At 51.8% G+C, this 70556-nt stretch overlaps 1 protein-coding gene and 1 long non-coding RNA gene across 2 annotated transcripts; one reads left to right on the top strand and one right to left on the bottom strand.

The window, feature by feature from the left end:
- Positions 1-18005: 18005 nt before the first annotated feature.
- On the bottom strand, positions 18006-24334 carry TLX1 (T cell leukemia homeobox 1). The gene is made up of 3 exons (XM_054436152.1): positions 23507-24334; positions 21230-21431; positions 18006-18913 (listed from the first exon to the last, which is right to left on the bottom strand). The coding sequence occupies exons 1-3, from the start codon at positions 24090-24092 to the stop codon at positions 18691-18693; spliced, it is 1011 nt and encodes a 336-aa protein (XP_054292127.1). The 5' UTR covers positions 24093-24334; the 3' UTR covers positions 18006-18690.
- A 153-nt stretch (positions 24335-24487) lies between these two features.
- Positions 24488-68667, top strand: LOC129006454 (uncharacterized). Its single transcript, XR_008492006.1, has 3 exons — positions 24488-24877; positions 28553-28691; positions 67266-68667. It is a non-coding gene; the product is annotated as an uncharacterized LOC129006454 (long non-coding RNA).
- The last annotated feature ends 1889 nt before the right edge of the window (positions 68668-70556 follow it).

Here is a 70556-nt window from a genome sequence, read left to right as displayed (position 1 = left end):
TTAGCTCAGAGGATCTCCCTTAATGTCAATCAGCTTTGGAGAATCTCAGACTTCAGGTTTTTTCCAAGTCTTGTCTCCTGGTGTCCTGATGACCGGATAATGTGAGGAGGGGCTATGTCCCTACATTTCTAACCCCTCAAGATGACCTTGATCTCTGTGGATGGTAGAAGGAGCCCAGTAACAACAATTTATTTATTTATTTATTATTATTTGAGAGACAGGATCTTACTCTGTCACCCAGGCTGGAGTGCAGTGGTGTGGTCACAGCTCATTGCAGCCTTGACCTCCTGAGCTCAAATGATCCTCCTACCTCAGCCTCCCAAGTAGTTGGGACTACAGGCATGTGCCACCATGCTTGGCTATTTAAAAAAATTTTTTTTGTAGAGACGGGAATCTCGCTACATGGCCCAGGCTGGGCTTGAACTCCTGAGCTCAAGTGATCCTCCCACCTCAGCCTCCTGAAATGATGAGATTACAGGCATGAGCCACCACAAAAATCATTGATTAAGAACCACTCTGACTTTGCCCTGAGGTAGACGCTGGGACAAAGCTGGTTATAACTCAGCGGGTGGCCTCCAGAAGCTTGAAGTTTAGTGGGAGAAGAAGACAAGTAAATAAGCATTCATATTTCAATGGCAAACAGGAAAAAAAAAAAAAAAGAGCACTCATAAAACTCCATGACGAATTAGCCGGGCGTGGTGGCAGGCGCCTGTAGTACCAGCTACTCGAGAGGCTGAGGCAGGAGAATGGTGTGAACCCGGGAGGCGGAGCTTGCAGTGAGCCATGATCGCATCACTGCACTCCAGCCTGGGGGACAGAGTGAGACTCCCTCTCAACAACAAAAAACACACACACACACACACACAAAAACTCCATGACGAGGCCAGGTGTGGTGGCTGGCTCATACCTGTGATCCTTCCCACTTTGAGAGGCTGAGGCAGAAGGGTCACTTGAGGCCAAGAATTCAAAACCAGCCTGGGCAACATTGCAAGATCCTGTCTCTACAAAAACATTTTTTTAATTAGCTGGGTGTGGTGGTGTGTGCCTGTAGGCCCAGCTACTCAGGAGGCTGAGGCAGGAGGATCGCTTGAGCCCGGGAGTTCAAGGCTGCAGTAAGCTATGATCGCATCACTGCACTTCAGCCTGGGCAATAAAATGAGACCCTGTCTCTTGAAACTAACTAACTAACAACTCCATGATAAGTATGATGAGAGGAATGGGCATTTTGGGAGCTGGGAAGAAAGCCTAATTTGGCCCCAAGCACAGGAAAGGTTTTACAGAGGATGAGTAAGAATTCATGGGTCCCATAAAAGAGAAGATATTCCACACAGAGGAAATGACATGTACATGGCCAAGGAGTTATGAGAGGGTACAGTGCACTTGGGTAGACACAGAACTCGAGGTGAGAGAGGAAGACAGGGGCCACCAAAGGATTTTTATCTTTACTCACATGGAAAGACATGCAAGATAGGTCATCAAATGAAAGGCACAGGTCTCATGAAACTGTGTATGGGGTGATCCCTTTGTATTCTGTGTTAAGGTTATACCTACATATGTACATGCATGTGAATGTCTGGGAGATGACTGGGAAAAAAATGCATGAAATTAACAACCGGAGCCGGGCGCGGTGGCTCACACCTGTAATCCCAACAATTTGGGAGGCTTAGGCGGGTGGATCACCTGAGGTCAGGAATTTGAGACCAGCCTGGTCAACATGGTGAAACCCCGTCTCTACTAAAAATACAAAATTAGCCAGGCGTGGTAGTGGGCACCTGTAATCCCAGCTGTGCAGGAGGCTAAGGCAGGAGAATCGCTTAGAACCCAGGAGGCAAAGGCGGCAGTGAGCCGAGATCATGCCACTGCACTCCAGCCTGGGCGACAGAGCCAGACTCCATGTCAAAAAAACCACAAACAAACAAACAAACAAAAAAACAATTGGCACTTCTTGGGAGGCAGCCTGGACCAGAAAGAAGAGGGGGGAATAAAAGGGAGAGGGGAAAAAGGATGATTCCTGTTTTGACTCCAAACCACTTTGTAGTGTTTGCATTTGCATATTTTACAGTATTTATATATTATAATAATTTTTTTTGAGATGGAGTCTTGCTCTGTTGCCCATGCTGGAGTGCAGTGGCGCAATCTCGGTTCACTGCAAACTTCACCTCCTGGTGAAGCGATACTCCTGCCTCAGCCTCCCAGGTAGCTGGAATTACAGGCACCCACCACCAGGCCCAGCTATATTTTTGTGTTTTTCTTTTTTTTTTTTTTTAGTAGATACAGGGTTTCACCATGTTGGCCAGGCTGATCTTGAACTCCTGACCTCAAGTGATCCGCCCGCTTTGGCCTCCCAAAGAGCTGGGATTATAGGTGTGAGCCACTGAGTCCGGCAATATTTATATATTATAATAATTTAATGAATGAAGTGATATAATTATATTTGACTTACCAAAAGATCTCTTTCACAAGATGTGGAGAACAGGTTTGAAGGTGGGCTGGATACTAGATGCTATTAAGTTACTATTCTGAATTTTAGCCATGTACAAAAAGGTTCTTGGTTTTTAGAGTTAATATTATGATATTTGACATAAAAGGGTCTCTAAGCCCTGGTGAGGTTCAACAAAAGCTGGACCCCATGGGTTTACCTGTCCTGCAGCTGTGTAAATTTCTCCAGCAGTGCTCTGTGACTTGACCAAGAGAAAATGTGAGGTGATGATGTGGCTCCACCTGGGGTCTATTGGGGCATGAGTTGGATGAAAGGACAAGTGAGGGGTTCTAGGCTGTATGGAGAAAGAAAGGAAAGCCAGGAAGTCTCCAACTGTAGTGAACAGCTGTGTGTGTGTGTGTGTGTGTGTGTGTGTGGCCACGCCACATCTAAACACCCTTACCATCCAGGAAGAATCTCCCTTCTGTGTGTCTTGGAGGGAGGCAGAAACTCATCGCCCACCACAGAAGGAAAAGACCCAGGGTTTCCTCTCTCCACCCCATCAGCAGCAGCTTATGGACGCATGACCCAAGTTGAGTCAATGCGTGCTCCTGCCCAGGATGACTCAAAAACATAGGGATAGCCAAAAATATTATTCAACATGGGGGCAATGGGGTTGGGATCACAGTGCCAGCAACACTGAGTGCTCAGTGGCAGAGACACCAGCGGAGAGTCCTAGCCAGGACGTTCTTGTGATTTGACCTTGGCTGTATTTGCTGCCTTCCCAGTTCTGCACAGTGATTCTTTGGCGTTTAGATTCTATGAGCTACTTAAAATCTTTCCCCAAAACTCCCTTTACTCTTTTATCTTTAGGTAAGCCAAGATTAATACTTTTTGTGCTTACTGACAAGAATTCTAACTGGCATAAATATTATACCAGAAAAACGATACCAGGTGAAAGATTATCAGAGAAATGGGGAAAATTGGAATTGGTTATTTGGCTTAGTTAGGGCTGTAGGTCTACTGGGATTCAAGAATGGGAATTTGGTAGCTTATTCCATAGGATGAAAACCTGGCTGGGTGCCTTTAATCCCAGCATCCCGGGAGGCTGAGGCAGGAGTCTGAGTCCAGGAGTCTGAGACCAGCCTGGGTAAGATGGTGAGACTCTGTTTCTACAGGTAAAGTTTTCTAAAAAATTAGCTGGGTGTAGTGGCGCATGCCTGTAGTCCCAGGCTACAGACACGAGGCTGAGGTAGGAGGAGCCCTTGAGCCCAGGAGTTCAAGGATTTACTGAGCTGTGATCATGCTACTGCACTCCACTGCACCCCAGGCTGGTTGAGAGAGCTAGACTTTGTCTCTAAATAAATAAATAGGTAAAATAAAATGACATATCCGCTGAGGACCAGGCTTTGGGAGACCATCTTGGATTAGAGTGCTGCTTCTAATGCTATAGGACAGCTTATAGAAATTGGATAACAAGCTCAAACTCTAAATTAGCTCAAAGTAATGAATTAAACCCATGGACTTTCAATCATGGCTGAAACTAGACCTTATCTCTTGTAGCATCAGGGCTGACGTAAATGAAAACCAATCTTGAATCTGACCCTAATGGCTCTTGGACTAAACGTTAGACAAATCACAGTCCTATCAAACTAGAACATGGATTAGAAAAAAGCAGGACCTTGAGAATTGGGCTGGGGATATATAAAGGTTGTCCAGAAGATTCAGACTAACTCAGACCCCCACTCTCACTGAGCTTCCCTTACAAGCTTATGCAACTTCTCCCCATGTCAGACAATGCTCTTCGCTTGTCTGATAAGGCTGTGACTTTTTCTGGAGCGCCCTTGCAAGGGGACATCATTTATCCTCATGCCCCACCCTCTAACCCAACATGTTCTTCACACTTACCAAATGCCAGCATGCCAACTGGAAAAGCAAGCCTGAGAAGAAAAGTCCCACATGTCGAAACAATTCAGGGCTTTAAAACAGGAACAAGGAAGGCAGCAAATTTTAATTTTCATTGAATTTCGTATGTAGGAGCACCTGCCAAAGAGTCTAAGGTTGGTTCTAGCATCTGGAGGTGGTTCTGTTTGAAGGAGCAGATAAATGAAAGAAATCTGGACTCCCAGCTGCTCAAACTAAAACACCAACTTCAGAGTCTTTGATAAGTGCTCTTACACCATTAAAATCAGCCTGATCTAAAGTTACAATGTCAGAAACAGTATACCCTGAAAGGAACCTGAAAAGTTTTCTTTTTTTTTTTTTTCAGAGACGGAGTCTTGTCCCCCAGGCTGGAGTGCGGTGGCGCGATCTCGGCTCACTGCAACCTCCGCCTCCTGGGTTCAAGCAATTCTCCTGCCTCAGCCTCCAGAGTAGATGGGATTAGAGATATGTGCCACCATGCCAGGCAGATTTTTGTATTTTTAGTAGAGACAGGGTTTCACCACGTTGGCCAGGCTGGTCTTGAACTCCTGACCTTGTGATCCACCCACCTCAACTTCCCAAAGTGCTGGGATTACAGGCATGAGCCACCATGCCTGGTTGAAAATTTCTGAAGACAAGAACACTGGAGAGGATTTATCATGGGCCACTTCACCCAGCCACGATGTCTCTGGAAAGGATCCCAGAAGATGTCTCCTTCTCAAAACTTGAAAAATACTTCAGTCAAGGCAATAACAGAACCCCTAAAAAGTGCTTTAATAGACTGTTCACTGTAGGCCACAGGTCTGGGTAAAGGACGTGATGGGAAAAAGTATAAAGAATAATCTTTTGGGATGGACATAGAGTGTAAAAATATTTGTGTTTTACGAAAATGATCACCAAAAATATCTGATTTAAAAGGTTTTTCAGCCAGGCACAGTGGCTCAGGCTTGTAATCCTAGCACTTTGGGAGGCCCAGGTGGGCAGATCACTTGAGCCCAGGAGTTGGGGCAACATGGCAAACTTTTTCTCTACCAAAAAAAAAAAAAAGGCAGGTGTGGTGGTGTGCAACTGTAGTCCCAGCTACTCGGGAGGCTGAGGTGGGAGGATTGCTTGAGCCCAGGAGGTTGAGGCTGCAGTGAGCCATGATCACGCCTCTGCACTCCAGCCTAGGTGACAGAGTGAGACCTCATCTCAAAAAATAAATAAATAAATCGTTTCTCAAAATCAAGTGGACAAGATAACCCACTCTGGATCTCAGTCAGTCTCCTTCCCAGGCACTGCAAGTCCTGCTCAATGTGCTCCTAAACAAACGGGCCCAAGATCAAGAAGAAGGAAAGCTATGCATAAACTCAACATCTCCCAAGTCTAACCTTACTGCAAAATTAACCAATTTGCCAGCAACTGGGATCAGCTTCAAGGCCCCTACCATGTAGAAACTTACACCAGATACCTCACTGGTGCCTCTATACCATAACTCCAGGGGTACCAATGAGGTATCTGGTGGTAGGCTTGTATATGCTTTTTCTGAGCATCAAGTTTCGGCTAATACATTCATCCAAGGCCTTATAATTGTCTAGTTTTCCACACAACATTGCTAATGACAAGAATACATTTTGCAGTTTTAACAACAGGCTAATATCCACTAGATTCACCTAGAGCCTACATTTCCCAGCCTCCCTTGCTGCTAGCTCTTCTCAAAGGAATGTAAGTGAAATATGTACAACTTTGCGGTCATCTTCTTAAAGAGCTTGCCTTGGAGTTGCTGCCCCTTTCCTTCCTTCTGTCAAGGATTGACACAGGTTTGGAAGGTGGCTGTGGAGAATGGCAAAGCTTCCTCACTAGCCTGGGCCTCCCGATGCCTTCACAGAGCAGAGCTATCTGTCTTTCCTGGACGCGAGAGAAAAAATAATTTATATCTGGTTTGAGCCACTGTATTCTGTGTTATTAGAACAGCCTGGTTTGTACTTTACAGTAATGTGGTGCAGTACTTCAGGATGAAACATATGCTATGAGCTAGTACTTAATATTTGCTGCTATTTCCCCCATAGCCTGATTGTATGACCCCAAAAAGAGAGGGCAATACCTTCTACAAGTCCCCAGTGACACCCTCACTTTCTGTGACTCTTGTTTCTGCTATATTAGAGTCCCCAAGGGAAGAAAGTTCCCACCAAGAGAAACAATGTTTCTGAAATGGGAGCAGAAATCCTTACCTGGTCACTTCTGGTTGCTCTTGTCAATGGATGAGCAAGGTTAAGGGAGATTATGGAATTGGCTAGAGTGATAGCAAGTTCAAGTAGAATTTTCTCCTATACAATGGGGCAAAAAGGAGTATTCATGGAATCACAGGACTCCCTTGGGGTCCCTTGTAGTGCTGTTATGTCCAGGGTAAAAGTTAATGGAAGACCACAACAGCCCTTTCCAGGCAGGACCATCAAGGGCTCAGATCCCTCAGGAACAAAGGCTTGGCTCTCTCCAGGATAAAGAACCCAAACCAGCCCAGGTGCTGCCTCAAGGCAAAAGAAACAGAATGGAAAAGGGAGGAGGGATGTCATGAATACCAAATATGCAAAAAAAAGACAATGGCTTTTATGTCCTGACCTGTTGTCATATTAGATAGTCTATATTTTAACTTCATGCATTTTCTTCCAGTTCTTATTCCCTTGTAATTGTATTATTATTATTATTATTATTACAATTTTTTTTTTGAGACAGAGTTTCACTCTTGTTGCCCAGGCTGGATTGCAATGGTGTGATCTCGGCTCACTGCAACCTCCGCCTCCTGGGTTCAAGCAAGTCTTCTGCCTCAGCCTCCCGAGTAGCTGGGATTACAGGCGACTGCCACCACATTTGGCTAATTTTTTTTTTGTATTTTTAGTAGAGACAGGGTTTCACCATGTTGGCCAGGCTGGTCTCAAACTCCTGTCCTCAAAAGATCTGCCCGCCTCGGCCTCCCAAAGTTCTGGGATTACAAGCATGAGCCACCATGCCTGGCCACAATTATATTATTATGTGTGATGATTATTAGCTTTACAATTTAGTCTAATCCACAAGTTGCAGAATATTGAGACCAGTTTCCAACAGAACTAGAGAAGGAAGAAAACAAAGACAGTGGACTTAGAGCTATGAGGCTTTGGATTGTCAGGAAAGTTGAATATATTTTCTGCCATGAGTGACAGTAACATAATGTTAGGTGGGAGCATTTTGTGGAGGAAAATCTGTAAATTTAGGAAGAAAGGCGTATGTGGATATTGGGCAGTCAAAGGTGTGGGTCCCCTTGAGTGGGTCCCCCCACCCTTTTTTAACCTAGCTTCTGAACACTTCCTGATGGGGAGACTGTCCTCAAACAGGGTAAATATTGGTGGAACAGTTTTAGCTTTTAGTATGGAAGTCTAAGGGACTATGCTTTTCCCTCCCATCTCTGACAACTAGTGCCTGGACACATGTCCTACTCTTAGTATGGTCAAATGATACTCCATGAGTTTTTAATCTTGAGGGAGTGAAGTGAAAATGGAGGAAAAGTTGGGAAATTACTCTCAGTGATGTTCATGCCAGAGTCTAGCCATTGTGGTGCTAGCAGCAGTGCCTTAACGAAGCATTCCTGTGTTTCCTGAAACTGATGTTCCTTAATTCCTCAGCCTTCCTGTTGATCCTGGAAATTACTGAATATCCCTGGAATCAGTTCATTTTTCTTCTCGGGTTAGCTGGACTCAGACTCCACACACTGAGGCACTGCAGAAAATCAAAGACTCAAGGGAGGAGAGTATTCTCTGCAGTCCAGAATGGAGAAGCACTCTCTGAACCTTATACAGAGGAGAGGGGCTTCTGGCTCCGTATTGGTTGGAAGGGACACTGTTTCCTACAGGCCCATTTTATGGACTCTGATCACCAAGAAGACCCGTTTGTCAGGACAACAGGGGTGTTTATTGACTTGCCAGACCTGTCGCCCAGAAATCCAAAGGAATCAGTGCCCTGAACCCCTACCCTGCCTCCAAGGACCACAAAGTCAGAGAAGTAGAGAAGTTTCGCCTCCCTGGGGAGGAGGAGCCAGGGCTGGGTTAGCCCCTCGCCCCGCCCCCCAACTCCTGGAGATTCCAAAGATGTGCAGAGGAAGTTGCAGGGCCTACTGTGATGAAGCTCACAGCACTGCCACAGGGAATTTCCAAGTGACAGGGACCCCAGGGTGCTTCTCCTCAACGGAAATTAACAGCACCTGAGCTCTCGTGGCCTTGCCCTTGCCCCGATCCTTCAGGGAGGCTGCGGGCTGGCTGGGCAAGAGAACTCAAGGGGGATGGCAGGGGAAATGTGTGTTTCTCCTTCCAGGTTCTCGCCTTCGAAGTCCGCGCCTTGGAACCGTGCGCCCCATCCTCCGGTCGCAGGGCAAATCCTGACCCAAAGGACCCAGCCCTTTCACGCTTTCCTAGCGCCTGCCCTTCTGCTGCTGGCAGCTCCGGATCCGGGCGCCGCGCGTTGCCGGGTCGGCTCCAGCCCAGCGCTGCTCGCCAGTCTCTGCCGCGCAACCGGCAGGCGCCAATTCACTGCCGCGACAGGCCCGGGTTGAGCTGGGAAGGGCCTGGTGCCCTGTGCGGTGCCCTCGGAGCCCTGGGGCGGCCTCCGCACAGTCACGAGGTCCCCCACCTCATTCTAGAAATGAGACTCCGGGAGCCCGTCGGGAAAAGCAAGGGGTGCAAGATCCAGGCGTCCTGGAGGCCCTGGCCCGGGTCTGGGGTCCCAGGAAGGGATGGTCCACAAGCGAACCCAACGGCAGACATCATCGAGGCTCAACCCGCCTGAGACGTGTGGGCCTGAAGCGCAGGAATGAAGAGACAGCCCTTCTCTGCCGGGGACGGGGATGACACCACCTCTCAGGCCGCCTCCGCAGTCCAGGAGAGCGCAGCGGGGCGGGTTCCTTGTCCACACGGTCTGGCGGAGCCCTAGCCCCTGGAGAACGAGTCAGGTTTGGCCGAATTCTCCAGCTGCTGTGGCGACCGTGGGGTTAGAGTCGCACCACCCCCCGCGGAGCCCTAGTCTGGAGTCCGAGCTGACTGGAGGCTCGAGTCTGGGGACTGGTCAGAGCCAAGCAGATAGCTACGGGCTGTGTGTTTTTCCCTGCACCCCTGCTGCGTGCGCTCTTCTACACCCTAGAGGGCCAGATTTGGAGGGCGACGGTGCAAGATGTCCCTGCCCTCCGGAAGAGGTTTGTATTCGGCCTCCTGGATGATGGCGGGGCTGGGCTTCAAAATGAGAGCAGATTTCTTGTCTTTTCACAAATCTGGTGAATTACATCTTGGCATCTAGTCCGGCCCGGACAAGTCCTTGTGGTGGGGTGTGGGGTGGGGCGCTTCTGGGTCATTTACTAACAAGCCCTCCCCCCGCCCCCCACCAGCTTGCTGCAGGGCACAGGGCGGCCTGGGCACAGTGAGGCTGGAGGGAAGTGAGTTTTTCTCACTTACGGGCTGTCTCCAGCGCATGGCCTGGCTCCTTCATGCAGGTGTCCCTTGGCAACTCAGGAGCTCAGTGGATCCCTGTGAACGTTTGTGCTTGGCTTCTTCTGGAGGTGACACCCCAAGACAAGCCAGGACATCGGGCTGCTGTGTGGAGGGGACAGTAGAACCCACCCCAGGGCGGAAGGCTCAGGGATGGCTAGGGGCCCCTCCCTGGAACTGAAGGTTCTGCTCATTTAGTGCAACCAAAGACTCCAGGCCTTCCAAAGATCTGTTTCTTCAGCCCATCTCCCACTCAGACACTCCCACCCCTCTGCTCGACTTTATATGGAGGGAGAGAAGCCAGTCTTGCAGAGTCCAGGCTGAACGGAGTCCCACAGGCACTGGAAACCTTGGGGCTTCTATGGGGTTAATAAATTGGTCCCTCCATATTCTTTTGCCCACTCCTCTGCAGAATTCGCCTCAGGACAATAATCACAATAACCATACCACCGCTGCGCTGCACCCAATTTCTGGCTTGAGATGGGAAAGGGAGAGAAGTCAAAGCCTGCAGATGTGAAGCCTCTGATTCCCAAAATGGGTACAAGAATACAACTGTGTGTCTGTGAGCTTTCATGGCTGGGCTTGCGAACAGGTGTGCCAATGTGTGGGGGCCGGTTTTCTCTGACAGCAAGTGAATGGTGAGGGACCATGAAACCCCTATGCATTTTCCTATGAACCTGTTGGACAGGCCTCCCCAGTCTGTGCAATCAGGTGTGGCCACCTGGGAACAGGGTGATTGCATGTGATCCTGAGATTCCCTAGGCCAAAGGTAAGGAAAAGCTGCCCCTCAACTTCCCTCCAGAAATTGAGGGTCTGGGAATGAGGTGTGGAGGGTAGAGCCCCTGAGATTTGTAGGACTCACCCTGAGGGTCCCAGCAAGTCCCAAGGGTGGAAAACCCAGGCCACAACACCTTGGGGTGCTCTATGCCATTCCTGGAGCGTCTGTGAAGAGCCAAGTGCTTTTACCTGAGTTATCTCCTTAATCCCCTTAATCTAGGTTAATTACAGGTTGGTCCTGTAATATGGGCAAGGAAATTGCAAGATCCTAAAACTTAATGAACTCAACTCGAGGCTGGACAGCAGAAAAGCCAGGCTTAGCACTTAGGCTGATCTTCAAAGACACTTCAACAGCTGCTTGGGCCTGAAAGAGGGTTTTTGGAAGAGGGCAAGTGCAGAAGGAGAGGGGACCTGGCATCAGAAGAGCAGTGCCAGGAACACGGAAAATAGCAGGACATAAAACACTGGGATTGGTGAGGCCTGTGGCGTGTGGGCAGTGCATTCTAAAACATCAATGCTCTGGGAAAAAGAAAAGCCAAAATAGCCTATCAGAAGGGGATATTATTTGTGTCCCTATTTTTCATTTCTTTAAATAAAATGGAAAAATGCTCTTAAGCAAATAAAACAAGATTACAAGTCATATTTGGCAGGCAACTTTAAAACCCTAGGATTAGATCTTAGATGTGGGGAAGTGGTTTAAGACCTTGATGCCTGAAGCAGTGTCAACATTACCAAAAGATTATTCTAAATGTGCAATCTCATCAAGATTCATCTCATCAGGCCCCATCAAGATCTAATGAATGAGAATCCACATTTTAACAAGATCCTTGGGTGATTTTTGCACACACAAAAGTTTGAGACACTGGCAGGGGCTATTTGTATATAAATGAATACACCTTATATAGTACACAAAAGGGCCTTCCAGGGATGTTCCTCTACCCCCACCTCCTGTATCATCGTGGAGAAGGTGAGGGAAGGAGGCAAGGCCAAGCTTGCCTGCTCGGTTCTTTCTTTCTTTCTTTCTTTCTTTCTTTCTTTCTTTCTTTCTTTCTTTCTTTCTTTCTTCCTTTCTTCCATTCTTCCTTTCTTTCTTTCTTTCTTCTTTCTTTCTGACAAGGTCTTACTCTGTCACCCAGGCTGGAGTGTAATGTCACTATCACAGTTCATTACAGCCTTGACCTCCCAGGCTCAGCCGATCCTCCCACCTCAGCCTTTGGAGTAGCTAGGACTACAGCCGTGTGCCACCATGCCTGGCCTAAATATATAGCCGGGGGTTCTTGTCATGTTGCCCAGGCTGGTCTCGAACTCCTGGGCTCAAGTGATCCTCCCACCTTGGCCTCCCGAAGTGCTGGGATTCTAAGTGTGAGCCACCACACCTGGCCTGCCATGCTCTTTCTTTTTATAGTTTGATTGAATCTTACTAAGAGGTCACCAAGAAAACCTCTGGTAACTCCCTGACCTTCAAGTCTCACCCTCCTACCCACCTCAGCTCACTCCCCCATCCTCCAATCCACAGAGCAGATGGACAAGGAGAGGAAGGATTTTCCTTTCTGGTTCTGTTCCTTTGTCTAATAAAGTGTGATTCATTGGCTTCTATTTTTAACTTTCTGTCAGTTTCAGTCCTCCCAATTTCTTGACCCAGAGGAGGGAGGGGAAGAGGTGAAAGTGCATGGAACCCCCTTCAAATCCCACAAGGCTCCAAGCCCTGCTGGGAAGACCTAGAGTGTGCGCTTGCAGTCAGTGCAGGGGAAGAGGGGGTGGCCTCAGAAGCCTGGCAGAGTGGGGCCTGGAAGCCAGGCGCCTCACAGGGAGGAAGATTCCAGTAGACTGGATGGGACTGAAGGCGATTTTCCCATAGCTCTAGAGGGCAAGCACCCAGCCCACCTCTAGACTAAGAGCTCCCTCCATAAAGCCAAATCTGACAGGAGTCTGGTAGGGTGTCATCTCCAATTCTCACTAATTCCATGACACTCCGGGACTCGGCCATCCCTCTCAAAGACCCTGGCTCTAGAGTTAGACCTCACGGTTGGAATGTTGGCCTCACTGTTTACCAGCCACGGGCTCTCAGGCAAGCTGCTTTAACCTCCGCCTCCCCTGTTCAGGCTATTCTCCTGCCTCAGCCTCTGGAGTACCTGAGATTACAGGAGCCCGCCGCCAAGCCCGGCTAATTTTTGTATTTTCAGTAGAAACGGCGTTTCACCATGTTGGCCAGGCTGATCACGAACTCCTGGCCTCAAGTGATCCGCCCGCCTCGGCCTCCCAAACTGCTGAGATTACAGGCGTGAGCCACCGCGCCCGGCCCCTGCTTAATCTCTTTAAACTTCAATTTTCCTTATGTATAAAGTAGGGATAAAAATGCCACTACCTCATAAGGTAGTTGCTAGGCATGAATTAGTACTCTTAAAGCAAAGTGCAGTGCCTGGCACCAGCATATGCTCCATAACATTGCTTGCTAGTGTGATTATCATTCGTATTTTCCAACCTAGTCAGTAACAGCCGCCGCTACATTTCCGAGGGTGCCACGGAGAATACAAGCTCCCAGAGCCTCGGCCCGAAGCGCCTTGCCACGCGCGGCCCCTAGAGGGCGCCCAGAACTCACTCGTTCTGGGTTTCCGTGACCAAGTCCCAGGTCCAGCTCCCACTTCTGGGTGGCTGCTGAATCACGGCCGCGGCCTCCAGCTTTTGGGTCTTTTGGCTCCTCTTGCAGCAACCAAAGAAATTTGGGCTCTGTGTCCGTAGGGCAGAAAACAGGAGGGGCAGGAGTAGCTCCCACCAAAGCCTTTCCCCAAGGAGGCACACAGTGGCAGGGGGCCCTCGCACCCCTCACAATCTTCTCACACACAAGGAGGCCAGATTTCCCCAGGCTTTGGGCAGGCAGTGGCGGCCGCTGGACCTTCTGGGCCTTGCTAGAGTCCTCAGCCAGTATCTACGGTGGTCGCTGCTATCCCCAAGCTCAGCCTCCAGCACATGGGGTTCCGTTACCACCCGAGCTGCAGGGCTGGAACCTGAAGCCAGCTCCTAAGAAAACCCCCACCCCCAGGCCAGCTGGAAATGGAGTTAGATCCTCCTCTATAGGGGCTGGGGGAGGAGGGAAGGAGAGGAGGGGTGTCCAGGGGTAACCACCTACAGGAGCTGGCCTGGTCGGGTGTGAGCTTGCACCAGCAGTGCAGGCTGTGTGTGTGCCTGGCACAGCACACCTGTAGCTCCCTTCGTGTAACATTGCACACCCTGATTGTTGCATAGTTGAAGGAGGTATGTGAGGTTGTACCCAGCAATGCAGGCTGTGAGTGGGGGCATGTTAATTGTACCCACCCCTCAACACAATGTAGGTACCCCATCACTCCCTGGAACTCACCCAACCCTTCCTCACACCTCAACCTGCCACCCCTCACCCCTACCACGCACAGTATTTGGAGTCTGCTCTGAGCTCCTTGGAAAACCTGACCTGACTCCAGCCTCTGCTCAGCCTGTTCCTAACAGATTCTCCAGGATAAGAAATCCAGGTGAGGGTTCCAGGGTGGGAGGGGCCTCCCTGGGCCAACCAGGCCAGGGCTGAATGGGGGCAGAAGGCATTGGATGGGCCCTTTTGAGCCACGCAGCAAACGTGGTGGCAGCTCCTGCCAGTTGCTTGGCAACAGCCTGGCTGTGGGACTTCAAACTCTGAGCTGATCTGGAGGGTCTGGGGGCCGTGGTAGGGAGCAGGACTGCGGGGCTGTGCGGGAGTGACACATACGTGTGAAAGTGGGCATGAAGGCGGCAGAAGGAGTAAAGCATGAGGGAGGAGGTCTCCTCTGGCACCTGAGCTGAAGGGCCCTCAGGGTAGCCCCAGGGCCGCAGCCTCCCAGTTGCCCTGCAGCCTAGCTGCTGAGTCCCAGCTGCTTCATCTGGCTAGAGGTCCTTGCTTAGTTGTCTCAAGCACCTGAAGCCTACCTTGCCCACCTGCGAGTCACTCGCCCCACAAGCAGGGCACCCATCTGAGTCCTGTGCCCAGGGCAAACCCCACAACTGCCTGGTAGTGGAGCCACGACAGGGCAGTCAGTGCTCAGGAGGTGCCACACAGCCCCCAAGCACAGATGCGGCCACACAAAGCCGCTATTATAGTTAACAGGTTGAGCCAGATTCTCTGTGTGCCACCCACCGCACTGTACAGGGCCTCTAGGACCCCATCCCTGCCTGGGTTCCTGGGGCCCCTCAGGCCGCCACCCACTCAGCCACAGGGCCAGATCTGAGCGGTAGGGCTCGCTGGCCGCAGGAATTTGGTGATTGCCGTCGGTTCTCAAGCCAAAGAAGGAAGCGGACCTTTCTGCGCAGGCAGGTTTGTTAATTCCCCTTCTCTCCCGGCACCTCTACACACAATTATTCCGATCGTTCTTTTTCTATTTTTGAACAGAGACGGGTCATTTCCGGCAGGGGAGGTAGAGGGAGAGTTTCGAGCTTTCTGTTGTGAGTAGTTGGCCTTGACTGTGACCCTCGCAGCCCCCCTCCCCTCCAGCCTCTACCCCACTTGGGACGGAGTTTGCGGGTCCAGCCGCCACCCCCGCCTTTCTCCCTGGCCGCGGCGCTCGGCGGACGCGGGATCCGCTGAGATTCGGTCTCAACGAATTCCGGGCGGAGAGGCGGGAGTCCTGCGTGTCCCGCCGTGCCGCGGGTCCCAGAGTCCCCAGGAGTCTGGCATCCCCAGGAGGCCTAGCCCAAGGGCGGGAGCGTCAGCCGGGCCCCACTGAAAGTGCATGACCCGGGCCGCCGGCGGCCGAACAGCTCCGGGAGCAGGCGAGTGGTATCCGGGAAGCTCAAAAGCTGCCCGCCCTGGGGGCCCCAGGCCCCAGCGCTGGGATTGTACCGACCTGCGGAATGTCCGCTTCTGCACGAGTCCACGTCGAGCTGGGCAGTGTCCGAGAGCTGCCGGGCTGAGGGCTCCGGCCTGCATGTGCTCTCCACGGTTAGTGAGTGTGAGCCCTGTCCATGTTCCTGAAGATGGGGGGTGGGGGTGAGGGAGGGTAGGAGGTGTTTTGGGGGACAGGGGTGTTGGGCCTAACTTTGCTCAAGAGGGGATGGGAGAGGGGGTGGAGAGCCCAGGCTTGGGAGCCAGCTTGGGGCTGCTGTGTTTGGGCCGGCCAGCCGCTCCCCACCCAACCCCCCGTTCCTCTGTTAGGCAATCTGTGTCCAGAAAATGCTCGGAATTCTCCGGACACAGCAACCTCTAGAGGCGGTCTTGGGGAATTGGGAGGCGGGAAGAAGGCCACTGTCTCCCCTGGGGTCCTGCTGTGTGATCTGCGCCGGCTGGGAAGCATTGATCTTGAGTCCAAAAGAGGAGAGAAACCGCACCCCGAGAAGAAGGCGCGAGCTCGGTGGCTCCAGTCCTGCGGGAGCAGAGGGGACAGCAGACCTGCCCAGGTAGAGGGAGACGACTTCTGAGGTTCTGGAGGCTACTTCTGGATTTTGCGCGGCCTGGCGCTGGGTGCCACAGCCGGTAAATGCGGGAGACCTGCAGCAGACCCGGCGCTGTCGCCAGAACCTTCTCACTACGCCCCACACAGCTCGTCAGGGCCCAACCCGAGCACTCCACGGGCCTGTGGGGATGGGGCGGAAAGGCTGGCTGCTGTCTTCGGACCCTGAACCCTCCCCTCTTTTTCTCTTTTCTTCATGTCTACACAAAAAGTGAGTGACAGAAGCCCCCTCTCATGCGGATATCCCAGGCGACCCCAGATGAGGGGGTGGATGACCAAGCCCACCCTCCACTCAGCCGAACTTCCCCATGGGCTTGCTGGGGTGGGAAGTTGCTGTGCTCACGACCTGTGTCACAGCCCCCATGGCCGCCGGGCAGGGGCAGGGTTGGGGGACAGTGGCTCTGACGGTTACGGTGGCTCCCCACCCTCAGACTCCCGCAAACACTTCTGCAGAGCTTCCAGTGGCCCCCACACCATGGACTTCCGCTTTCCAGCGAAAAGTTCTCTCACTCTCCCATTCCAGAGAAAGAGCCTCTTACCCCTCCATTTCAACTTACCCCTAGGGTGATGAGTTCTGTACACCCTCCACCACCCAGCTTCTTCCAGAAAAGCAGACCCAAGTCAGTCTCGTCTAGGATAATTCGAATAGGCTGGGGACTGGCTGTTATACCTGTGTGCATGTGTACTGTGGCCGCAGGTCTTGCAAGGGTGGTCTGGGGGCTCCCTGGAGGTTCCCAGAAAGTCAATTCTTTAGATCTCTCCTAGGCCAGGCTAGTGCTGGGAACTGGTAGGTTCCACTTACAGCACCAGAGAGGATCCTGGCCCTAATTTCTGACTCTATGTGCCCCAGTCTCTGCAGCTTGCTGGGTAAGCGTCTAGAGCCCCAGAACTTCAGCAGATGTTGGCTCCGCCACAGTGTATCTGTGTATCGCACAACAGACTCCCACCAACACATACACCATCAGCGCACAATTACACACACTCATACAGAACCGCACCCACCCACTTGCAGTGATGGTCTCCCACAATGATCCACACTCCCCACTACCTTTACTCCCCCAATTACATTCTGTCACACACAAGTAAATACAGGGAAAATGCACAGCTCACACATGATTACATCTCACACACAATTACACCCATAAAATTCAAGATGATCCACTTCAGTAGCAGTCACACATTTCACAGAAAAATAGATTTACAAAGAGAAACTAATACATATTCTCCCAAACATCAACACGATTCATACATAATCACAAACAATGGTTGATTACACAATTACCCAAAAAGAAACAGTCTCATTCGCATACAGTTACACACACACCACTACAAGCCCGTGCATACAACGATAGTTTCGATTTGCAACTTAAGCAGAAACAAGCATTTACACGCAAGAATTTCAAACACAATTATACACTTAAATACCATTATAAATATTCACTATTTGCTCGCATTGCTGATCGCTCACATTATCACAAACACACCACACACACACACACACACACACACACACGACTCTCACATCCAAAGAAATCCACATCCTCTCAGGCACTGGTAATCCCAGGAGAGCCTGGCTCTCCCTGCTCTCCTCAACTCTGCCTTCTCTCCATCTGTCCTCCTCCTTTCCTCTCTCCAGAGTCTTAGGGTCCTGCCCCGCAACATGTCTCTCAAGTTCAGGTACCAAGCGCTGCCCCCGAAGCATCAGCTCACACCAAACCCAAGCAGCTGAAGAACGCTAGGGTCCGCAAGGAGCAGGCAGCCCTGACTCCGGATCCGGAGGCTTTTATTTTTTTTTTTCACATAAATTACACAAGCACTTTATAAAATGGTTACACAGAAAACACCTTATAAGTGCATAACTTAACACCCCCCACCCCTCAAATGGGTTCTGGAGAAATGGGCTGCATTTATGTGAAAACCTGTCTGTGCATACCTGGGTTGGGCTGGGATGTGTGGTGGGGGCCTGGCAGACCAAGTGAGGCTGTTGTGGCTGTTGGCTGTTATGTATGGTGTAGTGTGTCACAGTGTGGCCATGACCTTGTGTTTGTGCTGGAGGGAGTACCATGCTGTTCAGGATGAGTCTGTGTCACCCCTGACCTGTGCCTGATCGTGAGGTCCAAAGTGTAAACACTGTGACCCTGTGTCTGGATGACACTCTGCCATAGATGCCCATGTGTGGCTCTGGGGTGACACCAGGAGGGACAGTGACACCACCTGTGTGTGGGCCTATGGGTTTCCATGTGTGTGATGAGAAGTGGGTCACAGAGAAGGGGTTTCCCAGGGCAAATTCAGATGACAGCCCTGGGGACCCCAGAAGCTCCTCCTCCCCTACCTCCCTTGCCTCTCTCTGAATCCCACGTTAAAGATTAAAATAAAATGAAATAAACCAAAACAGATTTCTTGACAGTTCAGACAGGTGCGGGACACGTCTGGGAGGGGGGCGCGTGTCCTTGTCCCTTGAGCTCTTCCACCGAAGAGAGAACAGTATCGGCACAAATGTGGGGGCCCTTCGGGGCCGTGCGAGGGCAGTGTTCCCCTCCTGGGTGCAGTCTGAGGCCAGGAGGGTGGGGAGGAGTCCTGGGTCTCAGGCCTCAGTGACCCCTGAGTGGGCCTGGGGTCCCACAGGGCAGAATGGGCAGGCTCACTCGCAGGCCGACGCCACCGACGTGACGCTAGTGATTTTGGTCGAGTCGTCAGACCACGGCTGCAGATTCTGCAGGGCGAAGAGCGACGAGTTGTGCACGCACAGAGGGTCAGCGGGCAGCGGCTGTGCCAGGCTCTTCTGGAAGGCCTCCTGCTGCAACTGCAGGAGGATGCGGTTCGCTTGCTGCCTCTCGGCCTCCCGTTCCTCCGCAGTCTGCCGTCTGCACCGGGAACAAGCCGTTACCTGCCAGGAGCACCGACTCGGCTCCCGCGTGTGCCCAACTCCTGGTGCGTTCCCAGGAGATAAACTGAACGAGCGCTGCTCACCTTTGCAGTCCCCAAATCCAGTTTGGGCCCCTATAACGCGTTCCCTTCTTTTGAGAGTCCTGACTCCAACAAAGACTGGAAACCCCAAAGCGGATGGAGCCAAGGTATCCCAGAGAAGGAGCGGTGGGAAAGTCTGCGAGGCCCAAACAGCTGGGACTCTGCATCCACGCGCAGCGCCCACACCCCGGAGGCCTCACAAGGGGCAGCCGGGGTAGGATGGCATCTCGCCTTCCCGCTCCCCCCCCCCCCCCCCCGGCCCTGAGGGAGACCAGGTGCCATTCCAAGCCGGAGGGCCCTCACCCTACCCACAAGTCCAGGGCAGAGAGGCAAGGACCAGCGGCTATGATCTGCTCTGCGGGATGTCTCTTTCCTCCCTCTCTCTGAGAATGTCTTCTAGGCCTTGGGCCTTCTGTGTGGAGCCCTGTGCCCTGCCGGGGCTCCTGCTGGACCCACTGGCTTCCTCTGAGGCAGTTCAGGGAGGCGATGACTCACTTATTCCATTTACTGCCGCCCCTCCACCCTGTCAACTGAGATCAAACGTCTGTCTCTAAGGTGGACAGACCTAATGGGAGTCCCCGGGGCCTTCAGAAGCAATTTGTAGGCGATCGATGAAGCCGTGCGAAGCCTGCAAGGGCCTCTTCCAGCAGCGGCTGCTGACCTGCTCTGGGCCGCCTTTTCTTGACTCTGTGTATCTTTCGTCTTTCCCTTGTCCCCTGCATTTCAAACGGCCTGAGTATTTCTCTTTTATGCTTTGTGTCTTATCTCTCGTTTTTCTCTCCTCCCCACCACCCACTTGGTTCTCTCTGAATTAAAGGAATTTGTTTGAAAAGAAAATGGTGGTTTCAGTCATCCATTGCTTTTTCTTTATTATACATAAATAAGACTTCTGCAGGCTGCCTGTTTTTCTCCTTTTTTTTCCTTGAGCGGGGTCCCTATCCCTCCCCACCTCTGAAACTGGTTGTGTTTCAGTTTCTGTCTTTGCCTGCCTCTTTCTTTCTCTGTGCCCCTCTCTCTGGGAGGCCTGCCAGGCCGCCTCTCCTCCCCTAGGCCTGCAGCCCTCAGTAGGCCTTGGAAACCGGAGTCCCCCCCAACCCCCGAACTAGCCCTGGCTCCCTCTTTAGCGTTCCAAGGTGTGAGGCCTCATTCCCCCACTCCTTCCCCAGCGTCAGGAATGTTGTGGGGTGCGGTAGAATCGTGGGGCCATGGCTTCTTTTGTGGCCCCGTAGGCGGAATCCCAGGCAGATTCCTCCCTTTCGTTCAGAAAAAGAGGAAACTCCAATTCCTTCCTCCTGCCCCAAGGCCCGCCCGTCTCGGCGCCGCCAACTTCGCCCAGACTCTCCCGCGCTACCCCACGGGGCCTGAGCTAGGGGAGAAACTCCGGCGGGCGAGGGCCAGATGTGCGGGAGGGTGCAGCGTGCCAGAGGGTACAGCCGGAGAAAGCGTCAGTGCGCGCGGAGACGGAGGCTGCTTGGAAGTGTTGGGGACGCTTCACGTCCGTGAGCGTAAATGTGAAAAAACAAAACAAAACAAAAAACCCATTGCGTAGTAACTAGAGTTGTGGCAATAGGAGAAGGAAAATTCTCTTTCTCACACACACCCATCTGCTCCTAATTGATTCCCCTTTCAGTGGGACCCGCGAAATCCCGCCGCAGCCGGCGCGGATTGATTTTCTCCTTCCAGGGTAGGGACCGGCTGCGCAAAGGGCGGGTGTCTGGGGAGGAGACCGTCAGCAGGGCCGCGGTCTGGGGCCACAGACCCTCTGCCGGGAGCCCGGCTGGAGCGCTGCAACAAGGTTTGGGCTGTTCTGCATCCAGTCTCCGGGACAGAGCAGGATTCCATAAGCAAGAGTTTGCGCAAACAAAAGGCTCCCCAGGACTCACAGATCCCTGGAGCCTGGACTGCGTGGAGTGCACTAACCCGCCTGTTTGCCCAAGCGGCGGAATAGACCTGCCGCGTCTACACCGGCAGAGAGTGTGCCAACCAGAAAGCCCTGAAGCCTCCGGTAAAACAGAGCCAGGGCTCTTCAGCCCCATCCCAGCTATCGGCCTCCGTTGCTTCCAGCTCCCCGCAAGCCTAGCGGGAGCTCGCTCCTCCGAAAGGATCAGAAACCGCGAGCGGAGGAAGTGTGTGCGCCCCACGAGAGGTCAATGAATCGAGAGCTGCCTGAGACCGCGCCGCTCGCCGGCTGCCGGCCCGCCCCGCTTGCTCACCTCCACTTTGTCCGCCGGTTCTGGAACCAGGTTTTGACCTGCGCGTCGGTCATTTTGAGCGCCTTGGCCAGGGCGGCGCGCTCGGCCGAGGCCAGGTACTTCTGGCGGTGGAAGCGCTTCTCCAGCTCGCAGATCTGCAGGCGTGTGAAGGACGTGCGCGGCTTCTTCTTCTTGGGGGGCGTCCGGTTCTGATAGGGGTGACCTATACGGCGTGTTACAGTGAAGGGTGAGAGGGCCACTGGAGCGGGAGACAGACAGACGGCAGAGGCAAGCAGCAGAGCGTCAGGAAGCGTCCCAGGCCCAACACCCCGCGAGTCAGCTAGCGCAGCAGCTGAACCCCCACGAGCAGGGCCGAGATCCTCCCGTTAGCCCGCAGCGCCAGGCCCACGGCGGGAAACGGCCTCCTCCTGCCCGCCAGTCCGACGCCGCTGTCGCCGCTACCACGGAGGTCTCCCTAGCCCCGGGCTCCCGCGAGCCCAACCACCTCCCTGCCGCCCCTCCTCCAGGGGTAGTCTAAGGCGAGCTAAGGGTCACGCTCCCCTCCCCTCAGTCAGTCCCAGGCCTTCAGGCTCAGAGTAAGAGGCCGAGCCTGGCTCTGGAACCCGACCGGAGCCTCCATTCACAGCAGCACACACCAACACAACGTACAACGGGGGCAAACTCACAGATCTATACACCCAAACAGAACCAGACAAGCACAGGCACGGGACAAGCACACAGGACACAGAGCAACACAAGGCCACAGCCATACACTCGCTGAAACCTCCTTCATGCCTGACACAGTATTAGGGCCCCAAGGTAGGCCCTAAACCGAGTACCTTTCACCAGAGGCCCAGGATTAGTGGACTCCCGGCTGGGGTTCCAGCAGGGCCCTTCAAGACTGGCCTGGCCTGGGTGGGGAATGGGATGGGCACCAGGCCCTGCTGCCCCAGGCCAGAGAAAACTTAGGTTGAGGGCACTGGGACCCCTCTAGGGAGGGTCCTTCCTGAGGCCTAGACCCAAGCAACTGTTCTTCCTCTGGACACCAGCCTCCACACCACTTCTGCCGTGGCCCCAGAGTCTGGTAAGAAGCTGCAGGAGCAGTTTCCCTGGCTGTGCTGCTGCCTGGAACAGAAGCAGGGAGCCAGGGGTGTCTTGGAATCTCCTGGCCCAGTATCTAGCTCTCAGCAGCTTCTCCCAAGTAGTTATGTAAACCCCCCTTCCACTGTTGGGCCCTTGAACCGGGGGATCTCCAGGAGGCCCCATCTCTGCCAGCAGCAGCCAGTGCCTCCTGCCTCCTCTCTCTAAGATCGGCTGGCTAACCTGGGCTCAATTTGTGGCTGCTTCCCAGCTGCTTCCCAGCAGGGAGGATCGTGGTCTAGGATCCAGGGAACCCTAAGGGGAGCAGGAAGTGAGAACGGGGGAAGGGATCCACGCCAGAGGGAAAGTTGAGTGCCCAGAGAGGAAACGGGAGCACAGGGAGCCAGGGCCAGCAGAGGAAGGCAGGAGCAGGCAGCAGAGAAGGCGGCAGCGGCCACCACCTAGTACCTAATGTCCCGGGAGTAGTCTTCCCGCCACCGATCACCAGCCTGCCGGTGCATTATTCGTGCCCAAGATAACAGGGCTGGGCCCGGGGTAGGACACCCAGCCGGGAGAGAACGAAAATGAAAAGCTAGCTGTCCTGGGCGGCTATGCCCCGCTGCCATCCTCCCAGATGAAGCCTGCTCTCCGGCAAAAAAAAAAAAAAGGGGCCACTTGTTCTGCTGATTTACCGGGGCTCAGAGCCCCCACTGGCCCCGCAGCACCACGGGCACCGGAGCTAGGAGCGCGAAGTGCATGTGTGTAAGGGACTGGAGGAGGGGGAACCTGTTCTCTTCTTGTGTCTGATCCTGGGGCTCGCTTCCTGGGTCCTAGAACAGCAGCCAGGACGGAAGAAACTGTTCACGTTGCACCCCTTTCTCTAAGATTCCCAGGCCCAGAGTAGCTGCAGAAGGTGGTCCTGAATCTATGGCCTCCTTCTCTCTGCTTGACCCGGCCCGTGGATCCCGAGAGGGGACCAGGGAGAGCTTCTCTGAGCAGGGGTCCTTCGGGAGACAGAGAGAGGTCCAGGCTGAGAGAACTCTTCAAGCATGGCGAGTCTGCGATATAGAATCGGGCGGGCGGCTCAACTTGGGGGAAGCACCAAGAAGAGCTGGGGGACCTGGCGCGCAGAATCGGCTTTGGGGAGCCACCCGGCGGGGCAGGGGTAGCACGGAGCCCGGGCCGCGGCCAGGCGGGGAGCCCGCGGGCCGGACTCACCTGTGAACCTGTCCTTTGTGTATCTGCGGTTACTCTCCATCCAGGGGAAGGTGAGGCCAGTGAGGTTGTTGACGCCCGGCATGGCAGGCACAGAGGGCACGGTGGGCAAGCCGGTGGCCAGGGGCTGGGGGTGGGCCACGGCTCCGGCGAGCGGCCTGTGTGCCGGCACCCGGATCACTCCCGCAGCGCTGAGTGCCCCGGCACCGCCGCTGCTGCCGCCGCCGCCGCCAGGACCGGGGCCGCCCGCCAAGGCCATGTTCACGTTGTAGGAGCCGGTCAGAGGACCCATGCTGCAGGCGCCGCCGCCGCCTGCCGGTCCTCCGGGGCCTCCGGGGCCTCCGGGGCCGCCCGGACCTCCAGTACCATAGGCCACCGCACCTCCAGCCGCCGCCCCAGCCGCGGAGCCCCCGCCGCCGTAAGTGTAGGCGCCTCCGACCAAGCAGCCAAGGCCGTATTCTCCGTCCTGGAGGCGCGAGGCGGGCCCCATGCAGCCACCCTGGTCTGGGCTGTTGAGGATCTGGTCGATGCCGAAGCTGATGGGCTCTGCGTGACCCGGGTGGAGATGGTGCGGACCCAGGTGCTCCATGCTGGCCCTGGCCCCACGGGGGGGCCTGGGCGGCGGCGCTCGCTGCGCTCGGCTCCGGGGGCAGCTAGCAGGGGCTGGGAGGCAACAGCGGCTCCTGGCTGCGCAGAGACTTGGAAGCGAAGTGCGCAGAAAGGCTAAAGTAGAAGGGGGAGGGGAGGGAGAGAGGGGGCGCCGTATTCTTCCCCTCTCTGGCTTCTGCTTCCCCGCTCCGGCTGCTCGCTCGCTGTTGACTCTGGGACATCAATCACCAGGCGAAAAAGCCCGGTGCAAGAGAGCTTCGCGGTTTCGGCCGGGTCTCTCCATTGGCTGTGCGCGGAGAGGAGCGGGGTGAATGACAGCGCGAGGGAGGGGAGGGGAGGGGGAGAGGAAGGCCAGAAGCCGAGACAGATGCAGGAGCCAGAGATAGAGGGACGGAGACCAAGACTCGGAGTAGTTCATGAAGAGAGAGAAGAGGGGAACAAGGAGAGGCTTAAAAGGAAAAGGCAAAACAGGAAGCGACCATTCCCAGAGACGGACAGACAGACAAACCCAAGGAGGGTGAAGTCAACTGTCTTCCTGGCCTGCTGGGAGCCATCCCCTCACTTTGAACTGAGCCAAAGGAGTCCAGCCCACAAGGCGTCTGAGGAAGGGATGTCCCTGCCCAACTGGAGAATCTCCCCAAGGGCTCAGCTGGGAAACACCTGTCACTCAACCAGGAGATTTACTCCAAACTTCAAGTCCAGCTTTTTAGAAAGTAGAAGACTGTCTACTCCTCAGGTATGGAGCCCAGGCCCTGAGGCAGGACGGTGAGTTCAGGCTTGCCCTTCTTTAAAACACAAGCCTATGAACAACTGACTATATGTTATAAAAATCAGCAACCACCCCCCAACTCAGCCTTCTTAGAGAAATTCAGGAAGGGAACATTTCCTGAAAGGCAGGCGCAAGTCAAGAGGGTTGGTTTGGGGTCTGCTGCCAGGGTGCCCATGCCTCAACATACCCCTTTCGTTTTAAATAAACAGATGCCTCAAGAAGTAAAATCCTACAGGGTTTGAAAGAGGCAATTCCTACAGTGTTTGAATGGATTCAACCAGATTGCATTCCACCTGACAATTACCCCAGGGTTGGCTATTTCAGGCAAGAAGCCTTTGGACTGTGGTGTGTGTTCTTTTCTTACTTTTGGAATCTTGGGAGAGAGCCATAGGGGCTTAAGGCCGTGGGGGCTGGGATTGGTGGGACTAGGATCAGGGAAGTGCATCCAGGACAAATTTAGGCCTTTCCAACGTTTTGCCAGTGGCTGTCTGGCTGAGAGCCCAAGAGAAAAGGAGGAAATTCCCTTTTTCTTCCTCCTGTCTTTCCCCTCTCCAGTAGAAAATGTTTGCTACCTTTTAGAAGCCAAGCTTTGGGAAAGGCACAGGTTCCATCACTTGGGATCTCTTTCTGTTCTATTTCAGTTCAGTTTCAGATTAGACTTTTGGGTAGGCCCTGTCTCTATCTGGAAGGATGCTAGGATGTGAAGACTCACATTCTCTCCTCATCAAGTCTTATTGCAATCTATTTGCTTTGGGCACGTCTGTCACCTCCACTTGAAGAGATCTTCTTGGAGGCGGAGAGTGGCTTATTCATTTCTGTTCTCTCCTGAAGAATACAGCCCCAAACAACAAAATATGTTCATCTTGGGTGAATAACAAATGAATGTATCTCTTTATTCAATAATATTTATTGAGTACTGTACTCACTATGTGTCAGGCACTGTTCTAGGCACGGGGGACATAGCAGTGAACAAAACAAAGGTCCTGACCTCATGAAGCTTACATTCTATAGAGGTGGTCAGACAATAAGCAAAGAAGCAAATACAACAAGACAGATGTTAGTAAGTATTATGGAGAACAATATAAACTCTACACCAATCCTTTGAGATGAGTATTCTCCCTATTTTACAGATGTGAGGAAAGCACATTTCAGAATAGCTATGATTGGTGTGGATCAATATGGAGGAGCTAGACTCAACTTGCTTTTGTGGGTTAGCCTGGAAACCTACGTGCTGGTTGGAAGTTCGTATCTGTGGGGAAAACCTTGTCTGAGCTCTAGCCAGGTGGACAAAGGCCCACTCAAGACAAAGCCAAATGTCAAATTGGTAGTTGTTTGTAAACACTAAGGAGAAGGCCCGGCACGGTGGCTCACACCTGTAATCCCAGCACTTTGGGAGGCCGAGGTGGGCAGATCACAAGGTCAGGAGATCGAAACCATCCTGGCTAACACGGTGAAACCCCATCTCTACCAAAAGTACAAATAATTAGCCAGGCGTGGTGGTGGGCACCTGTAGTCCCAGCTATTCAGGAGGCTGAGGCAGGAGAATGGCGTGAACCCAGGAGGCAGAGCTTGCAGTGAGCCGAGATCGCGCCACTGCACTCCAGCCTGGGCAACAGTGCAAGACTCCATATCAAAAAACAAACAAACAAACAAAAAAACACTAAGCAGAAACATGAGAGGGCTCCGCTCCCTCGCCAGTTCTCTTCTTCCCACTTAACCCAATCCAGGTACTCTACCCCTTCCCAGGGAGTTCCATAACTTACTTTGGAAGTTGTCTGAACCCGAATGAATCTCTTCCTGCCTCTTATCTCGAGGGAACTAAAGTAGAAATAAATTATTTATTGGAAGACAGTTTTGTGCCAGGTACCACATCATGCTTATCTCATTTAAGATTTACAGCAACCCTGGCAAGTTAATAGAAATGTCCCAATTTTTTATAATTGAGAGAATTGAATGAATGTTCATGGCAGTATTATTCATGATAGCCCAAAAGGGGAAACAACTCAGATGTCCATCAACTGATGAATAGATAAACAAAATTTGGTATATCCACACATGGAATGTTATTTGCCATAAAAAGGAAAAGAAGGGAAATGCTGGTTCATGCTATAACATGGATGAACCTAGGAGGCTATTCTGCTAAGTGAAAGAAGCCAAGCATAAAGGCCACATATTGTATGATTCCACTTTTATGAAATATCCAAAACAGGCAAATCCACAGAGGCAGAGAGTAGATTAGTGGTTTCCAGGGCCTGGGGGCAGCAGGGAGTGGAAATTGACTGCTAATGGATACAGAATTCCTTTTGGAGTGATGAAAACATTCTGGAATGAGATAGTGGTGATGGTTACATAACTTTTAAAAATATTAAAACCCACCGAATTATACATTTTAAAGGGGCTGAATATTATAGTATATGAATTATATCTCATTTTTAAAAAGAAAAAAATTGCTGGGTGCAGTGGCCTGTGCCTGTAGTTCTAGCAGCTCTGCAGGGTGAGGCTAAAGGATCACTTGGGGCCGGGAATTCCAGCCTGAGATGTGCTATAATTGCACCTCTAGCCTGGGCAAAATAGCAATGCCCCATCTCTAAAAAGAAAATGAAAACTGAGACTCAGTAAAGAGAACAAACTTGCTCCAAGTTCCATAGACAGAGAAGATTGATCTGGAATCTCAAAATCTGAGCTATTTTCCTTGTTTGAGGCTGAAAACTATGGGGAAGGGTACTGCAGCTTTTTTTGAGGCTGGGTCCTAGTGGCCTCACTCCTTTTAGTCTCACCACAGTTTTATCTGCTGCAGTTAAAACCCTATCTTTTGATGTGAGTTGGTTGAAGGTAAAATTTACAAAACTAAATAAAATAAAATAAAATAAAATAAAAACCACCTATCTTTCCAGGTGCACATCTCCAGCTCAGATGGCCTTCCAACCCTTTTGGCATTTGCCTCATCTACCTCTTGAACTCCTCAGATCTGGCACCAGTTGTCCAGGGTACCTGGGAGGAGACTTTACCCTTCCTGGCCCAGTTTAAGGTTGGCAGAGTCACCACTCCCTTGTACATGGCCCACTAAGACTGTCAAGCTCTTCTCATTAAAATCCAGCGCCCAGGGATATACTGACTTTCCCCTGCTATCACAGCCGCTTCCTTGACAGATTTCTTCCTTTTTCCCCTCCTACCTTTTTTGTTTATCAGAGTCAACTTTTATCCCAATTGGGGATACTCCGAACTTTTACCCACAATGAGGTGCTGGGGTTGTGTGAGTCAGCTTAATCCCAGCCTTTGTCTTCCAATAGGGTATTTACTGAGGGCCAAGACTACCACCCTCTCTGTCCCTTCATTACCTAGAAAGATGAGACCGGAGGGTCAGGATTTGCTGGGCTCCGGCACCCGCCCCTTCTCCAGGGAGCAGTGTTACCTGAGCACGCTGTTACAAGGTTGGGAAGTTTTCTGAAACAGGAGAGGAGACTCACACAACTTTATATTCGCTGCAGCTTCTGTGTTTCCACCATGCTTTTGCATGCCTTGCAAAACAGCCCTGACAGGAACGAGGAGGGAGGGGAAGAAAGCAGGACTCACAGAGCAACTGCCGTGTGTGAGCCATCTTCAATCGGAAGAATGATCTCTCCACTCATCTTTAATCCTGTGATGTGGTTTTTGCTATCCCCATTTTACAGATGAGAAAACCAAGGCACTGAAAGCTGGAAAGGGGCAGACCAGATGCAAACACTGCTTTCCTGACTCCACTCACTACAAGCTGCTTCCTTAAGCCTAAACTTGGCTCTTGCCTCACAGGACTATCTTGCAGGAACCTAGGTGAGTTGCAGATCCTTCTCTCTGGTTCTGAGGCCACCTGGTAACACCCCTCCCCCCAAGCACCGGCTCCCCCTGGCCTGCAGAATAAAAAAATGTCTCCAATTAAAAGAAGAGCAGCTGGAGCCGGGGCCAGGGCTGGCGGAGGAGGAAAGGATGGGCTCAGCCCAGGGGGAGGCCCCTTTGGATCCCACACGATCTCCTCCTCCTCCCCGCTCTGAAAGAGACCCCCGGGCCAGGGGTTGTCCTTTAGCTTACGGGTATGTGTGGAAACTTAATTACTTTGTGTTTGTGGGACCGTGCATCCACGAGGGGAAAGCTGGATGGGAAAGTGTATGTGACAGTCAGGGTGGAGAGGGCTGTGCAGATGTCCTGGGCATGTCTTTAAGAAATAATTTTAACAATTTATTCAATGAATGATTATAGAGCGTCTAGTATGTATCAGGCACTGTGTTAGGCTGTTGGGATACAACTGCAAGCAAAATGCATGTTGGTAAGAGTGTTGGAGGAAAGGAAGGGAGTCTGGGTATTTTACACAACTGGATTTTGTCATGTGAAGATGTATGTGTCAGTGAGAATGCAAGTGAATGTGTTTTCTGCAACAGGATGAGTATGTGTTTACAACTGTTCCTCTGTAGTGAGTGCCTGTGATGGGATGAGGGCATCCCTCTGCTACGACTGCGTGCTGCAGATGGTGTGTTCCACGGGAGGGGTGTCTTTTATTCCAATGGAATTGTCAGAGAAGTGGCTGTGTATGGACCTGTGGTCGTGGGGAGGGGGACACAGGGTATACCCAATGGATATATAGTAGGGAAAGGGGCCTGAAAAATATGTAAGGGGATGTGTAACATGACGCGATCCATGGCGGGGCCAATGGGGTCTGCATTCCTAGTACCAAAGGTGTTCCCTCTACCTTCCCATTTGTCTCAGAAAAGGGGCAGAAAACTTTCCCTGCTGTGGGAGAGGCAGGATCACCTGGTGACTTAGGGACTTAGAGACCCAGTAAAGGGCACTCTAACTCCAGGAGCCCTGGGCTGGGGAGAAGGGTCTCTAGGAGCCTAGACTGAGGAGGTAGGGGGAGTGAGTAGGTCAAGTGCCTCAGCTCAATGAGTCCTCGGGTTGCAGGGGTTGTTCCAAGGCCAGCCCCCTGTCCCCCTACCCAATTCTTACATAAGATATGGAGGACCTCTCCAACACCAATGGACAGGCACACATTTTCCCATCAGTGGAGAGACCCTGAATGGATAGAGGACAGACAGACAGGAAACAGACATGTCCCTGCTGTAGGCCACACTTAGCTGTCACCTTGTGTAGGGGTAGGGAATTTTCTTCTCCTCCCCTGCCCATTCCTCTCAATCAGAGCCCAGCAGGTGGATGCTTCAGAAATAGGGTGCTTCTGTAGGGATCCCTTCCCTTCACTGTCACTCCTCCCTGCTTGGCTTCTGACCCTAAAGGAAGCTGTTGGCCTCATTACCCCTGGGCATTGAGCTAAGGCTTCAGGCCTCTCTCTGACTAATTCCCTCCCAAGAGAGGCCCAGAGACCCTCGGATTCCACCATCCATCCAGCACTATCTTGACCATGGTGGCCTTGATTAGGGAATCTCCCATCCTGAGTCATCTCCAAGGATGCCAGAAACCTGGAAAGGGGCAGGTAGGGAGTAAGCTAAGAGAAGGCTCAGGGAAGGACAGACCCCCAGGGCCCTGCTTTCCCCAGACAGCTCTCAAAGGGCTCCCTGGGCACGGAGTTCAGAGTCCCATCAGTGGGTACCATCAGTAGGGCAGCTGAGCCTAGGACCCAGGGCTGTGGACCAGCCCCAACCTCTCCCATCCTTCGTGTCTCCCTTGGCTCCACTCTGCTGGCCAGGTGGGTCCGTGCTGGGTCCAGAAGCCAAGCCCTGCACTGAGGTGTGGGGGACGGAGAAGAAGCCAAGAGAGCACCAGCCTGCTGTGGGACCAGGCCTCTGAGGGCCCCGCTGCCTTCTAAGAACCATCCTATTCCCTCCTGGGGTTGGCAAGCTCCCTTTGCAGTCTGCAGAAAGGACCTCTACAGGTGTGCGGATCCCTCACTCTGCCTGTGCGCAGTAAAACAGAGGAATGAGGCAAGCTTTCCAGCTGGGAGGGTGACGGCCCTGCAGTGGCCAGCTCTACCCAGATTTCTCATCTCAATTCCTTGCCTCTGCTGGGGGTGCAGATTTGGCCTCAGAGTAAGGGTGGGTAGAGATGCCCAAGCGCAGGAAACCCAGCCTCCCAGGGGACCCAGTCCTGAACTGTGGCTGAAGAGGTGGAGGTGGGGGTCATGCAGTCCCTCCTAGGTGCTAGAGTCACCTTGACACAGGCAGGTCTAGTTATTTCAGGGGGTGCTTAGGACTGTTTGCACATTGGAAGCTGCGGGCTCCTGCTGAGCCAGGGCTGGACTGTGCTGGGAGTGGAAAACTGACTGGGACACCTCCTCAAGATGAGAGAGCCTGGCTACCCAGGCCTCTGTCTCCACCCGAGCCTGGTGGATGGAGTTCAGGTTTGATATTAACTTGCCAAGCTCCTCCTCCACCAGAAAAGCAAGGCGGGATGGGGAGCGGTGGAGAAAATGGCCTCAGCTGGGGAGACCCATCTGCTGGCCGGTGGTAGTTGGGGCGGGGAGGTTAACATGTTCCCCATGGTGTCCTGACTACACACTGAAGCACAGCGTATACACCAATGGTGACACACAGAAATACCCAACTCCCGAAGACTTCCAGACACAGGCTTGGCACAGAGGCAACACTCTACACGCAGATGCACAGACGCCCACTCACCTTGCACACGAACACGGAGACACTCCTCGGTGTGCAGTCCCCACACGTGCTCACAAAGCCTCCTTCATGCACCCATGTGCAGATGCCCACAAACACACCCATCCCACTCAGTCTCTGCAGCACAGATCCAGAACCAAACGAAACCCTCTCCCTCCGTGCACACAGCCCTAGGGTTGCTGGTGCACAGGTACACACAGACACACCCAACCACACTCCTACAGACTTACAGGCACGCTCACTTCCACACAGACCTTCCTGCTCAGATAACACAAAACAAAAAAACAAAACACAAAACGAAAACACCCCCTCCCCTCTCACACATGCTCTGAAGACGGCCACAGGGAGCTCAAAAGCAACCACAGTTTCCCAACTTTCCTGGGGAGGCCACGGTCGCCTTCCCTCACGGGGAAGGAGTGGGGGGGCGGGGCAAGCCGCAGGTGCCAGAAGTGGGTGTGGGTGGGGTGAGCGCCGAAGGGGGAGGAACCGCATCCATATGCATGGTCTTCGCGCACAAAGAGCAGCTGCCCAGAGCTGGAGTCCCGGCGGGCCCGGAGTCGCACGGAGGCGGCGGCGGCCCAGCTAATTGAATTAGGTCGGCCAGGCCCTGCCACCCGCGCGCCACCCGCGTCCGCTCTGCCACTCGTCTCCGGCCGCCGCAGGCGCTTCTTGGGTGCCGAGGGACGGATTGAGGGAAGGAAGCGTCTCCGCCTGAGCCCCGGCCCCAGGCGGCCTCTCCCCCCGGAAATAATCCCATTGTCCCGGGGGATGCGGGCGGCCCTGGGCGCCCGGGATCCCCAATTGGACTGCGGCACTGTGATTAATGGGACGGCGGCAAGGGAGCTGACACCGGGAGGGGCCGTGGCTCTCCTCCGCCCGGTCCTTCTCAGCTGCCCTGCTTTCCGGTGCCCCTTCCCCACCAAAATCGGGAAGCTAGAGCGGGGAGGGGAGAGGGGCGGGTGCGGGGAAGGCCACTGCTGGGAATTAGACCAGTTAGGGGCCTTCCTGAGTGTGGTATGAGCCTAAGATGAGCGAGTGGGTCTGGGTGTGCGGCCATGTGCCCGAGACTGCAAGAGCACCAGAGCTGTCAGCCCCTGCCAGTGGGGTGGGATGCTGGGGGGTGTGGATATGGTAAAGTGCACAGGTACTGCAGGGCAGGAATTATTAGAGCTGTTTGTAGTGACGCATGGATGGGATTTGTAAGGAGACCAAGCTCCCATCTCTGGGGGCCACAGTAGCCCCAAAACCAGGGAGCTGGGCCTGAGTCCCGGCACTGCCCTAGGGCCCACATAAAGTCGCTGCCTGGCACCTGCCCTCCTGTCGACCCAGATTTCTGCAGCCACCTCACCCCTAGACCCGACCACCGGCAATTTACTGTGGGGCTCCTGGCACCTCACTTTTCCCATTCTCCCCTACCCGCCATGGGCTCCGCCTTCCTGGGATGAAGCACCAGCAGTTTCTGTTCAGCTCTTCCCCTCCTGACATCCTTGATATCTGGACTGTTCCGATACTTGTAGCCCTTTTGAGGTTAAGCTCACAGATCCCCCCAGCCCCTCCACAACACACAGGAAGCCTCCGATATGTGGCTGGGAAATAACTCCTCTGACCTAGGTGGCCTGCGGCTCCTAGGGCAGAGACTTTGTGTGTCTGTCCCTGAACGGCAAATGCCTGGGGGCAGACCAGAGTCTCAGCTTGTCACCAGCAGATACCCACTCAGAGGTGGTCTGGACACCAGTGAGACTTCCCTGGCTGTTGAGCTCCACCCAAGATTGGTGCAGACCAGAATGTTCAGGTGGAGTGGGCACGGGGCATGCCCCTGAGTCCCACGGGCAACTTTGCCTTCTCCACTGCGAAGCCGGAGACCTGGTTCTGGACTGAGTGTACATGTGAGGTGCCCTAGGGATCCAGTTAGGGGCTCTTAGGGCAGTGGAAGAGGGAAACCATCCTAGGAATCCCTGGCTGCACTGGATTTTCAGGATCATCCCAGTGGCCAACACAGCCCCAGCCAGGACCCATGGTGGGGTGCCTCCCACCTGCTGCTGCCCTCTACTGCCCCCCTGCCCCTACTTGACCGAATCACCCACTTCCTCACCTCCACTGCCACCCTTAGCCCCACCCCACTCAGCTCTGGAGTAGGTTTGCCTCCTGGCAAAAGAAAACCCCGATTAAGGGTGGGAGCTAGGCGAAGCCTGAGCCTCCCACCCACCAGAAGGACTCAGTGCATCTCAGATCTTTGTGCCCCATTCGCCAGGGACCACCACCTGGGAGGGGTAACACCACGGGGAGACGTGGTTGCTGCCCCTGCAGGCACATCCTCCACTGCTGCCCAAGGCTCAGTGAGGTAGGTTGAGGAGGGAGCTCCGGGCTGGTGGCAGCCAGCGGGACACCCAGAGGGCGCGCGGCACCAACGCTGGGTATTCTCGCAGGCCCACCGCCAGGCCTGGGCGGCCAGCACCGTATTTCCTGGGACTTTTACTGCAGCACCGAGATGAACAGTGACATTCCTCTCTCCCCTTTCATAAATATTGCATCTTCCCAATGCAATTACAGGAGACGGAATGGCATGAGCGTTTACAAAATAAGATTATGGGGTAATGCTAATGCAGTTTATGTCTGCGCTCTGACACCAGACAAACTCCCTATTAATAACCTCTCAATGAGGTACGAGGCTCAGAACGCAGAGCCTGCGGCTTCGGGGCCGCGCACTCTGTAAGAACTGCCGAAGCGAAGCGTGGCCGCCTCACGCTGGGGGCCGCGGCCTGCGCCCTTTCTCAGGGGTGCTGGGTTCCCAGCCTTTCCAGGTCTCTTGGCCAGGAGTTCCCCCTGCGCCCCTTCTCCGGAGGCAGCCTCACCGAAGCCGGGAGCCTCATCGGCACCCTCACCTCCATTTATCCTCTATTTCTGCAGCAGTTTAGTCCCGGCTGGTGCTAAGCCCCTCTCTTCCGAATCCACACTGCTGGAAGGGGCCCAAGTTTTCTCCCCTAAAGGGCGAACAAGCCATGTTCTTCCCCCACTCAGAAATTGCTCAAGGCTTCGCATTGCCTTGGCGGTGGGGATCCAAATCCCTTCCCCCTCCATTCAAGGCGCTGCACTTACTTTCGTTTCATCTGTAGTACCTTGCCCCAGTCGCTGGCTGCCCTTAGCCCTGTTGTACCAACTGATAGAAACGCTCACACCTTCCCCAGTCATTCCTTGGGTGCAAAGCTCTGACAACCCCTTTCCCTATGCCCAGCCCCGCCAAAAGGAAAGAAAATTTCTACTCCTACTTCAAAAACGAAATCAAAGTTCCGCCTCCCTGCACATTCTCAGAGCACAGTTCATGAGTCCCTCCTCAAGTGACCAAGAGCACACAATTTTTTAAAACTACCGTGTTTGGCCAGGCACAGTGGTACACATCTGTAATCTCAGCACTTTGGGAGGCCAAGATAGGAGGATCGCTTGAATCTAGGAATTTAAGAGTAGCCTGGGCAACATAGCAAGACCCCATCTTTATAAAAATAAAAAAGTAGCTAGGCATGATGGCACATGCCTGTAGTCCCAGCTACTCGAGAGGCTGAGGTGGGAGGACCCTTGAGCCCAGGAGCTCTAGGCTGCAGTGAGCCATGATTGTGCCACTGCACTCCAACCTGGGTGACAGATACAGACTCTGTCTCAAAAAACACAACAAAACAATCCTTTTTTGGATCATAGATTTGGAGTCACAAAGACATGGGTCTAGTCACAGGACACAGAGTTGTAGTCACATTGCTTTTATAGTATGTTTGTAAACAGATCAATTAACTGCTGTAACTCTTGCTTTTCTTGCTTATGAGAGGTATAGTGGATTCTGTCTTCCAATTCATCAAGCCGAAACAGTGTAAATGTTTCCTAATTTATTGGGCTATCTCTGTTTTTCTTTCTCTCTTGTGACTGCACTGAAATTTATGTAAGATGTATATCATCCCTTCTGGTTCAGCCCTGCTCAATTTTCCAGACTCAGTTGATGAGTTCCTCAGACACTGTGTGCCTTTCTTGCCTCCCTAACCCCTCTTCTTGAGTCTTCTTTAGGGTCCCATTAAGAGGGCAGGGCTAAGGTGACAGAGATCTGGGAAAATAGGGGATCTGCACAGCAGAAAAGTGCAGACAGGATTTCAAGGTCAAGAGAGCCAGCCCCCTGCCTACTTCTTGCCCTGCTGCTTGCTGGTCATTAACACAACCCCTGGTTCTTCTCGGCCTTCAAATAAAAAGACATTTCATGCCCAAGGACTCAGTAATGAGGAACCAGGGAGGGGCTGGGGAGCCTGCAATCTCAGCAAAAGTTTCCCCACCTCAGAGGCCTCCTCTCTTTCTTCCCTCCTCCTCCTTGCTTCTGAAGTCAGCGAAACCTTTAAGCAGCTTCTGGAAGGAGGCCTCTCTGATTTTGGAGCAAGCAGAAGAGTGAGGGGCACGAGCAAGGCCTCTTTGTGGGCCTCCTGGAGCCCCTTTCCAGCAGCCACCACCTCTCCATCAAGGTATAATTGTCCGGCCTTTGAAAGGCCATAGGGGACAGGATGGGGCCCAGAGCCTGTTGGATGGGGGAACAGTGAATGCTTTACTATATTCTTCTATCCCTTGCCCCTTAAAACTGGGGCTAGACCTAATCTGGCCAGCACACACTTACCCCCAACTCCCACCCACCATTCTTGCCCTGGGCTACAAGTGACTTTGCTAAATACTGAAAACCTGCCTGAATCTGCCTGGGGACATTTCTGACTGACCACAACATCCCTCTGCTTATTTATGAAGGATTAGACCTTCTCTTTACCCCACCTCTCCTAGCCAGTGTCCCTCCCGAGTCTTTTCTAAGTGCTTTGGGTATGGGAAACCTTCCTAACCAGGCCTTTCACATGACTTGTACATGATGTATAGACAAACACACACACACACACTCAGAGGTACATACAGACTCTTCACTCTCAAAAATGTGCATGCAAACTCCTAAGCATAACACATTGACCATCACTGAAGTCATGGGTCCAGTTATGCAGACATGCATCTGTACTATCCCCCACTGAAAAGCATGCACTCAGAGATGCATACAACCACACATGTGTGCATGTCCACACAAAAGAACACACACACATAAATACACAACCAATCAACATCCAAGCATTGTTTCCAAAGGTGATGCTGCCATGGAATATCCTGGAGTTTGCCAGGGTTGAGAAAAGTGGCTTCTCTTATCCTTGATGGGAAATCTGTGTACATATTATAATGTGTTCAACCTATCTGGGCCTTGTGCAATTGTATGACAGTATTGGTAAAAACCACTCCCCAGAAGGTACCTGGGCTATGGGTCATCCCGGAGGACCTGGAGAAGTAGGAAGAGCAAAAATCTGTGCTGAGGGGCGTGGCCTATTCATTGGAATCAGAACCTGCCCATCATCTGCACTCTGTAAGCCAACTGAAGAGCTTAAAACAGGAAGTAGGAACCTAGTGGGCAGGCTCCAGTGGAGTGTGGACTTCGAAAAAAGAAAGGAAGGGCCGGGCACAGTGGCTCATGCCTGTAATCCCAGCACTTTGGGAGGCCGAGGTGGGCGGATCACAAGCTCAGGAGATCGAGGCCATCCTGGCTAACACGGTGAAACCCCGTCTCTACTAAAAATACAAAAAATTAGCCTGGCGTGGTGGCGGGCGCCTATAGTCCCAGCTGCTGGGGAGGCTGAGGCAGGAGAATGGCTTGAACCAGACAGGCTGAGCTTGCAGTGAGCCGAGATCACGCCACTGCACCTCCAGCCTGGGTGACAGAGTGAGACTCCATCTCAAAAAAAGAAGGAGCTATTTGGGCCTCTCTCAGGGAGTGGCTGTCAGTTCCAAAAAGCAGAAGGCATGGCCACTTGGTGCCTCATAAAGCCAGGCCTGATCATGGCCTGGCCATGCCTGATAAAGCCTGACCATGGTTAGGAGGAACAGCTGAGCTACACCAAAGAGTTTGTTTCCACCTTTGTGTACTTCAAGAAAACCAATCAGGGCAGAGGAATGGACTAGGGTAAACAGTGGGGCTTCAGGGAGTCAGAGTCGAGCCAGATTGGAGCCAAGTATAATGGAAAAACCAAAGGCATTGATATCTGGCCAACTGGGTTCAAATTCTTCCTCTGCCACTTCACTAGCTGTGTGGTCTTGGGCAACACACTTAACCTCTCTGATCTGCTGTTTCCTCCCCTATAAAATGGAGATATGCTACCTATCCCATATGATTGTGGTGAAAGTTAAAATAAATCAAAAGATGTAAAAGTGCTTAACCCAATGCCTGGCACTTGGCAGGATCCCACAGATGGTGGCTGTATAAGAGAGAGAGGTAACTAGAAGGCGAGTGTAAGAAGATCTGAAACCCAGGACAGGAAGACTTAGGGTCTTCGTTAGGATTGGGGCTGCTGAGACAAAGGCAGGACCCACAAAAAGAAGGGCAACTACAAGCTGAAGTGCCTTTTCCTGGTCAAGGGAGTGGTGCACATGTTTAACAATTTCATGTCAGACTGCTCCCGCTTGAATCCTACTAGCTGTGTGACCCACAGAAAATTTCTCTGAGTCGGCTGGGAATGGTGGCTCACGCCTGTAATCCCAGCACTTTTGGAGGCTGAGGTCAGGAGTCTGATGCCAGCCTGGCCAACATAGTAAAACTCCGTCCCTACTAAAAATACAAAAATTAGCGAGGCGTGGTGGCATGTGCCTGTAGTCCCAGCTACTTGGGAGGCTGAGACAGGACAATCGCTTGAACTTGGGAGGTGGAGGTTGCAGTGAGCCGAGATCATGCTCCACTGCACTCCAGCCTGGGCAACAAAGCAAGAATCCGTATCAAAAAAAAAAAAAAAAAGAAATAGAAAACAAAATTTCTCTGACTCAGTTTCCTCATCAGTAAAATGGAATAATAGTAATTATGATCCACTTCGTGAGCTTATTATGAGAAGTCAGAGAGTTAGTATTTGTAAAGTGCTTTGACTAGTACCCATCACATAATATAATAGTATAAAAATGTATGCTAAATAAATAAGAATAAACCAGGTTCCCACGCTGACAAGGAACTGGGTTCTGAGAAGGTCTGGGGCAGCAGGGCTGCCACAGGTGGGGAGAGAGGTGGGTAACCTGCCTCTGGCTGTGAGATTCGTGCTCCTTAGAACTCTGTGCTCCCGGCTGGGCGCAGTAGCTCGCGCCTATAATCCCAGCATTTTGGGAGGCTGAGGCGGGTGGATCACTTGAGGCCAGGAGTTCAAGACCAGCCTGGCCAACAAGGCGAATCCCATCTCTACTAAAAATACAAAAATTAGCCAGGTGTGGTGGCACATGCCTGTACTCCCAGCTACATGGGAGGCTGAGGCACGAGAATCCCTTGAATCTGGGAGGCGGAGGTTGCAGTGAGCAGAGATCGTGCCACTGCACTCTAGCCTGGGCAACAGAGAGACTCTTGTCTCAGAAAAAAAAAAAAAAAGAACCCTGTGCTCTCAAACTCCCCCTTTTGTCCTCAGGTAGCTGTGGTTTTTTTCTCTTAGGAACAAGTTACCCTTTTAAGTCTTCATGCTGCTTGAGGGTTTGTGAGGGAAAAGTATCTATTTCTTCATATGTTGCTGCAAATTGGTTCCATCCTCCCTGGGTTAGGCAACAACACTGTACTGTTCATATTCTTTGATCAGATAATCCCACTTTTGGAACCATATCCCAAGGAAATGAAAAAGCAATTTGTACAAAGATGTTTATAGCAGCGCTATTCATAATAGTTCCACCTTGGAAACAATCCAAATACCCAACACTGGGGAAGTGGTTAAGTCAGCTAGGGGACATCGGCACAAAGGAATAGCACACAGCCCATCAACAACTGCTAAACACAACACAGGAAAATGGTGCGATGTGCCACATTCTAGGTGAAAATGCCATGCATTATAAAATATCAGTATTCCCCAAGGCAATTCATAGACTTGATGCCCTACTAAACAAAAACTCATTTTCTTGGAACTCAGAAAAATAAAAAGATTCTACATTTCACATGAAAGAGTAAATAGGTGAACCTGTCAAATAATTTTCTAAAGAAGAGCAAGTTTGGCCAGATGTTAAAACATTTTGTTACAGGATAATTAAATGGAAACAATGTAGTGTAGGCATCAAAATTGGCACTTAAATCAATGGGACAGAATAGAGCCTAGAAATAAACATAATCACACCTAAGAATTTAATATAGGTGTTAGAAAATGGGGAAAAGAACATTACCAACAAATTGTGTTGAGAAAAGCTTTACCATTTAAAAATAAATTTATTTTATATCATATAAAAATAAAAATAGGCTAGGCAGGGAATTGGGGAGTTCTCACACCTGTAATCCCAGCACTTTGAGAGTCCAAGGTGGGCAGATCGCTTGAGCCCAGGAGTCCAAGACCAGCCTGGGCAACATGGCGAAACCCTGTCTGTGTACAGAAAACAAACAAAACAAAACAAAACAAAAACAATAGGCAAACAGGCATGGTGTCGCATGCCTGTAGTCCCAGCTACTCAGGAGGCTAAGGTGGGAGGATTGCTTGAGCCCAGGAGTTGTGATTGTGCCGTTGCACTCCAGCCTGGGTGACAGAACGAGACCCTGTCTTAATTTTTTAAAAAATTTAAAAACCAACAATGCATGCTGGGTGCAGTGGCTCACGCCTGTAATCCCAGCACTTTGGGAGGCTGAGGTGGGCAGATCGCTTGAGCTCACGAGTTTGAGACCAGCCTGGGCAACATGGCGAAACCCCGTCTCTACAAAAAATGCAAAAATTAGCTGTGTGTGGCGGTGCCATGCCTGTAGTCTCAGTTACTCAGGAGGCCAAGGTAGGAGGATGGCTTGAGCCTGGGAGGTGGAGGTTGCAATGAGCCGAGGTGGCGTCGCTGCCCTCCATCCTGGGTGATAGAGTCAGAACTTATCTCAAAACAATAACAAAACAACAACAAACAATGCAAAGTTAAATTTTTAAAAATTTGAAGAAGATGATATATTTTTACGGGCTAAACTCAGAAAAAGCACAGGTTTTAGCTTTTGTGTGTGTGTCTCACTCTTGCTCAGGTTGGAGTGGAGTAGTGTGATCGCAGCTCACGTCAGCCTCAAACTTCCAGGCTCAGGTGATTCTCCCACCTCAGCCTCTCAAGCAACTGGGACTACAGGTGCACACCACCATGCCTGGCTAATTTTTGTATTTTTTGTAGAGACAGGGTTTCACCATGTTGCACAGGCTGATCTCAAACTCCTGAGCTCAAGCAATCCTCCTGCCTCAGACTCCCAAAGTGCTGGGATTACAGGTGTGAGCCACCGCTGGTTTTAACCTTCATAAAGATCAAGAAATGAAGCATTATGAGTGATGTAAACATACATCATGGTGGTGTTTAATGTTGATGAAGTTTTTTGTTGCTGAGAAGGTAAGAGTTCAGTAAAATGGGGAAGGGAGAGGGATGTGTTTGCACCTTTCTGTCAGCACAGAGGAGACCTTGGTGCTGCTTGTGAAAGGGCTGCGCCTCTACCTGCTGTGGGTCCAATGCGGGTCCTGGCAGCAGAGCTCCAGGGCAGCTAGCTGGGGATACTCACTCATCTTCCAATCTGATCCTGAGCCTGTGCTTTCCTGTCCCCAAACCAGACTCAGATACCTGCCAGCCACCTAGAAGCCAGATGGCTGGGGTGCCAATTCCAATCCTCCACTTAAAAACCAGGCAAGGCCGGGAGCGGTAGCTCACGCCTGTAATCCTAGAACTTTGGGAGGCTGAAGCAGGCAGATCACCTGAGGTCAGGAGTTTGAGACCAGCCTGGCCAACAAGTCTCTACTAAAAATACAAAAATTAGCCAGGTGTGGTGGTGTGTGCCTGTAATCCCAGCTACTCCAGAGGCTAAGGCAGGAGAATTGCTTGAACCCAGGAGGCGGAGGTTGCAGTGAGCCGAGATTGCACCACTGCACTCCAGACTGGGCGACACAGCAAGGCTCTGTCTCAAAAAATAAAATAAAATAAAAATAAAAAAATAAAAAAATAAAAACTGGGCCGGGCACCATGACTCACGCCTGTAATCCTAGCGCTTTGGGAGGCCGAGGCAGGAGGATCACGAGGTCAAGAGATTGAGACCATCCTGGCCAACATGGTGAAACCCCATCTCTACTAAAAATAAAAAAAAATTAGCTGGGCGTGATGGCAGGTGCCTGTAGTCCTAGCTACTCGGGAGGCTGAGGCAGGAGAATTGCTTGAACCCGGGAGGCGGAGGTTGCGGGGAGCTGAGATCGCGCCACTGCACTCCAGCCTCACGACAGAGCGAGACTCCATCTCAATAATAATAATAATAATGATAATAATATCATCATCATAATAATAACTGGGTGACCTTGGACCAGTAACTTGACCTTTCTAGACTTCAGTTTTCTCATCTGGAATTGGGGATAATTACAGCACCTCTTCATAGAGCTCCTGTGAGGGTTAAATTCATGTAAAGCCCACAGAATAGTGTCTGTCCCAGAGTAACTTAGGAAAAGTTGGCGACGATTCAGGCTGGAGTTGAGTTGAGGAAACTCTAACAGGGGAGGCAGAAAATGGTGATTGACTTCTGTGATGCCTCTGTCTCCTAGGTCTTTGGCTGGTTTTTGAAGCTGAACCCACCTGGTTTTCTCCTTCATCTGATGCAGCAAGAGAAATTTGGCCAGGAGGGGGCCATTGGTGCAGACCAAGCATCCAGTGGGAACACACAGGGGTCAGCTACCTTGGATTCCTCCTCCCCACTTGGGGGTTCAGCTTCCCTATTTCCCCCAGGGACAAAGACCCAGCCAGGTCACTCTCAGGGATTCAGGAAAAATAAGCATTATGTCTGGGGCATAAAGAAAGGCCAAGTTCTGGGCATGTGGCTGCAGGCATGTCTTACGGGACAGAGACAGCCCCCCCAGCCAAGGACTGGCCTCCTGCTAACTCTGTTCTGCCTGGAGTGTCCTTGTGCTGGACTTCCTCCAGCAACCTCACCCTTACAGAAAAATAGGGATGCTTTTCTTGAACTTCCTTTTTCTATTCCTCCTTCTAAGTCAGGGACAGATGGGGTGGCAGGGGTGGGAAGTATAGTGATCTGTTTCTTGTCACTGTTGCCTCTATGTCCTGATATAAAAACCTGGGAGTCTTCTTGTCTTTTTGGTGAAAACTCGGTTTATTGCTACATTTTATTATTATATCACTCATTAAAATTAGCCAAAATAGGACTTTCCAGGACCTACTTAGTGGCCACATAGTAGTCTCTCAGAGGAACAAAGGGAGCGGCTGCTGGGTCCACAGAGGATGAAGAGACATGCAGGGCAGGGGTCTTTCAGAGCCACATTGCAAAGTGCTTTCTTCTCTTGAGACTGGACCAGGTGAGCCTGTAAGAGCCAAGGTGACTACAGAATAAAGTGAATGTCAGCCCTGGGGGGAGGGGGGCCCAGAGGTCAGCTGCAGAGAAGGGGAAGAGGATCCTGCCTGGCCCCACCGAGAGGCCAGCCCCACATAAGTGCTTGAAGTTTGAACCCAGACAGAGTCGGGGTTGATGACCAAGACCCTTCTTTCATTCATCCACCTATGCATTTATCTCTGTACCCACTTATTTATCTATGCAGCCAACTTTATTGAGCTTTGCTCCAGGCCAGGACTGTCTGGTGCTGAGCTGAACAGATCTGTAGGAAAGGAGTTTGGGACAGACCAGACCTATAGGATGTGCGTTTGGCAGTTCTTTCTTTTCTTTTGTTTCCTTTCTTTTCTTTCTTTCTTCCTTCTTTTCTTTCTTTCTTCTTTCTTTCTTTTTCTCTTTCTCTCTTTCTCTCTTCTTCCTTCCCTCCCTCTCCTTCCTTCCTTCCTTCTCTCCCTCTCTTTCTTTCCTTACTTCCCTCCCTCCCCTTCCTTCCTTCCTTCTTTCCCTCTCTCCCTCCCCTCCCTCCCTCCCTTTCTTTCTTCCTTCCTTCCTTCTTTCCTTCCTTCCTTTTTCTTTCTTCAATTTGCCACATTGCCCAGGCTGGTCTCGAACTCCTGAGCTCAAGCAGGCCAACTGCCTTGGCCTCTCAAAGTGCTAGGATTATAGGCATGAGCCACCATGCCTGGCCAATACTTTTATTTCTGAATCAAAGCCAGAATCAACCACTTCTCAACCTTTCTGGGATTCCTAGTGACTTTGTAGTTTGCCCTGTGTTTGTTATTTTTGCTAACCCCTGTTTGCCTGTAGTTCCTGATGATCAGAAAAATAAGCAAACCGAGCCTACAGCAGGAGAAGGGAGATGTATGCTTGTTTCAGAGCCCAAGAGCGGAAGAGACCTGTAGACGCTGCAGAGAGAGGAGTACAGGGAGGGGGAGCCAGAAGTCAGAGCTCTCCTACCTGTCCTCATCCCTCCCCCATGACCATCATCCTCTCCCTAATGTCCCCAACCCCCTCCCACATCCCCTGTTCCTTTCTCCACCCCCTGCTCCCTCTACGTGTCCCCTAGCCTCACACAGGGGTTCTCATATCCCCTCCCCCTTGGGAGTCTGGCCTTGGGCCTCCGGTGCTGGAGAACTTGGGCTGGGCCTGAGCACCCCCTCCCTAATGAGCATTCGTTTTGGGATGAGCTCTGGCCTCCCAGGGTCAAAGGTGGCAGCTTTATTTACTCACAGTCATGCTCTCACTGCCCGGCTCCTTTCATCATTTTTTTTATGATGGAAACAGCCCAGTGGCCACAGGCGCCCTGGGGGACCACCCCACCACCTCCCCTCTCCCCGAGCCCCCAGATACAAACACTTGTATTCCTCCAATAAGGGCTCAGGTTTCTCAACAAAGTACAGCTTTGCTCTCAGGACAGTTTTCAGCTGTCGATTTTATCACATTCTTCCGTCTGTTCAGAGCCTGAGCCGGAGAAGCTGGGAGCTGGCCGGCATGTGAGAGTGAGCACGTGTGTGTGAGAAGCAGGGCGGTGTGGGGGCTGAGGGTGCGGGATGAGAGTGGGCATCTGTGGGTGAAATCCCAGGTCCGTATGGTGTGTCTGCTTTAAGAATGTTTTCATGTGTGTGAGAACCTGTGTGTGTATAAGCATGAGTATCTGGGGACAAGTATTACATATATCCATTTACTCCCAAAATAGAATAGAAATACTGTTGCCTGCACTTTCCCCTACATGTTTCCATATGGCTCATCTCGCCAACTTGCCCGGTGCTCTTCCTCCTCTCTGCTCCTCACACCCCTCCACGTGAGGTGTCTCTGTGCAGGAGGCATGTGGATCTGGGTGGCCAGCCTCAATGTGAGACACCTGCCCAAACCAAGGCTCTCCTCACTGCCGCAGCCCTCCTGCCCACCTCCACCTCAGCTTTCTTGGCCTCCTCACTGGAACTCATTGACCCACTTCTAAAGCAGTGTTCCGGCCAGGCGCGGTGGCTCACGCCTGTAATCCCAGCACTTTGGGAGGCCGAGGCGGGCTGATCACGATGTCAGGAAATCGAGACCATCATGGCTAACATGGTGAAACCCTGTCTCTACTAAAAATACAAAAAAATTAGCCAGGTGTGGTGGTGGGAGCCTGTAGTCCCAGCAACTCGGGAGGCTGAGGGGGGAGAATGGCGTGAACCCGGGAGGCGGAGCTTGCAGTGAACCGAGATCGCGCCACTGCACTCCAGCCTGGGTGACAGAGCGAGACTCTGTCTCAAAATAAATAAATAAAATAATAATAATAATAATAATAATAACAATAATAATAATAAAGCAGTGTCCCTGGGGGAAAAACCCTGATCAGGGAGGAGTTAGCCCTCCAGGAGCCCCCAAGTTGGAGTCTGGAAGGGGTCAGACCTCAGGTGTGCACACAAATGTGGCAGTACTGGAAGGCCAGCCACTCCACAGAGGAACAAAAGACATACGGAGGGAGGGTGTGACTGCGGGGTATTAGGGAAGAGTGGCTTCTGGCTGCTGTTTGCTCTAAAATTAAAAAAAAAAAAAAAAGAGTGGCTTCTTAGGAGAGAAAAGCCTGAAGAGAGCCTCTCTTTGGGGACCCTCCAAAGGTGGCCCTTGGTCACACTATTTAAACTCCCAGGATCTGATTTCTGAACCTGGAAAGCGAGAGAGAGCACTCTGGGCTCCAGCACCATCCCCGTGTGGTGTCTGTGCCTGCGAGTATCTATGTATTCATGATTGTGTACACGTGCCTGTGGGTGATGTGTGTGACAGTGTGTGCTTGTGTGATGAATACACACAAGCCGACATGCGCTCATGCTCCATGGAGGGGGTAGAGTGGTAGGTCCCATTTTAAATTACGTTATCCCGTGAGTCTCACAAGCCCTTGCCTGACCCTACCTCCCAGATTTGCATTCAGAATCTCTGACCTCTGCAGGTCTCTGGGACATAGGGCCTACACTGGGAACGGGACTGTGCAGCCCAGGGGTGGAGGTCAGACTGTCTTAGCTCCCCCATCTCCCTCCAGGCTGGGCTCTGGCTCTGAGCACATTTGCACTCCTCCTCAGGCTGCCACCTGCCCGGGCGCCTGAGGAACCCGGCTCCATTCCAGGCCCAGGTCCCTCCCCCAAATCAGGATCCCTCCCACCTTATCTCAAACTTGTTCGACCTGCCTGGCAGCCCAGCATCTCCCAGAGGTGCCTCCAGAGGTGGGATGCACTGGAACAGCCCTCCCAGCAGCATCAGAAGCAGCAAGAGCTGGGAGTGGGGTGGGTGGGAGGGCAGGCTGACCCTGCAGAAGAGGATGGGGAATTAAGCTTGCCACTGCTGCTGGAATGACACCTCTCTCTGACCTGAGCTTGCAGAGCCTCCCTTATAAACTGCTCCCGCCCCCGCCTTGCCCCTCCCTGCCCCTGGCTCTTGGATGGACTCTGAGAGTGACCTACTTTTCTCCACCCCCACCCTCAGTGGTTCCCTCCTGGCTCAGCTGATATTTTATCTGAGTGACCCAGGGGCACAATGGGTACATTGCCACCCCCAGGAGTGTCCTGGAAGCATCAATGGAGGGATGCAAGCTAGATGTGTGTCGCTCCTCCCCTCCCAGGGCTCCGTGTTAGGATGGGGCCCTGGCTCTGAGCAAGCCCAGCTTCCTCAAGCACTCCAGATGCTCGCAGTTACCAAAGTTAAGTGTCTACAAACAGACCAAAAGGATGGACAGAGCCACAAAGCCCCTCTAATGGGGGAAGGGTCAGACATTATTATTATTATTATTATTATTATTATTATTAACTTCTGGCCTCAAGTGATCCTCCCCACTTGGCCTCCCAAAGTACTGGGGTTACAGGCGTGAACCACCGTGCCTAGCCACCTGCTCCTCCTGTTAAAGGGATGGGAAACATTAACATGCTCACGTAGATACACAAAATAAAAAACATGTGTTGAACACTTACCATGTGCTGGGGGATGTTCTAAGAGTTTTACATGACTTAGTTCACTTTAACCTTCACAGCAATCCTATGGAGTAGGTATTACCCCCATTTGATTTTTTTATTTTTATTTTTTATTTTAGAGAGGCGGGCAGCTTGCTCTGTCACCGAGGCTGGAGTGCAGTGGTGCTCCACCATGCCTGGCTAATTATCCCCATTGTTTTTATTTATTTATTTATTTTTGTTCTGTAGAGATGGGGTCTCACTATCTTGTCCAGGCTGGTCTCAAACTCCTGAGCTCAAGCTATCCTCCTGCCTCAGCCTCCCAAAGTGCTAGGATTACAGGTGTGAGACACCTGACCTCATTGTCCCCATATTAAAGACAGAATGACTGAGACACAAAGAGGCTAAGTAACTTGCCCAAGATCGTATCTCCAGTAGATACTGAATTCAGGATTCAAACCCAGGCAGCATGGCTACTGAGAGAGTGCTCTTCACCACCGCTTTACAACATTTGCATAATTCCCCTGAAGGATATACACACCCACTCATATTTAGGACAGGCCACCTCACATACATAATTGTGCATAGAAATACATCATTACCTAGTTGTTCATCGTAACTAACATTTATACAGCAATTTATTTACAAATCACTTTCACACCCAGAAACAATGCCCAGTGAAGGATGGGTTGTTAACTATTTAACAGATAACAATTAAGACTACGTTTACTGACTCAACTGGGGCTCAGCTATTTGGCTGGGAGCGGTTCATCTTTTCTTTTCTTTCCCTTCTTTTCTTTAAATAAAAATAAAGCATGCTTCATAGTAAAATTAAAACAGGACAAAAGGGAATAAAGTGAAAAGTAAAAGGCTCCCTCCTTCCTCCTGTTATTCCCATTTCTGGAGGTATGCCCTTCCAAAAATTGTCAATGCACACGTAAGTAAACAGTAATAGAGATTATACATGGCTTCCCATCCTTGCTAGGAAGTCTTTGTGGAGAAGCCCTTGTTCTCCTCATTTTACATATTAAGAAATCTCTGGCCGGGCACGGTGGCTTATGCCTGTAATTCCAGCACTTTGGGAGCCTGAGGCAGGTGGATCATGAGGTCAGGAGTTCAAGACCAGCCCGGCCAAGATGGTGAAACCCCCTCTCCACTAAAAAATACAAAAATTAGCCGGGCGTGGTGGTAGGCACCGGTAATCCCAGCTACTCGGGAGGCTGAGGCAGAGACTTGCTTGAAATCAGGGGGCGGAGGTTGCAGTGAGCCGGGATCGTGCCACTGCATTCCAGCCTGGGTGACAGAGCAAGACTCCATCTCAAAAAAAAAAAAAAAAAAAAAAAAAAAAACTCAAGAGTGGGGTACTGCGTTTTATTTTTACTTTTTTTTTTGAGATGGAGTCTCGCTCCATCCACAGGCTGGAGTACAGTGGTGTGATCTCGGCTCACTGCAACCTCCGCCTCCAGGGTTCAAGCGATTCTCCTGCCTCAGCCTCCCGAGTAGCTGGGATTACAGGCATGTGCCACCACACCCGGCTAATTTTTGTACTTTTAGTAGAGACAGGGTTTCGCCATGTTGGCCAGGCTGGTCTTGAACTCCTGACCTCAGGTGATCCGCCAGCCTCGACCCCCAAAGTGCTGGGATTACAGGCATGAGCCACCGCGCCCGGCCCGGTACTGCATTTTAACAAGCTCTCTAGGAAAAAAGTGGCATAGCTCTCCAAGGCCACTCAGGTACTAAGTGGAAGTTAGGATTTTAGCCCAAGTCTTCCCGACCTGGAGCCCGTGTCCCCCACTGCCCTTGCCCCAGGGCCCATTGCCTCCTCCATCCCCTGTTGGCACCTGATGGCTCAACACCCCCAGAGCCAAGACTCTGCTACTCTGAGCCTTTCAGGGTAGGGCGAGGGCTGTGCTGGAAAAGGACATTCCCTTTGGAAACTTAATCTAAGGGAGGACTTGCTGAGCTAAGCCCTGCTGAGGGGAAGGCCAGCGAGCAGGCCTGGGGACTTGACTGAGACCCAGATCAGCCAAGGGATGGGCTCCCAGGATGCTCCCTCGAGCCCCCGGCAGGCTTCACTGCGGCCTTGAGGGCTACGGAGAGTGGCAGGTGACAGGCCTTGGTCTCCACAGTACCTCCCAGCCAGGGACTCAGGATAGGAAGAGGAGGTGGGGTCTGGGGCTCCCAGAGAGAAGAGGGGCCTGTAGATGAGAACTGCAGCCCTCCCACAACATCCGCCTCTGGGAAAGGGACTGAGCTGGGGCAAGGAGAGTATCATTTCCAGCTTCTGGAGTGAAAGGGAGCTCTGGAAGCCCCTGCCCCTGCTGTGACCCCTCCTGGGTAAGTTTCCCCAAAGGCTGTTCAGACCTGTCCTCAGCTCTTCCATTCAGGGCCTGGGTGCTGGCAGGGCTGGGACCTTAGGAGACATAAATTGCTAAGACTCAGCCATAACCCCAGCTCCTGAGGATTTATGTGTATTTGTTACAAATGTCTCCAAGTGGCTGGCCACAGTGGTGCCACGGCATTCTGACCCAGGTGGCCTAGGCTGGTCATGCAGGACTTTGCTGGGTCCTGCGTGCCTCAGGCCTGGACCTAGTCCTCATACCTCCCGTCCTAGTGTGGAATCTGAAGAACAGGCCAGGGCCAAGGCCAGGATGGAACCTATCTTCCCCCAGAGGACACTCTTTGGAACAGGGTACTCAGTGAGGTGCCCCCTTCCTATCTGGCCAAGAGGGAGCTTGCCAGGAATCAGGGATTCCTGAGGTCAGTACTTGGTGGAAGGAGAGACAGCCATGGTGAGACTTGCAGAAGCCAGAGGGAGACTGAGATTGGACCCCTCTCTCCACAATTTCCAGGCCAGGCCAACCCAGGGGACAAGGCAGGCCTCCCTGAAAGCCCACCCTCTCCTTCCTTGGTTCATGGCAGAGCCTCCCCAGTCCCCATCACCTTAAGGATCATGCCTGCACACCTTAACCTAGACGTGCTACCTTCGAAGCCCCACAGCTCTGTCGTGATCAGGGTGGGCCTGCGTGGGACACCCCGTTTCTCTCTCGGATGCAGTAGCACTGCACTGGGCATCAGAGGACATAGGACTGAGCATAAGCTCAGCTTGGCTTCTAACTGACTGAGGGATTTTGGACAAGTCACCTCCCTACTCTGAGCTTCAATTTGGCCGCCTGTAAAACATGAGAGTTGAACTTCATTTCGAATCATGGGAATCTGGGTTTGAGCTGGGGAGTGTGGGGTTGGCCATGGGTGTTCTTCTTGGTGAACAGAGCAAGGAGCAGAGTAGAGACCCCTAGGAGATATTACTGGTCAAGAAGAGAGGATGTATGTGTATTTGCTATGAGTGTATTTATGATCATATATACTATGTGATGTGTACATATATGTGGAAGCATAAATACACGTGTAAGGGTGTGTGTGTGTTTGTGTGTGTGTGTTTACAGCAGCAGCTAATTGATCCCTCCCTCCCAGTTGCTGTGGGGGAAGGGGCCGAGAAGGCAGTCACTCATTAGGAGGCAACTAATGGGCCCAGATGGCCTTGTCAGCAAAGGCTGAGCTCAGATGAGCTTCCTCCCGAAGAGGGGAAGGAAAGAGATGTGAAATAGAAAAAGGAGGGGAGAAGAGAGCAAAGAAGGCGGGCAGAGGCCTCAGAAAGAATGAGGCTTTCCCAGGAGAAACTACAAGGATTGCAGTATCCTCACTTTGTCCCCATTAATAAATATTCCTCCTGCCAACAGAAAAAGTTCCTGCTGTTTCTGACCCAAGGAAGTAGAGGGCAGAAAACTGTCAAGGGAAGAAAGGCAGACACATGTGTATTCCCATGCCCACAAGCACAGGTGTGCTAGCTGCATGCATATGGCCACACTGAGATACAAGCACGTGGGCTATGTCGATGTGCAGTCTCAACACTTGTCATGCACGTGCTCACCCAGAGACACCCCACACACACACACCAGCCTGAGAATATGGAAGTGTGGGCATGTGCCCGGCACGGGAAGGTGTATGTGTATTCACCCAGGGGTGCTGGCTCTGCGTTGGTGCAAGGGAGACAAAAATGAGGAGGACACAGTCCCTGTCCCCCAGCTGACATTTTGTTTTATTTTATTTTATTTATTTTGTTTTATTTTTGAGATGGAGTTTCACTCTTGTTGCATAGGCTGGAGTGCAATGGCATGATCTCGGCTCACTGCAACCTCCACTTCCTGCGTTCAAGTGATTCTCCTGCCTCAGCCTCTTGAGTAGCTGGGACTACAGGCGCGCGCCACCACACCCATCTAATTTTTTTGTATTTTTAGTAGAGATGGAGTTTCACCATATTGGCTAGGCTGGTCTCGAACTCCTGGCCTCAGGTGATCTGCCCACCTCAGCCTCCCAAAGTGCTGGGATTACAGGCGTGAGCCACCGTGCCTGGCCCTCCAACTGACATTGTAGTTGGGAAGAGGTTGCTTGCTAAGGAAACAGATCATTTATATGATGACACAGGGTGTACTGGAAAGATGTTTTGTACACCAGGGCACGGGTAGATGGCCCCCCAGGATCCGTAGGGGCCACCTGCTATTCTCTTTGCAGGGAGCCATTTTCATATCTCCAGTCAGCTGAGCCCTGTGAGGGGTCCCCTCCCATCACTCCCACTCCGCTGCATCCTTCCTTCACCTCACCTGATGCCCACTGTTGCCTCACATCCTCTTGCTTCTAAATTATGAAAACACTAATGGTATGCTTTGATATTAGTAAGTCAGACTTATAGTCCAGATACCCACAGTGGCGGGGAAGCCCTCCAAACTTCATGAAAGGGTTATTTCTATCTCACACTATTCACAATGTAGATTGGAGAGGAAATTAAGAGTTGACTCTAAAAATGTTAAGATAAAATGTGGGTTAAAATTAAATAATTTCAGGCTAGAGACAGCAATTTAAAATAAGAGAGTAACTACAAAAGCCATAAAGGAAAATATTGACAAAATATTTACATCTAAATTTGAAACTGCTGTATAATAGAAGATGGTAAAGGACATTGAAAGACAAGCAACTAAAATACAACAAGTAAGCTGGGCATTGTGGTGTGCCTGTAGTCCCAGCTACTCGAAGGGTGACATGGGAGGATTGCTTGAGCCCAGGAGGTCAAGGCTGCAGTGAACCCTGATCATGCCACTGTACTCCAGTCTGGGCAAGAGGAGGAGACACCATCTCTAAAGAAAAAGAAATTAAATTAAAATAAAATTGTGTGTGTGTGTGTGTGTGTGTGTGTGTGTGTGTTTGGTCTGTCACCCAGGCTGGAGGGCAGTGGCAAGATCATAGCTCACTGCAGCCTCAAACTCCTGGGCTCAAGCGATCCTCCCACCTCAGTCTCCAGAGTAGCTGGGACTACAGGCACACATGCCACCATGCTTGGCTAAATTGTTTATTTTATATTCTGTAAAGATGGGAGTCTTGCATGTTGCCCAGGCTGGTCTCAAACTCCTGGCCTCAAGCAATCCTCCTTCCTCGGCCTCCCAAAGTACTAGGATTGCAAGTGTGAGACACTGCACTCAGCCAAAATACAACACATATTAATAACTAGAATTAAGAATTTCCAACACATTAATAAGAAAAATATTTTTGAAACCCCAGTTTTTAAAATAGGCAGCTGGGCATGGTGGCTCACCCCTGAAATCCCAGCACTTTGGGAAGCTGAGGCAGGTGGATCACCTGAGGTCAGGAGTTTAAGACCAGCCTGGCCAACATGGCGAAACCCTGTCTCTACTAAAAATACAAAAATTAGCCAGGCCTGGTGGCAGTCACCTTTAACCCAAGCTACTCGGGAGGCTGAGGCAGGAGAAGCTCTTGAACTTGGGAGGCAGAGGTTGCAGTGAGCCCGGATCACCCACTGCATTCTAGCATGTGTGACAGAGCGAGACTTTGTCTCCAAAGGTAAAAATAAAAATAAAATGGGCAAAGTATATGAACAGGCGACTTACAGAAATAAAAATACAATGTCCAATGAACTTAGGAAAATATGCTCAACATGAGAGAAATGCAATCATAATTTGAGAACTACAGATTAAAATAAACATAAGATTTGTTTTAGCTTCATCCATTAGATTAGCAAAAATTCAACCTACTGACAGTATCCAGCATGGGAGAGAGTGTGTACGTAAGTTGGTCTTCTCATCCTCTCTTAGAAGTGCCCTGAATTGGTTCGGTCTTCTTGATAGGTATTTTGGCAGTTTCTATTAAAATTAACAATACCCATCTTCATTTGACCAACTCTATTTCTAGATATCCATTATCCTAACAAAATAGCCATGTCTGCCCACAGAACCACATACCAGAGAGTTCACTAAGCAAATTTACAACAATGAAAAATCAGAAGCAACCTAACAGTCCACCAGTGGGAATGGGTGAATAAACAGTGGCACCCCCATCTATGGAATACTTAAGGTGAAGCAATTAAAAATAATGAGGTAGACCTCCATGTTCTGATATGGGAAAGTGTGCATGCCATATTTTCATTCCAAGCCATATAGATAGATAGATAGATACATTTTTTTTGAGATGGAGTCTAGCTCTGTCACCCAGGCTGGAGCGCAGTGGCATGATCTCGGCTCACTGCAACCTCCACCTCCCAGGTTAAAGTGATTCTCCTGCCTCAGCCTCCCAAGTAGCTAGGATTACAGGCACCCGCTACCATACCTAGCTAACTTTTGTATTTTTAGTAGAGACGATGTTTCACTGTGTTGGCCAGGCTGGTCTCAAACTCCAGACCCCATGATACGCCTGCGTCAGCCTCCCAAAGTGCTGGGATTAGAAGCGTGAGCCACTGCTCACTGGAAAAGCAAATTGCAGAAAAACAAAAATACTCAGGTACAAAGGTAAAAACCCACCAAAAAAATCGTATGTTTCTCTTTGAATAATATATACATGTAGGTAAATGCGTAGGAAATGATCTAGAAGGATACACAGTGAATTGACCACAGCAGTGACCTCTGCAGATGATTCTGGAATTGGAAGGATTATTTCATCTGTATTTCTTACAACAAGAATGCATTTTTAGTTTACTTTTGAAATTTAAAATAAATTTAAATAAATATGGTTCATTTGAATAAATGAATTAACAAAAGTTTCAGCAGTGAGACTTGACATACACAAACACGAGGCACTAAGATTTTTATTCATTGCGTGAAGAAAGAGGCCCCTTTTTGGCAGCAATTCTGCTTTAGCAAATGTCACAAGGACCTGCCTTCCATTCCACCCCTGGAATGTTAAAATTGGGGGCTGTCTAGACTGTTAGAGGGCTAGAGACCTTCAGTTTACACAGGTAAGGAAAGATGGCCAGGGCCCAAGTCATAGCTTCAGAAAGATCACAAAAGGCCCATGGAAGGCGGAGAGTGGCAAGGTGACTGTATTCTTGTTTGACTTGCAATTTGTCATCTTAGGGACAAGTCCAGGCCCAGGGGCTCATGGCTGTACTCACAGCACCTGGATTCGGTCCTAGTAATTCATGATAAATATTGAGTGACTGCTGGCACTAACAGTCACTTACATCAGGCAGCTCTCTGCAGTTGATACAATCCTGCCTTGCACATTTCCTCATTTGTTCCTCATAAACCTCTGAGAGGTAGCTTCTGCTGCCATCCCCATGTCACAGATGAGGAAACTGAAATTCAGAGAGGTCAGACTTGGCCACGTTCACTCAGATAACAAGAGGCAGAGCAAGACTCAACTGCAGTCCTTTTGACCTCCGATCCCTAACTCCACTGCGGCAAAATCCCCCTGGGGTTACCATCTGCTCCCTCCCTCAGCTTTCTGGGTATGAGCCTTAGCCCTGGCCTGACATTTTCTCTGGGAAAAAATCCAGTGAGGTTGATCCTAGGCAGAGGACTTAACTGAGCCTTGGTTGGTGATGAGGACTACGACAGGCAGTGCGGCTCAGTGGTGAAGATGCACCAGGCTCCAGTCCCAATTCCTAGCTGAGTGACCTTGGGCAAGTTATTTAACATCTTTGCCTATTTCTTCATCTGTAAAATAAGAATAGGAGAACCTGGCCAGGCATGATGGCTCACACCTGTAATCCCAGCACTTTGGGAGGCTGGGGCAGGTGGACCATTTGAGGTCAGGAGTTTGAGATCATCCTGGCCAACATAACGAAACCCCATCTCTATTAAAAATGCAAAAATTAGCCAGGCGGTAGTGGAGTGTGCCTGTAATCCCAGCTTCTCAGGAGGCTGAGCAGGAGAATGGCTTGAGCCTGGGAGGCGGAGGTTGCAGGTGAGCTGAGATCGCGCCACTGCACTCCAGCCTGGGCAACAGAGTGAGACTCTGTCTCAATAAATAAATAAATAAATAAATAAATAAATAAATAAAAATAATAATAATAATAATAGAAGAATCTATCTCTTGGAGATGTGAACATACACTGAGATAATACATATAAAGTCCTTAGTTTGGTGCCCAACATACTATTAGCTCTCACCAGATGCTCAAGATGATGGCAATTGATTACAGAATGGCCCTCCCAGCCTAGTGAGTGTGACTTGAATCTCAGTCTTACTGCACACTTGCACCATAGAAAGAGCTGTACCAGAGAGACATGTGACAGAGCAGCCTGGGAACTGCAAAGCTGTTACTGGGTTAGGGGATGCTGACCAGCATTTAGCTGCCAAAAGGGAGAAATAAGGTCCCCAAACAGGAGGACAAGCCAAGTGTCCTTGGAGTGGGTAGACAGAGCTCAATGTGCAGAGGGGGCTGTGGTCAAGGGCAGGATGAGGCTAGTGTGCCAAGCAGAGATGTCAGGAGAAATGGCCTGGGGGAGGTCTTTAGGGGGCACTTAGGGTTCACAAGGAGAGTCACCAGATGGGATCCAAGAGCAAGGGTGCCATTTGGATGCAGATTTCTCTTCATCTGGGCTTCCTTCTCTGGAAGGGAGCCAGAGAGGAATAAAATGGAAAGCCAAGGTTTTCAGAAGACCGAATCCCCAAAGCAGCCTCTAAGCCTTGGCAACTGCTGACAGGGAGCCTCCAGAGTCACTCAAAGTCAAGGAGAGGGGCTCTCCAAGGCACCAGTTCCATAACGCATTTCAGGCAGCTTCCTGTAGCCTCTCTCCCACCCTGGTCCCACAAGAAGCTAAGCCAAACAATTATCAGATCACAGAGTCAGTAGAGGTGGAAGGAAGCTTCAGAGCCAACCAGGATGGGCACGCCTCTTCACCAGTTGCCAAGTCAGTAGCCAGCTCAGGGTTTACTCTGGAGCCTCCCTCATCTTCCCCCTCAGCCTCCACCCAACTGATCACTGAGTCTTCCACAAGACTATTAACTTCTCTCCTCCTGCTCCCACCTCATTAGCCCAGGCCATCATCTTTCACCCGGAATGTGGCAACAGCCTCCTGGCTGATGTCTGATCCTCTGATGCATGATCCATCATCTCCCACATGGCCACAATAATATATCTTTCTAAAATATGTATCTGAACAAGCTTTCCCTCTGTTTAAAACCCTCTGGTGGCTCCTCATTGCCATGGGATCAAGTTTGAGCTCCTTGTCACAGTTTATAAGGTCCCTGCCTTCTTCTCTGGTCTTGTCTCATTATTCACCATCTCTTAATTTATGCTGTGATTGGCCAGAACTTCTATAACTCCTCGGGCTCTCACCCCAGAACCAGTCAACCAGAATCTGCATTTTAACAAGATCCCCTGGTGATTTGGATGCGCATTAAAGTTTGAGAAACACAGCTCTAGGCTAGTAGCTCCAAAATACCCTAATAATTAGAATCATCTGTGGTATTTATTAAAAATGCAAATTACAGGGCCCTATCTTAGACTCACCAAATGAGAATTTCCAGGAGAGGGAAACTGGGAAGCTGTGTATTTAACACAATACACTTCAATACTTGAATACGCTTCAATACTTGAAGCATCCCAAGTGATTCTTCTCAGCAATGATGCTTGGGAAACATTAGCAGTGGTTCTCAAGCTTGGCTGCACATTAGAATCACCTGGGAGCGCTTTAAACCTATATTTATTTTATTTTGCCACTTTATTTTCTTTTTTAGAGATTATCTGGAGTGCAGTGGTGTGATTACAGCTAACGGTAGCCTCGAACTCTTGGCCTCAAGTAATCTCCTGCCTCAGCCTCCCAAGTAGCTAGGACTGCTGGTGTGCACCACCACACCCAACTATTTTTTTTTCTTTTTTTCTTTTTTGGGTAGAGAGGCGGTCTTGCCATGTTGCCCAGGCTGGTCTCGAACTCCTGGCCTCAAGTAGTCCTCCTGCCTTGGCCTCCCAAAGTGTTGGGATTACAGGCATGATCCACCATTCCCTGCCTAAACCTATAATAATGCCTGAGTACCAACCCAGAGATTCTGGTCTGGGGGCAGCCTCAGCATCAGGATCTTTCAAGTCTTCCCCGGGTGATTCCTGTCTGATGTGCAGCCACGGTTGAGAACCACTGTGCTAAGTAGATGATTTCCAAATGTAAGTGCATGGACTAGGTGCCCCAGAATCATTTGAGAAGCTCAGGGGAGGCTGGGAATGGAAGTGAAACAGGGCTGAAGACCCTGGGATCTTAGTGGGGAATGGCCTTCAGAAGGTCAGAAGGGGAACCTGAAGTGAGAGCCTCCTAATGGGGGGGCCTTTACCTCCCCAGAGGGAGGAGGCAGCAGAAGCCACAGCATGCTGGCCTGGGGTGAGATGGAGGAGAATCCCCTCAGATCCAGAGGAGAATAATGAGTGCTGTTGGGCTGGTGCTGGTGGGGCAGCCTTGGGTCAAACATGTGAAGCTGGAGTAGACAGATGTGGCACCACACCTGCTCACTCTCACCATCCCTAACCAGTCCTCCTGAGCCTGGACCTCTGGCCATGTAGCCTCCGGCTCTGGGACACCACCCACCCCAGCTTGGCACTTGGCTGGGGCCTGAGCATGTTGTGGGGGTGCAAGTGGGGGAGAGAGGCAGAGGATGGAGATTGCTTATTGATCTTCCCAGGGACCTACATTTGACAGATGACAAAGTGCTCCACCCACACCTGCACCTCGTCCTCATGATTACCCTGTGAGACAGTTTCCTCCCCATTTTCAGGTAGCGACATGTAGACTCAGAGAAGTCACGTGCTCAAAGCCACAGAGCTGGTCAACAGCAGAGCAGATGTTGGCCGTTGGAGTTCTGGGATTTTTCCTCTAAGAGACAGCAACTGCCTTTCCCACGTGTGTTTGTGCGCTCACACAATCATACACTTGTAAGCAGTCACACCCCACGTGGTCACACTAGTGCACTGCTCTGTCGTACTCATTCTTTCAAAGACCCACATATTCACACTCTGATACTCAGCCTGGACCCCACCTCACGGGCACACACCCACACACAGCCACAGATGAGCACACTCCCAATCTCCAGCGTGCACACTCACAAAGACACAAATGTGTCCATACTCACCTTAATGAGCCCCTGGTGGCCCTCCCTCCTTCCAGAGCTCATATGCCCTGCCCCTTCCTCACTGTGTGTGTGCATGTGCATGGCGGGGATGGGAAGCAGCTGTCTGGCTCCAATAGTCCACCTCCCATCCCTCCACCTGCCACATTGTGGCTCCAGTCCCAGGGCAGAGGCTGCCTGTGTTTGGACAGCAGCCAGGGTTGAATGAGTAAGAGGAACCAGAACAGAGACCAGAATAGAAACCCCACCCTCATCCAGACCCTCCTTGAGAGCTCAGAGAACCAGAGCCCCCCCAACTCACATCCTGCAGCAGAGCCAGAGCTGAGCTCTGAGAAAGTTTGCCCTCAGCCGTGTGGACAGGGAGCTGACACATGACCAGGTTCATTTGGGACTGAGACAGCTTCCCTGGGTCTCCAGCAGGACTCTGGGTCCCCCTGAGTGGCCCAAGGGTCTCTTCAACCCTGAGTACTAAACAGAGAGAGCCCCCTACAGAAGCCATGACCCTGAGCTTTCAAGGGGCTGTTGGAGCCAACACAAAGTAAACCCCGCTCTCTATGGCACATCCGAAGCCTGGAGCAAAAACCTTGGGCTCAGAAGTGAGAACTAATTGGGTTTGAATCCAGTTCTGCCACTTTCTAGTGGTGCAGCTTTGGAAAATTTACTTAACCTCTCAGCTCTCTCATCTATAAAGTGGGGCTGTTATATCCGTCTGCCTTGTAGGACAGAGAGAAAGATCAAATCGCAAAAGCATCTGGCACATCACATGGGAAGTGTTTAATAAATAGGAGCTGTTTTTTGTTTTCCTTGCTATTATCATTATATATATATATACATATATACACGTATATATACATATATATATACGTGTATATATATAATTAGAGACAAGGTCTCATTCTGATTTCCAGGCTGGAGTGCCATGACACAATCATAGCTCACTGTAGCTTCAACCGCCTGGGCTCAAGTGATCCTCCCCCCTCAGCCTCCTGAAGTGCTGGGATTACAGGTGTGAGTCACCGCCCCTGGCCCTATTGTCATTATTTTTATTTTATTTCATTTTTTGAGATGGAGTCTTGCTCTGTCACTCAGGCTAGAATGCAGTGGCACCATCTCAGCTTACTGCAACCTCTGCCTCTCGGGTTCAAGCGATTCTCCTGCTTCAGCCTCCCGAGTAGCTGGGATTACAGGTGCCTGCCACCATGCCTGGCTAATGTTTGTATTTTTAGTAGAGATGGGGTTTCACCATGTTGACCAAGCTGGTCTCGAACTCCTGGACTCAAGTGATCCACCTGCCTCGGCCTCCCAAAGTGCTGGGGTTATAGGTGTGAGCCATCGTGCCTGGCCCTGTTATCATTATTATTAAAGGTGTTCCCAGATGTGATTATTGCAGAGATAAGCCAATGGGCAGATAAGCTGAGGTGGCCATTTGGGAAAAGCAGAAGGCAAGGGTAGGGGCAAAAGCAGGTACTGGGTGAGAATTCAGAGAGGGCACAGTGAGTAAGAGGGCTCCTTCCCACTAAGGAGAAGCACAGCTGGAGGGGCTGCTGAGCATGGCCTCTGCTGGGTCTCCTGGTTGCTGCCACAGAGATCAATGGGAGCTGGGGCCTCTCTCTAGTCATGGATGCCTGGCATTCCATCCTCTGAAGCTCCAGACGGAAATCAGGGCCCACTCATTAGCAGGCACCATGTCCTGCTTCCCATTGCTCCCTGAGACACCTCATTGTATTCTCCAGGGACTCCAGGGAGCCTGGAAGGTTTGAATTTTTCTCCCTTGTGAGCAATCAGACTGGGAAATGTGTTCTGCTCATTGACCTAGAGAGGGGAAACCAAAGTACAGCGGGTGCAAAGACCACACTCCAAGTCACAGGGACAATCCAACAGAGCTGGGTCCAGGATCCCTGACTTCTACTACCATCCTCAGACACTGACCACAAGGTCTGAGAGGGGATTTAAAAAGATCTCAATAGGCCGGCCTGGGATGAGGAGTCAAGATCTTTGTCCTCTGGAGGTGAGGCCAGACTTAGCCAGCAGCTGGGGAGAAGCAAGGCTTTTACAAGACACATCCCCACTGAAGAAAAAAAAAAAAAAAAAGGCTTCTGTTAGATGAGACTGCAGAGAAGCTGGGAGATGGAGACAGAGGTACTAAGACCAAGACACTGTCCCCTCTGTGGCCTGGGCCTACCTAAGGAGGCCAGTTACCCACGAGCCCCTGCTCCCCAGGGCCCTATCACTAGGAGCAGCTCTCATCACCTCCAAGCCCAAGCAGGCCCCCCTTTATCAGGCCCCCTGGCACCAGCCTGTCTGAGCCTCCACCACCTCTGACGCCCAGGACATTTGTTTTGGTATCTGTGGTGGCTGTGGTCAGAGCATAATTGAAGTTGAAACACCCACTTGGACCCCCTGAAGGATAAACAAGCGGGGCTGGGGCAGCCTTGGAACAGATGTGAAGACAGACATGAAGACAGCAGGTCCAGGAAGCCAGGCAAGCTGGTTGGGAAGGGCCAGAGGGCTGGTGGGAAGGGAAGGGGACCAGGCAGGAGGACAGTGAGGAGGCCAACGGTGTGCCCACTTCCAGGGCGGTGGTGGCAGGGAAGTCAATACTTGGAGGCCAACTAGAAAAACCCCACAACTCACCCATCCTGGTCTGGGGCTGCCCTCAGGAAGCTGGTCTAACGAGGGCATGAGCGTTGCTCTAAGGAAGTGTCTCGTACAGAGATTCTCAGGCTTTAGGAAGCTTGGTAACAATTCAGTTATCTGGACCCCTTCCCCACAGTTTCCAGCTCAGTAGGTCTGAAGTAGGCACAGGACTTGCACTTGGGGAAACACTGGTCTTCATTGATGGGAATGTCTTGACCTTGCCTTCAGGAGATAGGGCCCTGCCTGGGGTTGGGAGTTCCCATCAGAACCCAGAGGACCTGTTGGGGTCCAGGAGGGGCATTCCAGAATCCCAGCGGATATCTCCAGAGAGCTTAGCGGTGGGATTTACAGCAAGGACGCCTAGGCAAGAAATGCCAAGGAGACACAGAGTTCCAGATGTTTTCCTAGGACTCCCATCTAGGCAGCTGGGGCAAAAGGAGGCCTTCAGAGCCTTGTTCTGCCAGCCTTGCCCTCTAGGCTCAAGGTATTTAAAGGACCAGAGCCCCGCATCTTTGCTGGAAAGCAGCTCACTGGCTGGGTGACAAGGCAGTACTCTGCATCCTCTACACCATCCCAGTGCAGGCTCCGCCCTGCCTCAGTAGGTGATGTAAGCTGTGTGGGGAGGGGGTGTGGAGGGGTGAGGGGCTTGGAGACGTCGGGCTGGAGGGGCCCTCTGGCAAGCCCAGTGTTGCAGCCACAAGTCTCCTGTATCTTAGGACCCATTTGTATCTCTGAGCACCTCTCCACTCTACATACAGGAGTGGGAGGAGACAGTGGGCCTGTGTGGGTACAGGGATTCTTGATGGACTGGGTCTAAGCAACTCACAGTGCTGCATGTGTGCAGTGAGACAGATCATGAGGGCGGGGCTTGCTGGCCCCCAGCTGACCACAGTACACAGTAGCTCCTGTCTTGGCTGCCTCTGAGAGTGCCCCAGCCAAGAGAGAGGGGTTGGGATGCAATGGATCAGAGCCTCGGAAGGACAGCCTGAAAGGCAGGCTTCAGGGGTGTTGGGCCAGGGCCAGGGAAGTCCATCTGGCGGCACCCACACCCTCTGGTGTCCCACTTGCCCACATACACCTGGGCCCTAATTTCCTCTCCTGAGACCATCCCATTTGAGGATGTCACCATGAGTGGTTTGATGTGTGAAGTGGGTCCTGCACTTTGGTCCCCCTGAGGCTAAGGGCTCTCCCTGTCAGCAAGACCCCCTCTCCACCCACTCCCCATCACCCTCCGCTGGCAGATTCCCACCTTTCCAAAGGCGTTTCCTTACCCAAATGCAGCCTCCCACCTCCCTGAGCTACTGTCCTGGGTATCAGGGCTGCCATCTGGTGGCCATTGCTGTAACTACTGCCACCACCTTTTCCTGAGGCTGAGGCCATCTCAGAGGTGTGGCCAGAGAGCAGCACAGACCCCAGGGTAGGACAGGGAGCTGGAAGAGGCAGGTCTTCTGCCCCCGTGGACACGCCCACATCCTGCTTCCGGTGATGGGGAACTCCCAAGAGTTGGCCTTGATTGGCGGGAGAATCTCTCAGGTGGTGAGCAGGAACTTCCAAGTAAAGGCTGGAAGGCTTTACTCTCCCGGAGCCTTAGGAAGCCCTGGAGCCACCCAACAGCCTCCCGTGCCCCATTCTGCCCTGTCTCTCCTGTCCAGAGCTGGAGAGGCGAGGCCGCAGCCCTGTTTCCTGGAGCTGAAGAGCTCCTATATGTGCTCCTGGGGGGACAGATATTCTTGCATGGGGGTCCCCACTCCCTATCATCTCCTCAATCCCATGCCTGTGGCTCCATGCCTTGACCCACCAGTGAACACAACTAGGTGGACCCGGAGGTCTGAGGATCCACCTTGGAGATGGGAGGATGGAAGCCCTCATTACAGGGTTCCTTCACAGCCCAGACATAGTGAATAATTGATGTACAAGGCGGAGAAGACAATAAATCAGTGGCAGTGATTAACATGAGCTATTCTACGTGTGGAAAAGATCTATGGCAGGAGGCTGCCAGGTTGCTGGTGATTAATGCCACTGTTTGCACTAGCTTCTGGGCCTTTATATTCAATTATGGGCCTGGAGTGTGTGTGGGGTCCTGGGATGGCATGGGGGACAATGGGAGCCCGGAAGGGAAGGCTTGATGCCTAGGACCAAGAGTGAGGTGATGACAGGTGGCAGTCTGGCCCGTGGGCACCTTTACTGATGAGCAGGTAAAGTTAGTGGGATGGAGCAGTGGCTGTTTCTGTAATGGGAGTCACTTTATCCCTGGGGTCACTTCTAAATACTAGTCAAGGAGGTGCCTTGGTAAGTGGGCACAGGTGGAAGGAGGTATCCTTGGGAAAACCTGACTCTTCCAGAGTCAAGGGTTGGGTTTCTGAATCCCCTGCCTGCCCTGGGCTACCATGGCCACGCTGCTAGGAGTGCAGGAACATCAGCCAGCCAGCCTGGGGTGGGGGTGAGGTCTGCTAGAAAAATTCCCCCACTGGCAACAGAGCCAGGGAGCCGGGGCCTGTCTCCACACTCTAGGGAGGGATGGCGGCAGGAGGGCGGGCTGGAGAAGAAGGCTCCGGGGTCTCTCCTCCCAGCTGACCCAGGAAGCCCGGGGAGGCCTCCTCCCTGGATTCCCACACTTGGGCCCCTTGTCCTCAGCCAGCTCCAGCTGGCGCCCGTCAATGCAGGGGCTCCAAAGACTAGTGGCGGCTTCGGGGTTAAGCGATTTCCCCCTGCCCAGCCCCCGCCCCAACCCTGGCTCCTGTCAGCTCCTTTCTTGTCTTCCTCCTCCTCCTTCTCTTTGGTGACCTCTGTGCAGTGTGGCTCTGCCTCCCCACAGAACCCCAGGGCTGTCATGAGGCACAGGGTTGGTGTGGGGGAGGTGGGCTGACAGCTGGGCTCAGGGACCCTCTAGGCCAGGCTGGACTGAGGGGTGTGGAGGAACCACCCCCGCCTCCCTGCATGCTGGCTGGGAGCCGGCTCTGTCGTTCTACCCACAGACCAGTGCTTCGGAATTCCAGTCCACGGTGGGAGGAGATGCTGAAGGAAAGGGAGAAGGGAAGCTCAATGCCCTGGCCAGGGTGCGAGAGGGCACAGGAGGGGGCTGGCAGGGGCAGGCCAGAGTTTCTGGCTGAAGAGGGAAATCTCTGGTTCATCTCCCCCACCCCTCTTGCACACCTCAAGGCTTCTCAGGGAGCAGTTCTAAGTCCAATGGTGTGTGTCTGTGTGTGTGAGCCTGTGTATGAGAGTCCATATGTGTCTCTGGAGAGTGTCTGGCCCGTGGCTGTGTGTGTCTGCGTGTCTGAGCACTGCTGGGTCTCGTGAGCGCCTGTGTGGGTGGGTGGGTGAACACACAGGCTTGAAGCTGACCCCCTCCCCGGGGCCCAGCTCACAGCCCTGCCTAGCCAGCCTTCCCCCACAGCAGTCTTCCTCAGCCCCTAATCCCCTGTTTGCCTGGCTCATCCCTAGGCTCTTTGGGACTCCATTAATGAGCCCCGGCCACCCCAAGACAAGCCCCGAATTAACTCCACTGCTGACCCTGACATGGACACCTGTAATTAGGCCAGCAGCAGCTGAGGCAGAGAAGCCCCAGGGGCTCCATGGGGTGAAGGCAAGGCTGGGGCTGGGACAGGGAGCCTAATGCTCAGGAATGCTCTAAAAGCTGGGCCTGGCTCCAGGGCCCGCCACCCGGCTCACCTCTAATACCGCCCAAAGCCTCCCAGACAGGGCTCCAGGGGGATTACCTGTGGAGGGGCCCTGGAGGTGGGCAGGGCAGCTCAGCAGGCCTACCGTGCCAGCTCTGGGCTGGGGCGGCCTTCAGGAAAATGCTGCCCTCTTGGCCTTAGAGCCCAGCAGCCTGGCCACAAGGTCCTCAACAGCCCAGAACCTGTGCCCACGATGGCAGCTACCCAGGGAAGAGCCAAGTGCAGGCTGACTGGCCCATCTCCCTCCCTGTGGCCAGAGGGCCGGCCCCTCCCCTCCCCTAACTTGTTTTGTTTGCACAGAGTGTCCCAGTAGCTCCATCGCATTAACCCCTGACCCTGACTGAAACTCTCCCTCCCTTCTGACAACCGAGTTTACCTAGTGGCTTTCTCAGGCTTAGAGGGGAGGGCTGGCTCCTGTCCCTCCTGTCCCACCCCTCCCAGGGGAAGCTGCGCTCCCTGTCCTGCGTGCTCTCCTTGGGACTCCCAGATCCCCAGAGCTGCCCAGGAGTATGTCTGAGCGCAACTGAGGTGGCTGAGCTGAGCACCTGGGAGGCAGCCCCTCGCCGGTTTGACACTGGGGGTAGACGGTGCAATCATCTTCATGTGCAGTCTGGCAATATCTATCAAAAATGTTCAATGAACATGTCAGTTGACCCAACAATTCCATTTCGAGGAATTTGTCTATATATGTCCTGCACTTGTGCTCAGAGAAATATATCAAGGTATTTTTGCAGTACTGTAAGAGCTAAAGACTAGAAACAGTCTAGGTTTCCATCTGGGGCACAAGCAACATGATTAAAACTTAGCTATATGATGGAATATCATACAGCCATCCAAGAAAACAATGTAGGCTGGGCGCAGTGGCTCACACCTGTAATCCCAGCACTTTGGGAGCCCAAGGCAGAAGGCTTGCTTGAGCCTGGGAGTTTCACACCATCCTGGGCAACATAGGGAGAGATCCCCATCTCTAAAAAAAATGTAAAAGTTAGCTGGTTTTGGTGATACACACGTGTGGTCCCATCTACTCGGGAGGCTAAGGTGGGAAGATTGCCTGAGCCCTGGAATTTGAGACTGCTGTAAGCCATAATCACGCCACTGCACTTCACCCTAGGTGATGGAGTGATACCCTGTCTCAAAAAAAAAAAAAAAAAAAAAAAAAAAAAAAGAAAGAAAGAAAGAAAAAAAGAAAAAGAAAAAAGAAAAAAAAGGAAAGAAAACTATGTGTTTCTGCATGTACACATATATTATATAAATATATCCCCAAAACTCTGGAAAAATAACAACCGCATCGATGACAGAGGGATGAGAGGGTCACTCTGTGCTTCTGTATATACAAGAAGGCTTCATCAAACATTCTTGAATTATTACAAAACAAACAAGAGCTCACAAAAAGAATAACAGCACAACAGTCACTCACCTAGCTGTCTCCCACTACATAGCTCTGGAACCCTCCTAACCATGCTGTTTTTATCCTCATGTTACAGAAGGTGAAACCGAGGCTGAGAGTGGTTATGCAACGTCCCCAGTCATTCAGCACACACAAGCCAAGCCATGCCCTAAAGCTCAGAGATTGTCCTTACCATCTCTCCTTGAAGATGACATTTCTTCCATGTTCTGAGCCTCTTCAAGGGTGTGGGCATTGGGGTTGAAGTTAATGATTTTCCCCCTGGACTTCTATGAACAGCACAGAGTAAACCCTTTCCCTTCCTGTCCACCTCACCACCTCCAATCCCCAGAGGAGCTGCTTGGGAGCCCAGCCAGGGGTGGGTGGCTCCAGAAGCCAGTGCAGCTCCTGGCCTTGGCATGGTTGCCAGCTTCCCCATCACCTGCTCCTGCCAGTGAGAGCCCACTACCCGTTCCCCGCCAACACCCCCATCCTCGCCACAGAGCACCACCTTAATTACACTTAATGGCAAAGACCATAAGAGCTTTATTAACTTTATTATGGACCCAATTAGCAGTTAATGCCCCATGACTACTGTCCCCCCCAGTATCCCATTAAACAAAATGAAGCAGTCTTCCCTGCTTCCCTGCCGGGTGGGGCCTGAGGGGACAGGGAAATCCATCTTCCTGGGCCTGATTCTGCCCCCCTCAGGCCCACTGGACACCAGCTCAGGCCCCGGAGCTTCCCGGGGACTAGGGCTGGGTGCTCGGAAGACAAAGATTAATCAGCAAGTATTTTGGTGCCAGCCATTGAGCCCACTCACCCCCACACACATCCACACACATGCACACATGTGCACACACAGACACACACACTCACATATACACAAAGCCTGGCTGATGTCCAAATAGCCCCTGTCTCAAATCAAGGATGTGGAGATAGACATCCCTCAAACACAACCCTATCTAGCGCGCCAGCGTTCTCCAGCCTCGTCCAAGCAATCTTCAGAGCTGGGGTGTTCATGTTGAGGGCCTCTGCCTGGACTTGTCACAGTGAGAGATCAGAGAGCTGGGAGGCGAGAAGACTGAGGATAAGAAGACTGAGGGCGAGGAAGGAGAGCCTCTTCCCTGAAACCCACACCCTCACCACACCCCAGGCACTTCCCCGCTCTGGCTGATTGTTTCAAATATTTATTCAGCAGCACAATGTGCCAGACACAGAGCTAGGCCCCCTCTGCCATCTCACTTGGGCATCACAACAACTCAAGGAAGTAGGTGTGATTTCTCCCAATTTACAGACACAGAAACTGAGGCACGGAAGGATCAACAGGTTTAGAAACAAGTGTTCTATGTGATTTGCCTGAAAAGATCTCTCCTCTTTTTCCCCAGCAACCCACCTTGCCCCATCATAAGGCAGAGGAGGCAGAGATCACAGACAGCATTCTCTCCATTACCTACAGACGGAGAATTAAAGCACAGAGAAGGTGCGAGGGACAATTGTGGTGATCATGACAAGACAGCCCTCGGATCTGAATCCACATCCACCTTGATGGGTTGAGAGGACTAGAAACCAGAGAACAACCCCATCTCTAATGCTGCAAGAGGCCCCTGATGCAGGATCTTGTAGGAATGAGAAGGCTCCATGGAACGGGACCAGGCAGGAGCAGAGAGGAGCCACGATACGTTAACTCTTCCAGTCACCCCACTGATCAAAACCTTAAGACTTGAGGATTCTGGTTCCTTGTGCTAGGGGTCTCCATCCCCACTCAAGCACAAGAACCACCTCAAGATGGGACAGAAGGGGCACACACCAAACCTCCAGGGACTTGGGTCCCTCCATCGGCTTTGGTCTCAGATAAGGAAGAAATATTATGACTGACAGGGCAGAATCGGTGGCTGCCCTGAGCAAGGGGGTGGGAGCTCAGGAAAGGACACCCTTGAACCTTTGCTTGCAAACAGGCTCCTTATTCCTGCTCCCCCTCCCCAGGGCTTCGTCATCCTGGAAGCAACCACTTGAAATGGGTCCTAGGGAGCCTGGGAGAGGGGCTGGCCTAGCTCCAGCCTCCAGCGCCTGGCGCCTCAGACAGGCCCATGTCCCCAGTCCCCCTCCAGCCTAGTCCCAGCTAGGGTCAGGAGGTGACAGGGAGAGCTTTTCCTCTAGGCCCTTCTAAGTCAGGATCCACTCCCACCCCAACACACACCCAGCATGGCACCCCTCCAATTGCTCTATCCCTGGGGAAGGCGGGGGGCATGGGCAAGTCAGCACTCTCTCCTTTCCCAAGAGGCCATGGGGCCTGGGGAGGGGGCAGAGCCTACTCCCTGGGGTTACTTGAGGGCAGAGCACTGGGGAGCCCCCCCGAGTAGGGCCTCCACTCTTCCCTTTGCCCTGGATGAGTGTTCTCTGACACCAGGTCCCCCGCCCCACCCTCTAAACAAACAGAAGCATCACCCTCCCCACCTTTCTCAAACCCAGAAGGATCTGGCGCCCAGGTCACCTCAGCTGGAGAAATCCAGAATCTGCTTACGGAGAACACTGAGGAACCTTGGTGGAGGCAGGGGTCAGAGGAGACAGTGAGATTTGGGGGCCTTGGGAGAAAGTTAGCCCATGCTGAGCTGAGGCTCTGGCTAGGGGCCCAGTATTGGCTCTGCTGTTTCCTGGCTGTGAGAGTTTGAGTGAGTCTTCCAACCTCTTTGAACCTCAGGTTTTCATCTGTAAAATGGGGCTGAACACAGAACTTGCTTCATAGGGCTCTTTGTGAACATTAAAGTAGTAATGTATAGAAAACCTTTAGCCAGTCTCTGGCATGAGTCACTGTTACAGTATTGCTGTCTGTAGCGATGGGGTGGTCCGTGATTGGCAATAATGACAATGACAATAGGGAACACTGTGAGGGCATCACAGGGGCCATAGCCCCTTCAAAGAACCCTGTGCCTGGTTCTCACTGAGCATGGAAGAACGAACTCACAGTTCACATCAGCCCTCCAAGGCCCCCACTACCAGCAGCTCACCCTAGCATAACGATTTCAGAGGACTGACGAGGCCCTGGCTCACTCCCAGCAGACCCTAAAGGTGCCCCAGCACATCTTCTTACCTATTTACCTGTCTCTCCCTCTCTTGTCCTCTCCCTTCCTTTCCCTGGAGCAAGGAGGGAGAAAGAGATATCAGAATTTGAAGGATGTGAAAATTAGCCAGAGCTGAGAGAGGTGCCAACTTCAAGGCGGCGCCCCCGTCCCCACCCCTTCTCTACTCAAAGGTTGGTGTTTCCACAAGTCTTTGCAGGGAGACCCCCACCCCCCTAGGTGTGGACTGACACTGTCAGGCGGGAGGAGAGAGAAGAAGGAGAGAAGGCTGCCCAGGAAGAACAGCAGCCGCAGCCCAGGAGTCTGTGCCCAGGATGGGACCTCCACCCAAGCCACACAGAGCTCAGGTTTGTGGCTGAGGCAAAATAGCCCAGAGGAGGGGATCCGTCTCACCTTCCTGATTCCAGCTTCCCTGGCCACAGCTGAACATGTTGGGGCCAAGCTGGCTGACTTAGGGACAATTCGTTTCCCGAGAGGTGAGAGGGATCTAGGATACTGTCCTTTATCCCAAAGTACCTTTCCAGCCCCACCTTTGGCCTGTCTGAAGGTCTTTTTGGAATTCCTGCCTCGATTTCCCTACCTCTCAAAGAGCGCCATGAGCTGGTCCTTGCTCTACCTTCTGGGAGTGGTCAGACAGAGCAGTGGGTGGGAGCTCCAGGAGAGGAAGCCCTGCCACAGGAGCCCATCCCCTCATCCTGTCTCTGTCATCGTTAACAGCCGTAATTATTATTACTTGGAGAGACAGACCAGAGGTGGTCAGGGACATGGTTGGGGTGAATGAAATGAAAAAGTCCTGGGTACGTGCCGTCTCGCCAGGTTAATACTCCTGCCTGTCGGCCTGACAGCTGCAAGATTGATTACCCAGGCCTCCCGCTCTTTATAACTCGATCAGTTGAATTAATCTCTGGCTGTCGGCCCATCTGATGCCTGAATCACAAATTTAATTTGGAGGTGCACAGCTCCTCCCCCATTCCGTCTCCCCCTTCCTCCCAGCTTCCCCCCTTCCTCCCCAGCTCATCCCGTCTTCCTCCTTCCTTTTCCTTTCCCATTTCCTCCTCTCTCCTGCTCCACAGTTTCCTGTTCCTCTCGCTCTTCCTCTTGTCTGCAGCCTTTCAAGGCCCTCAAGGGGACAGTGGGTGGAGAGGAAGGAGGGAGAGGGGGAGTGGGTTGCCCTGAGTCAGCAGCCCCCTACGCAGACCAGGAGAGGGGTCGTGTGCCCCCACCCACTGGGCGAGGTGCCCACCCCAGCATGCTCCACCCCAAACAGAGAAAGAGGCTTGGCTGACACTAAGTAAGACATATTAATGTACTAAAGACTTAATGAAGTTGGGGCGGGGGGGTGAGGGGCGGAAAGTGCTTGCTTTATTAGTTTATGGCCGATTAATGGGGACGCCATTACTGTGATGGAGATGGATTGCTGCTGTCAGCAGCCTGGGCTGGGGCGGCCGCCGCTCCTTTCCTCGGGTGGTGGATGCCCCAAACGGAGTCAGAGAGAACTTCATTAGAAGCATCTACAGGATCCCACCTGGGAAGGGCCCAAGGCCAAGCTGGAAGGGTGGCGGCAGGGACTCAGCTCTAGGCTTTGGAGGGGAATTCCAA

The sequence above is a fragment of the Pongo pygmaeus genome, chromosome 8 (genome assembly GCF_028885625.2).
Source record: "Pongo pygmaeus isolate AG05252 chromosome 8, NHGRI_mPonPyg2-v2.0_pri, whole genome shotgun sequence".
Taxonomy (NCBI): domain Eukaryota; kingdom Metazoa; phylum Chordata; class Mammalia; order Primates; family Hominidae; genus Pongo; species Pongo pygmaeus.
Note: the sequence above shows the minus strand (reverse complement) of the source record. Positions and strands in the feature narration are given on the sequence as shown.

What these genes read in the sequence shown, in the direction of transcription:
- TLX1 (XM_054436152.1), bottom strand. Translation starts at nt 24,092, where the DNA reads ATGGAGCACCTGGGTCCGCACCATCTCCACCCGGGTCACGCAGAGCCC. An exon ending in CACAAAGGACAGGTTCACAG is followed by an intron (nt 21,432 to 23,506) that starts GTGAGTCCGGCC and finishes CACGCCGTATAG; the next exon opens with GTCACCCCTATCAGAACCGG. An exon ending in AACCGGCGGACAAAGTGGAG is followed by an intron (nt 18,914 to 21,229) that starts GTGAGCAAGCGG and finishes TTCCCGGTGCAG; the next exon opens with ACGGCAGACTGCGGAGGAAC.